We start from the raw sequence: 71,023 nt of genomic DNA, 5'->3' as shown, positions 1-71,023 counted from the left end.
GTTCCAGGGACTACAGCTCACACACACTCACTCTGCCTAGAGAATTCTGGCTGCTCATTCAAGACTAGACAAAGGGAAAAAGAAAACCCACATCATCAAGCACCTGCTGACAAAGCTGGACTGTTTGCATAACACCTTGACCAAAATCTGCTGCATGTACTTCACAAAGGTGGTGCACGGTGGCAGGGGCAAGGATTACTTACAGATAGTACAAACTTCTGGTCAATGTATTTCTTGGCTACATTTGGTTGAAAGTCAGGCGATTCCAGGAACCGGAGGAAGAACTCATACACCAGCTACGGGAGGAGAAGGAAAGATCACTTAGAAATTCCTCCCCATCCTCTCACCAGTGTTTACTTCAGTTTTTAAATGTTTTCCTTCTCCTTAAGGATTCAGGGAAAGGCTCGGAAGCCTGAATGGGAACACAGAAAACACAGGAACCTGTGTTTCCCCACTCAGTGGAATCAACTCAGCTGCCCTTGCTCTGATGGGCAGGGGGCTGGTGGCACATAACTGCCCAAGTCTGCATAAGATCTCATCACCTCAGGTCCCACCAAAGACAACAGCCACCTACTCAGATGAAGACACTAGGCCTGGGAAATTCTTCTCAAACCTTCAGCTCATGTCTCTACAGAGAACAGAAACGTCCAGAGGAGACGGCAAAGGCTCAGGCTTCATTGGAAGCCCTTGAGATACACCAAGGAAGAACAGAAAAGCAGTAAAATGAAACAGACCCTGGGAAAACACATTGCGTCCTCTGCCTCCTGGGGACTGATTCCAGACTGGCTCGGCCCTGTTAAGCCATGCGAGTTGCATGTTGTCTCCCACTTGGACTACGAAAGGTAGCTTGTTTTAAGAAGGCTGTCAGTGCTGAAACACCAACTTCTGGTCCTGCTGCCCTCCTAGAGGGACGAGTCCATTCCAGGGCTGACCCGGCCTACCGCTTCTGAGGAGCCACTAGGCCAAACAAGAGCACTGCATCCCAAAGGTCTGACTCTGGAATTGAAGGAGCTATGGGGCCACCCATGCACATGTGGGGCCCAGCTGCCAAGGACAGCAGCACAGAAAAAACTGGGGTGATGATCAAAAAAACTCAGCACACACTTGCCACAAATCCATGCTGACTGCTGCTGACTTAAATCTGAGAAACTGATGCTTCCTAGCATTCATAGCACTCTGGTGCTGAGGACACGTCATTTTTATCGACACTCACATCCCTATGTCAACTGCAGCAGTGAGAAGTGATTAACCACTGCTGCAGAACTGCACCTTATTTCCTCTCTGTATTTTCTGCTTCATTCTGCAGTGCCTGGCTCTTGTTCTGCCTTTGTCTGCTTGACAACATGTCCCTGTGCAAGTGCCTGGGAAGGCCTCCCATAAGCTTACCTCCTGATTTCCACTGCTGAGCTCTGCTAAGCCAAGCTCACTGTTGCTCTCATAACCCTTTTCACCTAGTTTGTCTTAAAGTCTATTTCCCACGACAGACAGCCTAACTAAAAGATCCTTGTCTTCCTTTCCCTCTTCCTCCCCTCCAGTTCCCTATCTTTTCTGGTCAAACATTTGCTCTCAGTTAACACAACTGAATTACATCCCGCATACGGGAGACATGTTAGGAGGTGCCAACACAGGCTTTGCTTTGGCACCAAGCAGTCCTCCTCTTCCATGCGCCTCCGAGGGAGCTGGGCAAGGAGAGGAGTGCTGAAGCAGACAGGGGTGCTGTCTCAAATGCTGCTGAAGCCCAGACAATGAAGGGCTCTTGAGCCTTTGGGAGGGACATCAACACTGCTGGGAATTGCTTCTCACATAGGCAATATGGCACAACTCCCTCACTCCCAGTAAAGTGTTCCCTACCTCAGGGCCACGTGGAACTACAGCCATCTGCAGGTGAATGTTGCACACAGCCATCAGCCTGTTTCCAGGACACCCCTGCTGCCTGCATTGCCCACCAGCCACCTCTGACCCATAGGTGGCAAGCCTGGTCTCTCCCCAACCCCACGCTGGCAACCCTCGCAGGCTAGGGAAACAGCCAGCAACAGGGCTGGCAGGTTCCAGCACTACGTGGACTTTCGACTTCCTGGAGATAAATTCACCATATCTATATACCCCGCTCCTCCTCACCTGAAGGTGCGGCCAGGCAGCCTCTAAAGTAGGCTCGTCTTCCTCAGGGTCAAACTCCGCGCCGGTGGGATTGGATGATGGCGGGAGTGTCCGGAAGAGGTTTACTGAAAACTAAGTGAAAAGGTGTTATGAATGACATTCCCTGCACCTCACAACAGTCCTCCCTGTAGCAAATCCTTCACTGCAGAGCAACACATTGTTATTTGCCATAGCTGTGCTCACAAAAAGATCCCTCCCTAGAGGCTGTAGGGTTACAGTCTGCATATGAACTCCACAAGTGCAGTCTGTGCCAGAGACAAGAGCTTCCACCTTTACCTACACCAGGCACTGTCACACAACCCCTGCCCCACTTCTCTTTCTGGGGGTGTGCAGGTAATAAGCAATGGGTAGGACTGGGGTCACACTCCTCTTTGACAAATCCCTATCCCCTCATCCCCTGCATGCTTCTGAACAGTCCTTATTTCTTTGGCACACAAGCACAAACTGGACCCATGTCCTACCATGATAACAGCTTCAGGATAGATGGCCTCAGTGACAACATCACGGTTGTGTGTGATGTATTCCACCATCTCGTTGAGACCTGCTCGCTTCACCTCCTTGAACTTCAGGTCACTGAGGGGGTCAGAGATGAAGTCAAAAAGCACGCAGCACTGCCGCAGCTTCTGGATAAAAAGCTCTTCTCGTTCGTGTGGAGGAGCATCTGTCAGAGAGAGCAGGGATGTCTGTCCTTGGAGATAGGCAAAACATCTTCCTGGTTTGCCCAGGTATCAGTGTGATTTGCTCCCTGACCTGCATTCCCCCTCCCCTGTCACGTCCCCCTTGAGCTGGTGGGGGAAGAGGGAGAGGCAGTGTTATGCCTGCTATGGAGATGGAACAGTGGAAGCAGAGGGATTGCAAGGCCTCTGGAGCAACTATCCCATATAGCGATTTCAAACATGGTAGTGGTTTCTAATCTGATAAGCATTGATCCTTTCCCAGTACAAGGTACACTGGAAAAGGAACTCACTTAACTATCTCCCATCACAGACCAGTGACGCCCATGCCCTGCACCACACAGTCACAAAGGGAGCTGGGCAGAGCACACTGTAGGCTAGCTCTCCTTCCAGAGAATAGCTCAGAAGAGAGGGGCCAAGGTGCCAGAGGCCCTATATTAACTGCATTCTCTTTTTGATATGTTGCCACTGGAAACTATGCACTGCTAAGGCCAATCAGGCAAACTGACCTCCTGCTTGCAGAATGGCTGCTGAGCTGCAAAGAAGTCACACTTCCTAAAAGGACTGCCTGTTTCTGTGAGCAACGCCAGCAATGGGCCTGGCTGAGTGACTGCTGAAAATGTTTTGTCCTTGTCCACACTTAAGTCATGTTTAATTGCACCATTATGTAGACTAACTGCTAATGCTGGATAATTGCCCTAATGTGGACAAGTTCAATAGCACTACCATAATTTGCAATGGAAACTCAAGGAGGAGGAGGCCTGGTCCTCTCCCAGGAACAGATGGCTGAAGGAATCAAGAGCAGTCTGCACCAAGGTCTCTGCACTTCCCTGCACAACCTCCTGAAGAATCTTAGGCAATCCTAAGCACATATGATTTAACTGATGATAAACCCTAAATGAGGGTTTAAATCAGTTCAAATGGGAACATAAGCATTGAAGTTCACATTGAGCATCCTCCTTTTCTTTTAGGCTATCCATCAATTCTCAACCTGTTGCCAAGACAAGCACCTTTCCTAGAGCCATTCCCTGCCACGCTGCCAGCAGGAGGTTAGCAGGACACTGCCAGGGTCACTTTGGGAAGATCCCTTACACCGCTGCACTCTGCCTGGAGAAGAAGCAGCTTGTCATGCAGGTCACCCCCACCCCACAGCTTCTTTACCTTTAAGGGCTGGGAGCTTTTGTAGTTCACGGTTTTTGCTCAGATTGAAGCGAGAAGAGCTGTGCCGGCGCTCCTTCTTCACTATTTGGGGTCCCCCGGAGTACTTAATCTTATTCAGCTGGGTTGGTGGGGGAGCGCTGTTACTGGGCCGCTTATTTGAAGTTTGCTGCTGCTGCTGTGGCTGCTGCTGAGGCTGCTGGGCCTGATGAGGGAGAAAAGAGTAAAACAGCTCATAAGCTTTTACCTGCAAGTCTCACAAACAATCAGATACCATTGACATCTTCTTGGACTGAAGAAACTGGGCACATTTTTCACCGTTGCACTTGCAATTCAGCGCATCTCACTCACTCCTGTGGGGCTCTAGACCCTTTGGTTGCATTTGCAGCATACCTGCAAAGTGAACATCAGTTTTACTCCTGTCTGCAAGGTACTACAAAGACACCAGAGCCTCTTGGCACACTGGGTGCTAGGGATACAGAAAGCAAAGCCACATCTTGCAACATTATAGGAGTTTGTTGACACAAAAAAGCAGAAATAAGAACTTTCCATGGTCCAAACACAAATCTCAGTGTGCTGCTGCCTCCAATTACAGCACTCTGTACAACACACAGCAAACAAGCTTTGAAAACTAGCAAGTTGCTACCTTATCCTTGTGGAGGGAACCATCTAGGAAAAAGCAAGGCAGCCTGTAGTGCTAGGCAGACATCATGGCCCCGGAAAGGCAATAGTGAAGAACCACCAAAATCATTGCTGCACCCACAGACCAGGAGTTGTCAGTCTACAAGCCACACAGGCCATACCCAAACCTTAAGTCCAAGGCTGTGGGCTTTCCCAACCTGTCCTGGCTGCTTCCGCCATCTTCACCTTGTCTCAGCCTCACTGCTGTCTAGACTTCTGTCAATTTGCTTTTTCCACATCACCCCTTTTAGCCACACAAACTCTCTGCCTGCACTTTCCTCCATCAGACATCCTCTCCACTTCATGCTTGTTAAACAGCACTTACAGAGGCACTTTCTTATTTTTAGCAGGTGACCAGAAACTCAAGCCAGTGTTTGCTCAGCTCTGTTCCGACGTTGCTGAAGCTCTGCTGGTTCAAGTCTCACTTGGGCCATAATGGCTCAATAACTGACCCTTTAACACCACACACTGACCCAACTTATGGAAAACTTAATATGGAAGGGAGCAACATCCCGCCAGCAAGCCTACAGCAGACAGCTCAGCTGGAGACAGCACTCAGGCTACTCTGGCTCTGTTGCGTTAGCCTGGTGCAATGCTCCCTCTCCCTTCCTCAGCTCTGCCACCTCCTTCCCGCTGGCACATGAAGCCAAGAAGCAGCAGGGTGAACCTGTTCAGGACACAACAGGGGTAGCGCAATGGATGGGGAGCAGAGGTGTGTGAAATCCTTGGATGTCACCCCCTCCTTCCCCCATAAACTCCAAGCTGTCACATACAGCATAACAGTACTAATGCACACCTCCCCAGAACACCGACAGGAGGATTTTGAGGGAAAGTACCAACAGTGCACAAGCTCATCAGAGCTCTCCTCCAAACGAGATATGGCCAATCTCTTCCTGTGAGGAACAGCTGAGCTGCAGCTTACCTGAGATGGGCACAGTCCTGACCCTGAACCGAGTCCTGATGGACTCAAAAGAGGTACAGCACAGCACCACAGTGCAAGAGCAAGAATTACTACACCCGCAGTATGTGGGGAGGCAGCAAGGTAGGAACAGGGAAAGCTGCCTACAAGGAGACACTGCTCTACAGATTAGGCTCTGTAGAGCAAGTGCAAAACTTCTTGTGAAGAACAGTGCTCAACATGAAACACCAATTGTTTTGTCAAGCCATTACTTTGAACCAAAAATCAGAAATGTTTTGGTTCTGGTCTGGTTCTGCTTGAAGGAAATCTTAAGTGCTTCTGTTTCAAGCTCAGCTCCAAGCCAAGGTGGGCAGAGACAGTAAAATTTGAACTCTCTTCAGTTTAGATTTGATCTGATTCCTTTCATGGAGCAGCATTGTGCCATGATGAGAGTGATGTCCCATTGTCCCATGATGATATATCAGAGTAAGATAAGGTTGTGATGAAAACAGTGGTGTCTGACAGATGCAGTGGGCTGAGACTACAAATTGGAGGCAACTTATCCTGAACAGTGGCCTCTCCTCACTTAAGTCAGACTGAACCCTTGCTGGCAACCTTCCAAGAGTGAGAAGTTCATTCCTCACCCTGAATATTTGGGTATCAGGGCAGCATGAGCCACTCAGATGTGGTCCAGATGCTTTTGGGATGGCTAGTCCTCTAATCTGCATTACCTTCCATCCACAGGGAACAAGGGCAAAATCTGAATGCTGAGCCACCATGGAGAAAAGATGGTACAGAGAGAAACAAAAGATGCATCGGCGGCCTCACAGGTAACACTGAGGAAAGCAGGACACATGGGTCCTCCTAGCTGAAGGGACATGCCTGTGCACTCCCCATCCACCCAGACATGCCACAGGAAAATGTTCTGAACATGGTGTGTGTATCACATGCTAACAGGCTGTGGCCACGCTGCCTTCATCAGGGGTCTGGAAAAGTCCTTGCCACCAGTTTCTACAGTTTTCAACAGCTGGCATGAAGAGAGACAAAACACAGCTTCAGGTTTAGCTGCTAGTTATTTAAGAAACAGCCATACACATGCAAAAATCACACAACTGAGTTTGCTAGAGAAAATGAGATATACTCCTATGCTGCAGTGCTCAGAGAGTTTTGGGATGGATTAGTTCTATATGGACTTTCTGGCATCAAGCTGAATACTTGCTTTCAGGACATGCTTCCTGTGGCAGGCCTGCTATCCTTCGGTCTTCAACACCTGATTCTGGTGGCCAAGGTAGGAGAAGAGGCTTGTTTTAAGTTTCCTAACACTTTCTTCTCTGAAGTTTCCATCCCTGAAAACACAGCAGGCTGCTAAAACTGAAAGCTTTTCTCTTAATGCACAGGTGTCAACCTCACAGACATCAACACCAGCTGATCACTAACATTGTGCACATCTACGTGATCAGGCTCAGCCCCCTCGTGACAGGCAGGGCTCACACCACCATGGCAAAGCCAGCTGCCTGGGAGACACTGTTTGTCAGCGGCTGTTACGCTGCACATGCTGAAATGACCAGAGAACAGCATAAAGCTGTTTGCCCAAGCGCGGTGCGGCAGCCCCACCTTTCCCACTGTGGTGGAGTGGCTACTCATGCCAACAGGATGGGCCAGCCCCAATTGCAACTGTGTTCGAACTCTTCCAGGCGCAGGCTCCCCGGCACTTCCTCCCCGCTGGTTCCCACCACCTCTCTTCCTTGCTAGGAACTTGCCTGCACAAGTCAATGGGCTCTGGACTTGCTCTGTGCCATCTCTCTTTACCCCGGGCTCCCAGGGACAGAGACCCTCTTCCCCAGCCACGCTGAGCTGTGCCAGCTTCTCCTCCGCTCTCTTATCCGTGCATGACCTCACCTCTGCAGGCACTCCTACTGCAGCTGGGTGCATCGCCGCTCGGAAAGCCCTTCTGCTTCACTGGTCCCTTGAGCATCCCCCACTTGCTAAGCTTCTCAGCCCAGATCTGCTTGCAGCTCCTCCTCCTCAGATGACTCTTCCCTTCCCATCCCTCAAGTCAGTACCTGCTCTCTTTGTCTGCTGTTACGCAGCTTCCCTATTAAAATCAAGCTCCCTGCCTCACAAGTAACACCAACACAGTGTAATGCCCGTCTCTGAATAATGAGCTCCAGGTACTGCAGTAACAAGCCCCATGGAGATATCTGCAAAACACATAATACAGCAGCTGATTGAAAAGGAGCACCCTCTCCCAGAGCTGCAAATCTCATCAGCAAGGCTCCAAGCTGCCCTGGAGGCTGCAGAGCAACTTCTCTCTCCTCTTTACTGCTGCTGCTAATCCCTGCTCCCACTTCCAGTTCATTAAACTGTCTTCCCCACCCAGCTGCCTCTCCCAGTCTTTCTGGACAGGAGGAGTAACTCTTTCTCATCCTCTCATTCAACGCTGCTTCGTTTTCTGACATTTTTTTTTTTCTCCTTAAATAGCTAAACAGAAATTCTCTCCATTCATATCTTCATCATGTTCCAGAGGGAATGAACTTAACAAACCTTTTATTTCCCACTCCCTGCTCTCATGTTTTCCTCCACTGCTCCTGCCTCTTCCTGAGCAAACTGTCCCCCCAAAGCCAGGGGCTGGCCAGGTTCTGCTGGCTCTTCACCTCAGACAGCTTCACCCTAAGATGGGCATCTAAAAAAGCACTGCAGTACCCCTGTACTTACAAGGGCACTCAAACGCTTGCCTTCCCATGTGGGGTTGCATCTGCTTTTGAACACATCTGCCCTTCCAGATCAGCTCCACTAAAAGCTCCTTCACTGCAGAGAACAAAGCACTATGCTTAATGGTTTCTGGACTGACTCCTACCCTCTTCATCTCCCTTCACAGAGATCCCCATATGAGCTCCTAGTCTGCTGCACTTGCTCAGATCTGTCAAACCAGAGATGCACTTCAACAAGCTTTACTCATTCCACCAGCCAGACAACTTGCCTGCAAAACAAGTCACAACTTTCTGGTACCAGGATAAATTAGGGCTGAGTCCTCCACTACTCCTTGGAGCATGGTGTGAGAGAAGAAAGCGCATACTGGAAGAGGACTGCCCAAACACTGCTCTCCTGCTGCAAGCCCATTAAGCATTTATTGAGATACGAAGAAAAAAGAAAATTCTCTTTGGTACACACAACTTTCACCTTAGAAAAAGGCAACCAACCATAACTCTGTGGAGGAATTTATAGGGCACAAAACTCTCACAATGGCAGCAGAGGCACCCAGGCTAGACTCAGCCCATCAACCCCACTAGGCAATACCACTCCTAGTGTTTCATGAGTCAAACCCCCTCCTGCTTCTGACAACAAGGAAGGACTCTTGCTCCTAGCACACGTTACCTAATTCCTCATAGTCCCCCAATGTGAAAGTCAAAATACCTTTCTGTGTTTCCTGAAGAGCAGGAAAATTGCATTCAAACTGGTATACATTTCTTCTCATCAAGCAAAGAGCTCTCTTCCATTCTGCAGCAGAGCAGTCCGGAGACAGGAAAGCACCAAGAGAGAACAAACTGCACTGCAAACTCAACAGGAAAAGGGAGAAGGACCTGTGGCAGCGCACACTGCAGAGGTGTCTCCTTTCTGCTCTGCTCTCTGTTCTTATGATCAAAGGAGACCCAGCCTTCCATCTTAAAGAAGGGCTGGATTTTGTTTGGAGTATGAGGAAGTGGCTGGGTATGTTTTGTGGGAGGGAAGGTTCGACGAATCACTTCTAAGCTTCTTCTGCACCCAGAAACAACCAGACATTACGTGCTGTTTCAGGTCATGGAAGGAAACTTGTAGCCTGCGCTGCTCTTCCTTTCTTAGTGCACCACTTGTAACCAGGAGAGCAGCATCACAGCCCACCACTGATTTGGATGGGGACATCAGAGTGCTCTATTTGATGGCTATCCGTCACCCTCACATTGCAAGACCCAGGCTCTCCTTCCTCTTCCCAGAGAGGTGAACTCCACAGACAAAGAGTGCCAAAGAAATAAAAGGTAAGCCTGACCCCATGATGCCAAGGCAGGAGTGCTTTCACTTCCTGAGAGTCGGCAGACAGCTCTCCCAGCAAGCTGTTTTCAGCTGTATACACAACATAAAATGGGCAGAGGCCAAGAACAGGATGGGATATGAAAAGAGAATCTACAAAACTGCCATCTGCTCCAAGGCAAACAAATTCAGCTTCTGATTCCTTGCTGGCCATACAGCAGATTAGACACAAGCACAGCTTGGTCCTTGAAACTGAGCGGCTAGTAGTAGGGATATTTTCTGAGGCTCTGCAATACAGATCTATGCCTTGAAGAAAACTCTAAAATAACCTTATTTTGACTACAACCATCCCACTGAACTACAGATTTCTTCCTAGTCTTCATTAGCCTTACATGTCTCCCATCCCCAGTCCTCCAAATTACAAGTGCAATGTGTTCCAGACAAGACTCAAGCACACAGGCTTCTATGGACATAGAAGTGGCACAGCTTGTTTGCAAAATTGCAGTATTAAAAAAAAAAACCAAAAAACACAACCAAAAAACCACACACACACACACACACATGCTTCCTTGGACACATGTACAATACTCTTCTGAGCCAAGGCTCAAAATCCACAACCACACTGTTTGAGTGCTGGACAAACTCAAGTCTACCAGAAAAGTTCCAGTTTACCCAAATTTTTGTTAATTCCAAGCACACCTTATCATATTATCAGGCTCTGCTGAGGCCATTGTATCACATCTGGTTTGAGAGTGAAAGAGACTTTGCACAGCTGGGAATACAGGCTGTGCCTTCTTGTGACTAACGTTGTATTCAGCAACAAGGCTATTAAACCAAAGGAGAACCACTTAATCTCTAGCAGCTTACCTCTATTTTTTCAGGTGTCCTATCCATTATTTCCTAGTTTCACTCTGCCAGAGAATGCCTCAAAAGAACATGCTCCTTTTCCATTGCTTCTCACTACTCTCCCACTCTGACAAAAGATGACAACAGTGTTTACTGCGCTTTGCTCTGACAGGAGCAAGGAAGCTGCTCCTATCTGTCAGGCTTCCTCCTTCTTGAGAACCGTGGCTCTTCCTCCTCTGCAGCCAACTTTTTGCCCACCTCTGCGAGCGCTGCTTGCCCTCAGCTTCATGCCAAATCCCTTTTTGCAGGGCTGCAGGGTATAAGACTCATCCTGCCTCTTCCATAGTCATCGTTCCCTTTGGGCCAACTTTCAAGGGGAACTAACTTCATCTTAAGTTTAGTCTTTGCTACGATCTTCTCTGATTCCGTAAGATCCCGGTAGCATACGTTACCTGGCAGAGCAGCTTGAAGGAGCTAGAATTAAAGATATTATTCCTCCTCAAAGACGAGTTGCACACGGACACTGCTGCATCCAAAGGGGAAGCCTTACCTCTTCCGAATTCTCTGCCCCACCATCCTTCCCGCTACTGCTGCTGCCAGGCTTTGTAGTGCTTTTGGTAGACTTCGGAGACTCCTGAAACAACGAATACAACAAGAGAGAATTTCACCTTGTGAAGAATTTTAGCATCTCTTTGCAGAGTTCAGCTGCACCCTACCACAGACCCACCCCACCACCACCCCCTGCAGTGAGCCCTGCTTCGGGCGGCAGCTCCCAGCCCCTTTCCCCCGAGAAGGGCACCCCGAACAACTCCCCCGGCCGCGGACGCCCGCGGCAGCGGCACGGGCCCCAGCCGGGACATCCCGTCCCGGTCACTGCAAGCTGACCCCGGCCGGGCACCGCCGGGCTACAAGGCCCCCGGGCCCAGCCGGGGCCAGCCCTTCCGCGGGTCACGGCTCCGCTGCCGCCCACCGGCTCTGCAAGGCGTAGGGCACACACAGCCCCGGCGGGCACGGGACACGGCCGAGCCCGGCCCGCCCGCACCGGGCAGCGGCGGCAGAAGTGGATCCGGGCCCCCACCCCGCCTGCGAGGAGACGGGTGGGGCCGTACCTCCCCCGCTGGAGGCATCGCGCGGGGGGAGCGGCCGTGCCCCGCGGCCCCCGCGACCTCCTGCCGCCTCCCGAGCGCGCGGGGCGAGGCGGGCCGCAGCCGCCGCTCCCCCGCCGGGCTCGCGCGTGGGCACCGGCACCACGGGCGCCCCTCCCCCGGCCCCCGCGCGCCCCCGCCGCCCTCCTGCACCACCCGCCCCGCCCGCCCCCGGGCGCGCGCCCCCGCCCCCTGTCGGCCGCAGCTCCGCGCGCGCCCCCGCCCGAGGGCCGCGCCGAGGGAAGGCCGCGGCGGGGAGGGCGGCGGGAGCGGGCGGACGGTCACCGGGCCGCGCGAGGACACCCCGGCACCGCCGCCGCCCGCCACACCTTCTCCTTCTTCAGCTTGTAGGGCATGGTGAGCGCCGGGCCCCAGCCGCTCCGCGCCCGCCGCCGCCGCCGCCGCCTGCGCCCGGGCCCGGCCGCAGCACCCCGCTCCCATTGGGCCAGCCGCGCCGGCCTGCCTAGCAACAGTCTCCGCCGCCGCCGCGGGGCGCTGACGCACGGCAGCAGATTTTTCTCATTGGCGAAACTGCGCACAGGCGCCGGGCACGCCCCTGCGGGCGGGGCGGGGCTGCGGGACGAGCGGGTCTTCCGGGTCAGCGCCGCCAAGCTCGCCGGTCAGTCGTGGGGTTCGGTCCTGGCTCGGCAGCGGCGGGCCGGAGGCGCTGATCCTACTGGGAAGCGGCTCCAGGAGTGTGCGGGCAGGGCCAGATCTCTACGGGACCCCTGGTGCCGGCAGGCGGCGGCGGCGGGGGAGGCGCCGAGCAGCTGCCCGGGGCTCCCGGATCCCTGCTGCGTGCACATGCCTCCCGGAAGGCGGGAGTAAAAGTGGCGGGGGTCCTCCTCCTGCCGCGTCCTGCGCAGCTCTCCCCTGCATCGTTTGGGGAGGAAGAGCCCCAACAGCCTGAGCTGGCCCCAGGGGTTGCGCCCCACCTTTGCGGGGCAGCTGCTCATCGGTGCTCCGAGGCACGGCTTTGGGGAGGCTGTTGGTGGAAATAATTGGGGGCAGCACAAGCTGGTGGGTGGATCCAAGGGCGGATGGAAATGCGTGTGTGAAAGCGCTGCAAGGCCCAGCACAGCCAGAGCAGTGCCCTTGCTGATAATGGAGAAGGCTGTTCCTGGGACATGGGTCCCTGGACACTTCCCTGCTTGCATGGAGCAACTTGGACAACTCATTGGCAGGTGGCCCTGTGTCCTTGCAGTAGGAGGACAGCCTCCAACAGGCTGCAGTCATTGCCTTTAAACAGACGTTCAATGTGGGGAAGAGCAACCAGCAGGCAGCAAGCTGCCCTCAAGTTCATGGACCTGAGCTGAGCAGGACCTGCTGGCAAAGGGCCACCCTATTAGGGTCTAAGGTCAGTCCAAAAGTTTGTTGTCAATGTGTTTACAATGGTAACTGCTGGCCTGTTGCAAGAGGTGCAAGAGCTCCCATTCACTTTAGCCAAGCCTGCAGTAAGGATCACCCTGACTTGGAGCAGGTGAAGCTTTTGCCTACAGCCTGTGTTGTGGTGTGCACTGTGGGCTTGTTACTGGGAAACCACTTTGCACAGGACGAGCTCTCAGATGGGCCATGGCGCATCAGTGTGGAGCAAAGTGAGGGCTGTGTCAGAGGTGCTTCATCAGGAGCACGATGTTTTCAAAGTTATCAGGTGAACAAACCTGGCATGGCACATGGGGAAAATATTTCCCTGGTACGGTTAAAAAAGATCAGTCCAACAACTCCTCATCAGAGTGCTTATCATCATCAGCTTGACAGCTATCGGCACTCAGGAGGTTCCCCAGGAGCAGAGTAAGGCCCTGGTTGCTGTTGTCCCTCTCCTGTGTCATGCACAATGACCCTGGCCAGAGCACCAGCACAACCATCCAGGTGTTTGTGAGCAGGGCAGTATGAGCAGGTAAAAACCACTTTCTTGAAGAATTTGTGGCTATCACTGTTCCCTCTCATAAGTTGTCACACTGAGTTATGGATTGGCTTTCCTTGCAGTTCCTCTGGCAACTGGTCCCAGAGGAGCTCAGCTTCACCAAGCTGCCACTTGGCCCCTGAATTCCTCCTAGTGCCAAGCAGCTGGTGTTTGGACCTAATTTTCCTGACCCTGCTGGCAGAGGAGTTGCATCCTGCTGCCCCAGCCACCCAGCAGCAGCCTTTTCCAGCAGGAGCCCTGCAAGCCCAGCAAAAGCACACCAGCCATGAGACCTGCCCTGTGGCAGTCGCAGTTTCCAGCGTAGTCTTGGTCATGAGGGTTGTGCTTGCCCAGAACAGGGAGTGCTGCAAAGAGCAAAACTGTAGTTTTCCAAGCTTGCCAAAAAGCTCTGTAAGAGGCTTCACCAGAAAGTCCTTTGCTGCCACCTGCCCAGCCTTTCAGCCCAGGACACCTCGGGGTCCAGCCCCTGCAGCAGACCCCAAGGAGCAAGCTCCAGGAGGATGGCAGCCATGGTGGGCACTTTGTGGGGGACTGCCAGGGGTCAGGGGAGCATTGGTGGGCAAAGGGTGCAGGGCAAAGGGGGACCAGAGGGGGGCAGGCCTGTCCCACATCAAGCCCCTGCTGCCCACAGGTCTTGAAGGGCTTGTGCCACAAGCACCTCATCTATGCTGTACCAAGGTGTGGAGAAGAGGATGGGTGTCCTGGAGCAGGTGCAGAGCCAGGGGCCCTGCTTCCAGAGCCAGGCAGGACTCTGGTTGCCCCAGCTGCTCCTTGCCGTGGCCTTGCATCATTTACCAGTGGGTGAGCATGGGGTCCCTGCTCTGGCAGCTGGGGACAGAACTCCCGAGGCAGCAAGGGCTCTGCAGGACCCCAGTCATGCTGCCTGGAGGATCATTCCACCCAGTCCAGGCAATGAAGGTCTGCCTGGAAGCCTCTCTTTACATCCACACCTCCGCCTGCCACACCGCACCCTTACCTACTCTCCCTCCACATGGCCACCTGCCCCACAGCTCCCAGTCCAAGCCTCCTCCTCCCTGGCCCCTCATCTACTTATAGCTTCCTCCTTTGCCCCTGACTTCCTCCTCCCCACAGCCGCCATCTGCCCCTGCCTGCCCCCAGCATGTGCTGCCTCTCCCCTGCAGGGACCTGAAGCTGGAAAACCTCCTGGACAGCAAGGACCATATGATAGTCTCCATCTCAAGCTTCTCCAGGAGGGTGGCCCTGCAGGATGCCATGGCTGCCCACCAAGGCAGTGCTGAGCCAGACCTTCTGCAGGTCTTAACACTTACACCTGCCCCAAGATCCTGCAGGCACAGCCCTACAACCTCTTCCTGACAGACAATTGGAGCACCACGGTCATCCTCTATGCCCCACTCCTGGGCTGCACGTTCTTTGAAGCCACCAACCTGCGGCACCTCCTGCGCCAGACCCAGGGCCCCCCATCTTCCCCTGAAGGCAGCCCCTGCCCCAGGACTGCCAGGTGGGGGGCTGGGGGCAGGTGGGGGACTGGGAGGGGCATTAGAGGGCACTGAGGGCATTAGGGGGTGGGAGAGCAGAAGATAGGGGTCAGAGGAATTGGGGGTAGCTATGGGGCTTTGCGGGGCACCTAGGAAGCATTAAAGGGGAGCTTTGAGGGCCATGGGACACAGCTTTGAGGGCTGCTGGAGGGCAGCTGTGGGTCATCAGGGGAGAGCTGGAGGGCACTGCAGGGGATATGGGGGCTGCAGAGGAGCTAGGGGGCATTGAGAAGCATTGGGGGCAGCTGGGGGGACACTGGGAGGCAGATGGGGCATCAGGGGCTAGAGACGTTGGGATGGGACTGTGCAGGGGTCTCCCAGACAATAGGCTTCCCCCAGGCCCCACCCTGACTGCCCTGTCCCCCCAGGAAGTGATCTTGGACCTGCTGTGCCCAGCTGCTGAGCTGCTCTAGACCTGCTGGGTCTCCCAGTTCCTGCCGCCGGGGCACCTGCCCTCAGACATCTACCCTCAGGCACCTAGGCTGCTCAGCATTGGCACCCATGTGCAATTGTGGGGCTCCCTCAACTTCAGGGAGCTGCTAATAAAAGCACTGAACCTTCTCTTGGCTCCCTCTTCCCTGGTGGAATTCCCATCACGGACAGCCCCTGCATGGGGCCTCCTCTGATCCATGGTGGCATTACCCTCCAGCCCACAAAGCAGCCTCCCCATCTGGAGACATCTCTCCATTCAAAGCCTCTCTGTGACCACGGGAGCTGCCAAGCCCCAGGAGTCTGAAGGTCCCACCATAAGCACAGCCACCCCCAGCCTCCCTGGAACATTGCTCCAGTCCATCATCTCTGTGGCCCTTCAGAGCACTTGCTCCGAAGTCTGCATCTCTTGTACTGGGCAGCCCAGAACTGGACAGTGCTCAGAGGGCAGCCTCACCAGGGCTGAGGAGAGGGGAAGGATCATGTCCCTCCACCTGCTGGCAACACTCCCCCTAATGCAGCCGAGGAGGCTCTTGGCCTTTGTTGCCCCAAGGGTGCACTGCTGCCTCATGTCCAACTTGGTGTCCATGAGGCGACCTCCAGGGCCAAGCTGCTTTTCAGCTGGTCAGTCAGTCTCCGGCATGTACTGTATCAGGTTGCTTCAGCATTATCTCTTCTTCATAAAGCCATGCCAATCTACTACTCCTGATGGCCACCTTGTCCTCCACGTGTCTGGAAATGGTTTCCAGCATTACTTGCTCCATCACCTTCACAGGGATCAAGGTGAGGCTGGCTGGCCTGTAGTTCCCTGCATTCTCCTGCTTGCCCTCCTTGAAGACAGCAGTGACACTTGCTTTCTGCCAATCCCTAGGAACCTCTCCCCATCATCATGGCCATAATTACACAGATGATGGAGAATGGTCTCGGAAGGACTTCAGCCAGCTTCCGTCAGCACTCCCAGGGGCATCCCGTCTGCTCTCAGGGACTTGGGTCTGTCCCATTTGTTTAAATGTTCCTCAAACTGGTTCCCCCTTCCCAAAAGGAACTCTTTCTCACTCCAGGCACTCCCTCTGGCCTCAGGGGCCTGTGATTCCTGAAGGCAACAAAGGACAGAAAGTTTCGAGGCCGTGGTTGTCATACCTCCAGTGTGTACTGGTGCCTGGCGTTTACCCTCCCCATGTGCAGGACTTTGGATGCCCCTTTGTCGAACTTCACGAGGTCCATTTCTCCAGCCTGGCCAGTCACCTCTGAATGGCAGCACAACCCTCTGGTGTATCAGCTGCTCCTCTCAGTTTTTGATCATCTGCAAACACCTTGAGAGTGCATTCTGACCCATCATCCAAGTCATTAATGAAAAGGAGAAAGAGTAGTGGCCCCTGGAGCAGAGTGCCAAGAAGCTGTGGATGCCCCAACATTGAAAGTGTTCAAAATCAGTCTGGATGAGGCTTAGAGCAACCAGATCGAATGAAAGATGTCTCTGCCCATGGCAGAGGGGTTGGACTAGATGGTCTTCAAGGTCCTTGCCAAGCCAAACCACTCTATGATTCTGTGATTCTGCATGGACTCTCAACTTCCTGGAGATGAAGTCACCAGGTCTAGAGCATCTGGAGGAGGTTCATGGAAAACCAAGGTGAGCAAAAAGGCGTTTGAATGATGTCCCTGCACCTTGTGCAGTCTGTCACTATCACTACCACTGGCATGCAAGATGGTCAGCACGGAGAAAACTGTGGAGAGACGCCTTTTGGACACCTTCAGACACACTGGTGAAAAATTGCACAGGCAGGCAAGTAGAAATGCTTCCCAGATGCTTTATTTCTTAACTGACAACAGTAATCTAAAAAGCACTACTCATTTCAACATGGGGCTTTCAGAAGCTGGCGTAGCTACAGCCAAGGAGGGATTAGGAGAGTGGTGAAAGCACTCTAGCTTTGCTGGAGAGGCTTGGCTCAGCCCCTGCATAGCAGACTGGAGCACTAGCACACACTGAAACTCTGTCCAGCTCTGCTGCCTTCAGCTAGCTCTGTGTCTACTGTTAAGTAGGAAAACTAGCAGGTAGCAGGCAGGGGATTGTGCTGACTCGGGAACATCAGTGACACTTCTCTGGGTTGTTAGGAGCACTGCACAATGGACCTTTCCAAAGCTGGCTCTACCCTTAGTAACCTGGATTTTCTTACTTTCAGGAAGTCAGCATGGAAGCATGGCTCCACAGTCCTCTTCATCTGAACTCTCCATGATTTCCTCTACATGGTCCAAGTTGGGGACAGCTGGGTAAGCAGAATGAAGAAGCCCATGAAGCTGTGGGGCAAAGGCAGCAGCTCAAGGATTGCTCAACGCACCAGAGAGCCCTGTGCTGCCCATCAAGCACAAACATGTGCCACCAACTTGAGCTATAAAATTTGTGCTGTGGTTGGTGGGTAGGGAAAGAACGTTATTTGGTTGTAGCACCAGGTTTCCCCCTCTTGTCCTTTAAGAGAGGAGCAGTTTGAGGAACAGAAAGCTCTGGGTAGCTGTCCACCTAGCAGGCCTCTGCATTTCCAGAGGTACTGCTGCCTTCCTCAGCATGATGCAGTCTCCTTCTGCTCTGCCCTGAGCCACCTCTCCTTGGCTTTTGCCCTCCTTTCAAGCATCTCCTCAAAGGAGGTGGGTCTGCCTTTGCCTTTTCTGATTTCTCTGCTGCCTGAATATCCTTGTGCTCTCCAGACACTTACCTCCCAGTGGTTTCCTAACCAGTACTTTCTCCTGGCCTTTCAAGGTTCCTTCAGTTTCTCCTGCTCTGGATTCTGTACTTTGGGGACACTTCATTGAGCTCATCCACAGACAAACCCAGCTCTCATCCCTTCTCTTGATAATGTTGCTTAGGATCTGTGCTCACTTGCTGTCCTTTGCTTTCCATCTATCCTCCCCATCTCCAGGCCAGGCAGGTGAGTTCAGGTGTGGCTGCCTCTGGAGAACACAGGGTGGGGAAGAGATTGCCATCAGTGCAGTCCAGCAGACTGTGTCCTTGCCTTATGGCCTGTCTCCAGACCTCTTTCAGATCATTCCAGACATACAGAAACCCTACAGAAAGTGTCCTTGCCCACAGGGATAGTTTCTACTATTGCTGTACCATAATCTTTGTTCATGCCTTGAGCTAAGAAATCTCAAATTCTTTCCCAACCTTTACTCTGACTAGATTTTCCTGTTCTTCCTGTACATAGTCTCTTCATAGAACCACACGGAGTTACTGACTGCTAAGAAATCCTGTGGCAGCACATTCCCTAAGCTGTTTTGCATTATTCAGAGGAAGTATTTGGTGACCGCACATGGTAGAATTTCACCCTAGTTTGCCTATAACAGCAGCAGAAATACAGTTTGTAGTGGACGCTTGCCTCAACAAACTCCCACCAAGTCCACCAGAATTCACCATGGCATTTGGGGTTAATTTGGAATTCAGAATGGATGCCATGCATTGATTTCCGTGAGTGGGCAAATTTCTGAGGCAGGACTCATCTCTTTCAATAGGTAAGAAGGGCAAGTACTGATCCCAAATGGGAGAACCTTTTCATATTCTATAAATTATGTACTAGCACCACAGAGGACATTACATTAAAAAGAAAAACAAACAAAAAAAACCCATAAAAGATAATGTGGTGATTTCTAAATCTTAAATTCTGATATGATGGGAGAGACCAAACAAGCACCTGTTTATACTCATACATAGTTAAGGAAGAGAAGCCTTTAGAAATGCTGAGAATAGGTTAAGGTCACCACAAGAAAATACTTGCTTGTCTTTCTTCTTTCTAGCACAGAGAAAAAGCCAACCAGTAGTAAGACCCATGCCACAAAGACAGACTTTCAAGTAATTCTCTTTGGTCATCCTTCTCAGTAATAAACTTCACCCAGAGACATTTCAGAGGATTTATGATGCCTGAGTCCATTCCCCTTGTTAACAAAGCCTGTTGGGCAGCTTGCAATTCCCTCTTCACAGGACTGCACTGTCACTTCCAAGGAGCCCCGTACAGCCTTTGTGGAGCCTGCTCTTGGAGTAACCACCACTCATGACATGTTGTCACCAGGCAAAGCTCCTAACACATAGCTAACAATCCCCAATTGCAGCATTCAGTCTTCCTAGTGAGATGTAAGAAACAAAACAAAATCAGAGGGACAAGAACACTCTCCTCTGCTGTTCAAAGCATGCAAAGGAACAACCAGTCTTTCCAAATGCCTAGCTGAAAATTTTAGCAATTATGATTGGCCAAGAGAAAATCTCTAAAAGGTCTCAAATGTTAGGGGAAGCTTCCAGAGACATGACAAAGCACATATCAGCACATTACACAGTACTTTCTGCTACCTGTCCATAACTGCTGAGATAGTTGAGGCTTGGTTTTTAACAATTACTTCCTCCTTTTTGGTCCACTGCCTTGTCTTTTCTCCTGGGATTAATTCATAATGCTGCATTTCTCTTGAATCTCCATGTTTCATCAGGTACAGGATCAGTCAGCAGCAAGTCAGAAGAAACGGATGCAAGATAGCTGAGATCACTTGTCCAAAGAGCCATTTTCCAGGAATTGCTTCACTTTTTCACTTTACACAAACACAGAAGGTACTGTGATCAGTACATAGATCAACCCAGCAGCAGCGGGAGACAAGAACACATGAGCATGGCCACCTTCTGCAGTGTATTGCTGTCCTGCTCCCAGATGGTACAGACAGCACCATCACCAGCTACTGCTCATACTGGAGGGGATGTTTTATTTGTTCTTTATTTGCCACCACTTGTTTCCAGTGCAGAATCCCCACATCATAGAGAGAGTTAGCCTTGCCTGTGCGTGTCTGTAGAGATAAGCAGATGAGGGCGTGCTTTCCAAAGCACCTCCCCAGAAGGTTACTGAGGGGGGGCAATCACATCCAAAAATTGCATATGGCTGCCTTCTGCTTCAGAGAGTTTTGGAAGACAAAATAGTGAAAGGCAATTATCTCTGACTGTTCAGGGATCAAGGCTTTAATTATCTGTGTCATCTCAGTGCTTCATTCCTGTCCTTACTGCTGAGTCTAACAGTAAGGACTACTGCTAGTTTTGCCTCTCTCTGCACCCTTGTATCAGCTATGCCATTTCTCCATGCTCAGGTGTGTGCTGTAGCTCAGCCTCTAGCCCCGGGCAGGGTCTCGCAGCCCCTCCAGGCCCAGGCAGACCTTTCATTCACAACTGGCCCATTTCCCCCCACCGGCTCTTCACGCAGAAGCAGTTTAATGATGGCAGGCTCACGCCCCGCCCCACGCTGCCCCTTGCAAAGCGGCAGCTCAGCAAGCCGGATGTCCATTCCAGCTGCTGGGGCGCCAACATTTCCAGTCACCCACAGGTTTCCATGACACCAGCAGGGCTACGTCCCAGGTCCCCGCACTAGGACACGGAACAGCACTGCACCTCACAGTTCACCACAGGGCCCTGCGCACCCTGACACGCCCCTGCCTCGCCCTCCGCTCCACAGCCGTTGTGCCCCAGCATCCCCAGCAGGGCTGATGCCCCGCTGCGCCACTTCACTCCCAAAGCTGGCAGGGTCACCAGCGTGCACCACCAGCACTCCCACGCGCAGGAGAGAGGGGCACCCGGCCCCTGAGGCCGCGTGCGCCGCACACGGACACCGCCCCGTGCCCGCGCGCCGAAAACCCGCCTCCGGCCACCAAGAAAATGGCGGTCGGCGCTTTTGCCCGCAGTAAAGATGGCGCCGCGGTCCCTCGGAAGTGCTGGCAAGGGGCGCCTTCGTCGCGATCCCGCTCCGGAGGCGGGGATGGGCGTGGGCGCTGGCGGGGCGTGGCGGGCCGTGGTGTGGCGCGAGCGCGGCTCAGGGTGAGTGGCGGCTGTGCGCGGCGCCGCTTCTGCCGTCTCCGCTGTCCCGGGCCGCCGCCGCCGCCGCCCCGGCATGAGGAAGCGCAACGAGTCGGTCACGGTGGAGCATGAACGCGCCGCCGCCGCGCCGTCGCCCCTCGACAAGGGCTGCAGCCTGAGGCACAGCCTGCGCCTGCCCGCCGCCGCCGACACGGGCATGAAGCGACCGCTGGGCAGGTGAGCGCCGCCGTGGCAGCGTCCCTGCGCCGGGCTTTGTTATCCGACAGCCCCTGCCGAGCCCGCCGCCCCGCGCTGGAGAGACCCCCGGCCTCGCTCCCCCCCCGCGCCACTCGCGGGTCCTGCGACCGCAGCACCGCCTCCCCACTCCCCAGCGGGGACCTGCTGGGGAGCGGGGCCTCGGGCACCTCCTCAGCCTGGGCACGGGGGCTAGCGGGGCTGTGTTTTGCAAGGAGTGGGGAAGGGCCTTTCCTCCCCGCCCCCAGCGCCGCGGCAAGCCGGGAACCGAAGAGGCCGCGGGGGCGGGCAGGTGCGTGGGAATTCGGGATGTTTCCCACCTCGGTTACGCTTCCCTGGCTTCTGTGTGCTGGGTGAGCCGGTGCCGTCCCCTCGGGTGCTTTCGAGTTCTTGGTACAAATAACTGATTAGAGAATGGGGTGGTAACGGGTTCTGCAGACCCAGATCCGGCCAGCAAAGGCTGGAAGGATTTGATTTTCATACCTGAGCGTTGCTTCACCCAGCCCCCTTATATACCGATAGGCAGGCGTTCGCCCGAAAAAAATGGCTAGCACAAAATCCTCTCCATCAGAGAGTGTACGTGGAGGAGCAGGGGCCTGCAGGTAGGATGTCTTTTTTTGGAAGAAGCCAGTGCCTGTCAAAATGATCTCTTACCTGTAAATGGATCAGATTTAGGTCTCGGTAGGGGAAGCTTCTATGCGTAACTCTGTTGAAAAGAGTTTAGCTGTGGCTTTTTGCTAGCTGTGTTAACGTTTTAAACATTCTTTACATATTTATTCCGGGAAAATGCTTGTGTTCCTATATTAAAAAAATCTGTAACAATAGCAGGTGCTTATAAGCTGGAGCCTTCTTTATGCAAGGTTTCAGGGAGATGTAATACACGATGAAGACCGACCCACAGTTGTAGAGGGCTAGGGTGGGAAAGATGCAACCTTTTTAGTTTCTTCTACACCAACATAGTGCTTTTCTTTGACTGTGTTTCAGAAGTGTGAAGAATATTTAATGATCAAAATAGCTGTGTGGTTTGGGTAGTTGAAGCCAAATTGCTGTGCTTTGGGAATACAGCAGACTTTAAAAAAAATTAGTAGATTTCTAGAAAATGAGCCAATGTGGCTGTTTCTCTGGTAAATTTTCTGAGAAATTTTCTGTTCTTACAGACAAAACTAACATTTGAAAATCAGTTTTTCCTGCTCATGACAGGGATTTTTCTCATGTTTAAAGACAGAGGCTTTAAAATGTTATTTCTCTTATTGGGTAACAGCTATTCAATTTTATATCCTGGAGGTAAACCTTGGGGATGTTGTCAGCACTCTGTTCATGTTATGACAAGCTTTTTGTAATTGAAAATGGCGCTGGGCTGATCTCTCCATTTCAATGAGTGTGCAATAGATCAGACTCTGTCAGTGCTCTGCTTCTATAACATTTAAAAACGCAGCGTATTTGTCCGAGTGGGTAACTTCTAAGACCAGCGGTAATGAAATGAAGGTTTGTTAACTTCTTCAACATTACGAGTGGCATTCAAGTACTTTATACTGAAGTGGAAATGCTCCTTCAGTGATGAGCAAGCCCTAAAAGCACATAGTGCAGGCTGTTGGCTTGCTTTGACAGGCAGGTGCTTTTTGGACACCAGACATAGCAGAGCTATTAGAGTCACAGTATTGTAAAGGCCAAACTAATGGCAGGGGAAACACATCCCATCTGGAAAGTTTTCTTGTATTTATTTCTCCATTTAAAAATGATCAGCAGGCAGATTTTCTTCACTTTTCTCCATGTTGAGCCTTTGAAGTCAGTTTCAGAAATCCCTGAAATCCTACATATGTTTTGGGCTTGCTTTTTTTTTGGGGGGGGGGGGAAGGGGGGGCTAGGTACTGTATTCCTTACAGCAGTGTTTCTCGAACTCTTGACATTGTAGGAAAGCCTTATTTGTTTGGAACTGACTTTCCCGTTTCCTCAATAAAGCATTATTTATTTTTTTTTAAGAGTCCTGGCAATTATCCTGCGCAGTGTTGCCAAAATGGTGTGTGTTTGTAACTGAGTAAAAGTGCAAAGTGGAACAATCACTCACTTCTGTAGTTCTGTTGTTTTTTCTTTTCTGCTGTCCTGGGTTGAGTTGTCTGCCTTATTGACTTTCAACTCCTTTGACTTCCTCACCTTGTGAGCCTTCAGACAGTGGTTTGCAGGCAAGGTGTCTGGGTCTGCCAATACCCTCCGGTTATGTTTTCTAACAAATAGATAACAAAGGATAACAAATACACTGCTGAAGTGTGAATCTGAGCATGCAGGAATGGGACGTCTAGGCAGAAGAAGGTACGATGCACCACAGAGATAAGGTTGTTGTCCGGAACAACCACCCTGAGTCAGGTCAGACAGCTTTGTAGCTCTGTATCCTACCTTTGGCAGAGGATAGCAGTGGGTGTTTAAGGAAGAACATGAGGAGGGTACGTATACAGCGGACCTTCCTTGGGGGGGTACCCCAACTGTGGCCAGTTAGGTGGCCAGCAAGTTGCTGTATGAGTGTCTAGATCCTCATATTTTAATATGCAAAGTCATGCTGTTATTGCAGCATTCCTTTTACCACTGGATATGAAACTATGTTTGATTGTGATGTTGTTTTCAGTGTGTTACATCAGTTTTACTCCCCAGCTCACAGAAAGTGTAGGGAGGTGAAAACTCCACTGCAAGGTTGCTGGTATAGTGGAGGTGGCATAATATCTGGAACTGTGGATTTCTACCACAGCAAACTATTCTTAGCAGCACGCTCATTGATGAAATAGCTAAAATCAGCACTTTTGGTGGCTGTGAATTCTGTGCTCGGGGAAGTGGGGCTGCCTGCATTTCATACTGCTGTTATTTAGTCTCTCTGCAGGTGGGAAAACAGCATGTATGTTTGGCTTCAGTATGTGGGTTTCCATCTTTTCTTTGTAAATGATACAAGCCACTGGTTAGAAAAGCAAACCAACCCCAGAGTAGCCTGAAGTGTCTGTGTAGTTCTGCAGCTAAGGGCTGATCATGTGGCAGATCCCGTGGGTTGGGAGCACGGGGGGCTGCAGAGGCAGCGATGTTTGTAATTGCAGCAGCGACCAGGGCTGTAGAGCAGCAGCAGGCCTTGCGTGTGGACTTCTCCAGCCCTTTCTGTTCACGTCCAGTTCCTCAGCAAAGGCTAAACAGCACCATAACTGTAAATCTAAGCCATCTTTGTAGAATACGGTGTTGACTTACTAGCAGCAGCTTATTCTTGTGGCAGTATTTTTGAATTTTACTAGCTCTGTATTTGTCCTCCCTCTGTTTTGGTTAAGTCATACCATCCCACTGTGCTCATTCATCCAGGAGCTGAAACTCATTCTGAAGAGGTGGCTGTGTGCTTGAACTACTCTGTTACAGAAAGTGTGTGTGCACGTACATGTAAGGAGATGGATATCTGATAAAGAAGATTTATGTGGCTTCGGCTAGTGCATGCTGTAGTCAGTGTGGCTTTTCTTAAGTGGTTTACAAGCAGAAAGAAACAAAGGTATTTCCATTTTTCTTCATAGGTAGCAGTAAAATACAATACGGTAGTTAGCTTAAGAACTTTACCAGTAGCTACTTTAAAAGTCTGTGGATGGTTCGTTTTTTTAAAGGAACTGAGATGTTTTGTCTGAAACTATTAAATGCAATAATGTGGTACTAAAGCAGCAGCATGCAATGCTTGGTTTTCCTGGTATGTGTGTTTTGTGTGGATGGCCATTCTTCTAATATTTGTATTATGATGCGTTTTTCAGGTGACAGTGTTTAAGTGCTAGGTGGTTATTAAGGCAGCATTGTGTTTTGAGTAGTTGCTCTGACTCATTTTTGTGGTCAGTGGCACTGATGTTCTGAAGAGATGTGTTTGAGCAGCCTTAGATATAGAAAACATTTATGTGGGAACACAGAGAATAAAGAAAACCAAGTGAGCTTAATACCAACTTTGATACCAAAGCAAATTCTTCTATCTCATTTCTGCTGAACCCTGATCCTGGTGGCAAATGGTTACATGTATATTACCCTTCACTTCTGTGACCTAGTTCTTATCTGTGCCTCATTAATCCCAATCAATAGTCAGACTATGGACCTGAAATATGAATTTTGCCATTCCCTATTCTCCTACAGGCACTTTGCTGCAAATGATAAAACTTGTTTCCGTCTCTCTTCATGCTGTGAAGCAGTGAAAGAGTTGCAAATCTCATGTGTGTAAGTTTGTATACCTTGATGCTTTTGCCTTCCTGCATCAGTGGGTAAGCCTGCTGTCCCTCAGGCTTGTCTCTTCAGTTATCTCAGCTGTCTTCGTTCCTAGTGACCTGCTGTTCCTGGCACAGGTGCCTGTAAGGTACATTTTTGGCACCCTTCCACTGGCTGTCCAGCCTGTGTATCGCACAATCTTTTGTCTGAATATATTACAATTTGGGGTAATTTCAGTTGTACTGTAGTCACCTTTGTTTGCCGCCTTGTTTGTTGTGTGCAGCTTTCTCAGTTAGTGCTTTCTCTTGAAAGGCAGAAGGCTGCTTTTACAGTACCTTTTCCTGGGTATTTTATGAAAATACAGTGAGGTGCTGAAGACAAGAGACTGCAGCAGTTTGCTGGTATCTTTCATTCTGATGCGGCTGAATTTTACTGGAACAGTGGGTGTGCCAAGGCGTGTCAAATGCGATGTGTGGTGACCTTTGGTGCCTTCCTGTGTGTCTCTTTGGATTTAAGCAGCAGTATCTTTCCTCTAACAGAAAACTTGAGAACTTGGCCATCTCTATTATCTGTCACGTCTGTCTTCCCCCCCCCCCGCCCCCCCCTTATATCTCTAGGCCTAGCCTCTTTTTTCCTGATGTTACTTTGTCTAGAAGCATTTGCACAGTCTTTTATGATTATTCCAGTCTGATCGTTGTGGCAGAGATGACAAATTTTTGAATTGTTCTTCTGCGAGTTTTCATCAATGTCTTCCTTAAGAGTTTTTTTCTCCAAGTGAGTTTTTTGCCATAGTCTCTCTTCAGTTGCTGTCTTCAGCTTACACCAGTTACTTGTTAGTGCTCTTCAAGGAGGAAAGGTGCTGCTTGTATAGAGACATTTCATCAGTCATGCAGCTTTTTCACCAATTCCACCGTCCTACTGGGTAGCTGCTGCTGTTTCGGTTGTTCTTGAGCAAATCTCACAAAGGAGCTATGAAATGGTTTCTAGTCACTTGCCCGTGGTTTCTTCCATAGTAAGTACAGGTTGAATCACGGTTCCTCATTTGTGTAAAATGTGTAAAAAAAACAAAACCAAAAAAAACCCCAAACACAAAAAGCCCCCACAAAACAAAACAAAAAACACACCAACCCAGCTGGCTTTGTGTGGGGATTTTTTTGTAGTGTGGGTTTTGGGTTGGGCTTTTTTTTTTTGGTTACAATTCTCTTGAAGAGGATGCACAATAATATTTTGCTCAGATATGTCAAAAATGGGATTGTGTAATTACTTCCACACATGTCTGACTCTCTTTTTTTTATGAATGGAAACTCAGTGGCTGTGTCTAAATCCTGGTTTGTCTCATGTATTGTCAGCCATTTTGGCACCTTACGGCTAAGTGAGTGCCTCTGAATTGCTCCCAAGTTACCCAGTGTTCAGTCTCTGCATCATCTTCCCAATTTGTTCAGCCTTTGCAGCTGTCATAGTTCTCTTTCCTTGTGCTCATCTTCTCCTTCTTTCTCAAAAATGTATAATTCATTCAGCAAAAGTAGCAAGACTCCCTGCAATGTGGGGAGTTACTAGTTTTATTAGTGTGGGGTTTTTTTTAATCTAGGGATTTTTTTTTTAAGGTCTTACTGATTTATGAGGCCATTGTGTTGATGTGTACCTGACAGTTCTGTGCTTCAGTGTGTTACTGTTAAAGCCTGTCTTCTTTCAGCATGTTATCACTGACGACGTTTTTTGTGTTAAACATGGTTTGTGTTAAGCATGGTTACTCTCTCAAGCATCTCTTTGAGACTCCTAGCATACTCTTGCAGGCCTGTCTCTATGATCTAAAATTTATTTCCTTGGATCCAGTTTTCCCATGAGTCTCTCTGGATTTTTCTGTAATAATTTTCAACATTTTTCTGTTGCATCTGCTCTGTGCTAAGGTCATCCTACAGTCTTGTATTCTCTGAGCAGTTTTTTCAAGTTCCCATATTTCTCGTGGAGAACTCTGCTTGAGGACGCTTGCTTCAGACTGAAGTTTGCCCTCTAGTTATAACTGAGTTTTGTGTTGGTCTCCTTGAACTCCTTGTTTCATTGCAGTGCCATGCTCTGACATCATGCGTACCCTTGGGTTCAGTTGCTCTGCTTTGATGGCCTATGCCTGAATTAATAATTACTGCAGCGTTATTAATTGCTACTGCTTTGTAATTCCTATAAAGTTCTTTTCTACTTAGGAGCTGTATGAATTGTGGAGCTCTGCTTGTTTCCCTAAACTTTCCAACATATGGGTGGTTCTGGGTAATTCTTGAGACCAAGAGGACTTTCTACTCACCTCTGGAGTGAAGATGACTCTGCAGACCACGGTCTTCTCAGTGTTGTCACAATCTTTTCTGTCCTTGCTTCTCAGCTGGCCATTGCCTGTTCCTCTGGGCATACCAGTGAGTATAATCATGGGCTGGGTTGTCAGCCAGTGTGACGCTGCGCTATAGGATGACCAGCTAAACTTAGCCTCTGACATGAGCACAAGTCCTAGGTTCCCATATGCACTTTTCCCTCTAGATATCCTTTTTCCCTCTGGTATCCCCATGCCTATTTCCATCCTCTTTTCATTTACACAGAGGATCAATGGTTTACTTATAACAAGCTAATTTTTGAGGGTGACTTGCTTTCATGCTATAAATGGCATGTAGTTGCAGAGCCAGGAATCCAATTCGCTGCAAATGCAGTCACAGGTCATCACAGTGAGTCTGTAGGTTTTCTCCAGGATGCAATATATATGTGTTTCTTTTTGGTGGAAACAGTGTTGTGGTGATTATATTAAAAATCATGAACATTAGTTAACTATTAAAATATTAATTATTAAAACATAATTTCCTCTCCAGAATCTGCTGCTGCAATACATGCAGGACCCAAGCAGGACTTCTGCTGTAGATGAAGAGTCCTGCCTGCTGAGTCCAGTTGCCTTTGAAAGGCACCATGGTGTCCTCTTAGGAGGCTACAGCTAAGTTACTTTATCCTTCCAGGCCTGAAGGGCAGGTCAGATTATTTTGGTAATTGTGCCAGGATGTGAAATTATTAAACAGGCTTCTACAGCAATTCCCCTACAAAACCTTGGGTTTTGGAAACTGAGTAGGTAGCTGCACTGTAAGTGTCATGTTGTTGGTGTTAGAGTAGTGGGCAGCTTCTGACATCAAGAGTGAGTGAGTGTAAGGGAGGGAGATTCACTAAGGCTGTACTGTGAGAGCACTATGTTAATATAGCTGTGACTGAATCAGTACCACAAGAAGATTAAAAGAAAGTACTTCTGGTGCATTAAAAGGGTAACAGAAGACCTAGCAAACTTGAAAGTCATTAGCCTGAGGTGGAGTCTGTGCAATTTTCATGGTAAGAGTTAATTTGCAATTCAATGGAAGAAGATTTAGCAGCTAAATCTATATACACTAATGAAAATAGATTTGCCCTGTGGAAGGGACATCTCAGTGTAAAATATGATGGGTTTGTCAAGATTACAGCCTGGCTGATGAAAGCATTAGTGGTAAAATTGTTTCTCCAAAGCGCTTGACTTTGTGCTGTATTTATTTTATTGAAAGGGCTTGCATTGCTAACAGAGCATGTTGCCTGTATTGAAAACTGGCTCAGTGGAGAGAGAAACAACTGGGGAGTTATCTTGGGGTTGGTGCTTGGGCTCGAGGGTATGTAATTTTGTATATCAACCCTTCCCGCAATGAGACAATTACTGTTGGTAAAACAGGGAGGAGGAGAGAGTTGATGAGGGCTGATGATTAAGGCAGTCAGCAGTTTAGGGCAGCTGGTGATATGGTGACAAGGTCACCTGAACACAGGTTAAATGTTGCTGGCTGTAAGGCAGGACAATGGGGCAGAGTGTAGAGGTTGCAGCTGTGGGACAGGAACTGTGACAAAGAGTGAATTTGTTCCAGGTAATCATGTCTGCAAGCTGTCACGTGTCCTTTCACTCTGGCATGAGTCTCACCTATCCAGGAATAAGGCTGTGATAAAAGCTTTTCACTTTTGCTTTGCTGGCATGCTGCGCTCTTACCAATGCTTACTGCTTTGAGAAAAAGTGCAACATTGAGCTTCAGAAATCTGCCTCTTCCTTATTGAAGGCAATTTAAATTTGAAAGCAGAATTTCCTAATTTTAGACTGTATTAAGTGCCTTTATCATTTAAAGTATGATTATTGAACTGAGCTAACAGGAAGGATGTCTGTGTTTACTTTCCAAATAAAAGTGTTTGTTTAACCCACATTTATTTCAACTTTGTAACTCTTACTGAGTAGTAGAGCAAGAGAACAAGATTGTTAGACTAGAAACTTAACTTTTAAAACACAAACACTTGAAAATATTTGAGATAGTCCTACAGCTGCCCTCTCCTTTTTCAAAACAATCTATGAAACCCCAGAAGGAGAATTTTAGGAATCGAAAGAAGAGCATGAAAATCCCAAGCATCGAAGTTGTCTTCTGAATCTAGTAAATAGCTGAAGCAAAAGTTTCCAGTGGAGGGCATATAGGATGGAGGCGTGCAAGTAGTTCAACCTTTGTGGAGTTTATTTTAAAAATCAAAATCCTTCTCGATAGACTGGCCAGTTTCACTTTTTTGGGGTAACTGCCTTGTCTGAATGGATGCTGAACGGCTTTAAGCATGGAAAAGAGAATATAGAGTTCCTCGTAACATCTCTTAAACCCAGAGTGTTTCTCTCATATCATGCTTGGGAAGAGGTAACGGTGTTCTTTGGTTACCTCCCTCCTGTGTTTTAGTAGGGGCAATGTGTGAATAGCAAGAGCTGGGGTTCCTTTTCGGCCTCTAAAAAGAACTGATGGGTAGGCTCAAACGTGGGCCCTACCTTTCACTTGTAGTATGCTTCTTGTACATCAAGCACAAGGTGAAGAAGGGTAGCTGAGATTTCAAGTATTCTTTCAAGTGTCTGTGCTACTGTTCTGAATGTGAACGGTTATATTAAAATCAAACTTGCACCCACTGAAAATGCTGGTTAATTCTTCTTGCGAAAAGAGATTGGTATTGAATAATAAGTGAAAAGAGGTCATGTGTCGTGTGGAGCCTTGTCTCTCTTGTTAAAGGTGTGCAAAATAAAGAACTTTGTGTGGCATAACTGAAAAAAACCCTCTTGGAAGAGTACTTTTCAGTGGGGTATACGCAAGTGCAGAGCAGAGAACAGTAAATGCGTTTACCCTGTCTAGAGGCTGATTTGCTTTCCCCTGGCAGTAAAGCTTCCCCTGGGGTGACTTTTCTGAGACAGAGAAGCCTACACAAATGAGGGTGATGTAACACGGGCCTTGGAGTCAGGGCTTCCAGGTTGCAGCATCTTTGCTTGTGGAGGAAAGTGTGTGCAAAGTGTTTAAGAATCAAGTAGATTTTTAGACTTCCTTGACAAGCCCAGGAAGGGAAGCCTGACTCTGTTTTCTTCTTTAAAGCAGCCCTATCTCATTTATCGTAAAGTTTTGATTGGTTTCAGAGTAGCTTTAGGAAGCAGGACTGAAGCTGACCATGTCAATTTTATACTGCTGAATATGAAAACTGTGAATTGGACACAATCATTGGAAACACCCCATTCTCTTGGCCTTGCAAATTCAGCAGAAATGTAGTGAATAACCCTTTCTTTCAGTTTCTGATAGCTTTGTGCTGTCTCTAGCAAAGCATTCTTTTCCCCTTTTGGCTACTAGAGTAGGGACCACTTCGTGGTTAAACTTGGTGGCAGGCTGATGTACAGTGCTGCAAAATGTTTTATTTCTGTGCAATTAAGTAGAAAATCCAACACTGTTTTTCACCTTCTTTGAGTATGTGTTTTCTGGCTTGGCTCTTCAGAGTTTTGTAGTATTAACAAAGGCTCTGGTTTTAACTGTCATTAATTTTTCAAGCCTTGTCCTTTTTAACCACGGCTGTTGCTTTATAGCCATGCAGGGTTTGTTAAGCCTTCCTTTTTAAACAGGTCACAATTACAGAGGGCACTGTGACTGCTAAATGTAACCGTGCTCAGCTGACAGCATATGTAATGTTTTAGTGGTGTTTAATGTTCTTGTTTGCTTGTGTGCCTCTAGCAGGGAACTGGTGGTTCATTGTAATCAAAATGTATTGCTAATGATGTGTTCTGCATCTAAAAGGTGGCAGTATCACTGCTAACACAAAAGCTTTTTTTTTTCTTCGGGCTTCCAAGGAGGAATGGCTTCTGATCTCTGCCAAGAAAAGCAGAGCTGTCTCAGTTGGACAAATAAGATGACCGTCTTCATGCATTTAAAAGGAAAAAGGTCTACAATACACAAATGAGAATTTTGCTCAGGTGGTTTAAAAGACAGCCAGACCCACAGAGCCTGCCAGTAGTTGTAATTTTCAAGCAGTGTGGTGGCTGTCTTCCAAAAACTGTTGTGTGAAAATGAGATTTCACGTTCACCAAATTGTGCGGCTTGGAAATATGGACTTGTTCACACACGTGTATCCATAGGAACAAATCTATGGATTCCTATTATTGGTGCAAGGTTAGCGCATGCATGCAAGTCTGGTGGATTTACAGCATTTTAACAAGTTTTAAATAGTAGTAGGGGAAATGGCTTGGCCGTACTGTTTGCTTTTTCAATTATGGTATGTGTTCAACAGGCAAGTGGCTTTATGTTAAACAGCAGTTAGGAACTGTGGTGGAGTATTAGATGTCTGAGTTGGTTCTGCTCTTGAACCTTTGCTTGTGCGCCCTGGTGTTCCTCCTGAAGGAGAGTGTGGTAGAGAAATGAACTGTATTGCTTCAGTAAAAATCAAGCTCAGCTGGTCTCAAGCTCCTGTTTTGCACTTGTGGTGCTGTTTCAGTCTTTCTGTGTTTATGTTTTGTTTTCTCCTCTTTCATTTGTAGACAGCTTTGTGTTCCCCAGCTCGCGGACTAATGAGAAGGCTGTGCCTTTAATATAAACCAGCTGTCAGCTGTGAAATGCGTGGAAAACTTAAGAATTCGGTAAACACTATGGAGGGAGTGTACTTTCACCGCAGTAGTATCTCAATGCCAAGCCCGACTGAAATCTAGTCTGGGTGACTTCAGATTTGATTAGTGTCACCAGCATTGCTGGAGAGCTCTGGAGAAAGCATCTTCTTAGAATTTAAACAAATGGTTCATACTGGAAAGGTTCTGGCGCAAACTAAAAGGCTGTTGCAGAACATGCGTTCAAGGCAAGTCAACAACCTCAAAACCCTAATCCCCAAGCCTGCTTTTCTGTCCCAAAAGTCAATTGTTCCATTGCCTGGGGTATTATTATTCATTGTTCGCTACATCCTTAAAATAACAGAATCATCTGCTCCTTTCTTCTTCAAACACAGCTTTGAGGTTAATCTTGTCACACACAATTCACACTAATGCTAATACCATTTTACGTAAGGATTGAGAAGTAACATAGCTGTTGCTTAGGCCATGCTGTCAGTATACATTTCAAATAAATCAGTGCTGTACTGTGGACTGTTCGGCTCATTCTTGTCTCCCGGTCTGTGACACATATGTAGATTTCACGCAATTAGAATATAGGTTGTCAAGACTGATGTTCCAAGCTCCTGTCCTTCAAAGTGCCAATACTTACAGTGGTTTAATTAGACAAACAGTGTTGTGACTGCCCCTGAAAGGCAGTAAGCTTAGGTGGTGGTTGTGGAGAGCCCCACGCACAGCTTTGGGAACGAAGGGTGTGCTTGAGGGGGGAAAAGTTCAATGTAGCTCCCATGTTGGTGTCCTGTGGGGCATGTAAATGCTTGTGTGAGCCTTTCCCTACCTTGCTTCATTTGCTTTGCTTTTTGCAAGAGTGTTTCATTGCCAAAGGCCCATATGTTACCTGCAGGCTGCTCCCATTATTTCCGCTCATTAACATTGTACACTAACTTGCCTTTCCCTCCTTTTATGGCCTTCTTCCCCCCCCCCCCCCCCCCCCCCCCACGTTCTGAGTCCCTGCATGACCCTCCCTGGTATTTCATTGCCATTGACTGATCAGCAGTGCCTTCCTCTTCCCCTTACCCTGAGTGCTGATGCCATGTTTCCCCCTCTTGCTGCACCAGGGTCTTGATTCTTGCAGGTTGTCACGTTAAGAGTAAGAGTCTGATGTGTGGCTGGGGAAGCCCTGCTGTTGAGTCATGAGGTTCAGAAAGGACCCTCTTGCTTTCTAAACTCCTCCTCAGAGAGGAGTCTAGGTGTGGCTAGGCCCAGTCTTAGTCCCAGACTTGGTCAACAGTTTATGTCTAAAGGATTCTGTGTGTAGCCACTTACCAGAGTCAACGTTTGCCTGTCAGAGCCCTCTCAAGGACTTCCATTTGGACAGCTTCGTGAAGTTGAAAAGATAGATGACTTATTAAGGTGACAGATATAAAAAATTTGGAATTGACATTGATAAATACACGTACTGCAAAAATCAAGCTCGAGTTAATAGTTCAGCACTGTTGTTAATGATATTTTCCTGGGGAACATCCGATGTAGTCAGAGGGGCGGCTCTTACCAAAGAGGCATCCCTGCTTGGGGAGGAGAGAGGTACAGGCCCATTGACCCATCTGGTAGTTGGAGTTCTTGTCCTCAAAACGGAGGATTCTAAATGCCAGATTTATACTCTTGGTGAGGTGGGACTAAGTCAATTATTGAGTGCAGGCTCTTGGCAAGGGTCTGGAGGGTCAGTGGGGCCTGATGAGTCAGTATGAGGGGAGGATTCGGTACAGATGTACAGGGGTCTTTGTGTGGCTGCTTTGAAGCCACATTGGGCTGAGAGACCTTTGCCTCACCCAGGTGTCACTCAGCAGCAACAGATCATCAGACTGCAACCTGTCATGGTTGCTTATGCAAGATCAGCAAAGCATGTTGCTTGAGTCACACCTCACCCTCTGCCATTCCCTGCTGACTCAGTGATATACAAGTCTGATGCCCCACCACAGGTCTTACCCAAGATCTTTCCCTATTCTACAAGCTGGAATGTGGTTATTAAGGTCTCAATAGCTGGAGCTTGCTGGCCCCTCCTGGAAAACTCAATTCATTGAGATGCTCTCCTTTACTTTGCAGCTGGAGAGACAGACCCGAGCTTCTGTAAATGACTGGCTAGATGGCTTCCTTCTTGCTGTTTATTAAGTTAATGTTTAATCACTTGATATTAATCAGAAGGAGGCACAGAAGCAGTCTAAGTGAGAGTTTGGACTGTAAGAGGGGAGCTAGGGTGATGAAGCAGTGGACTGGGAGAATTTGGGAGCTTAAAATTTCAAACCTCATCTGCATTCAGATAGTTGGAACAACACTGCCTGAAACTCTTATCCCAGCCAAGAGGAGATGTCCTGTAGGCAACAGCTTGTTTTGGAGCTGAAATGGATAAGGAAGCCTCAGGGAAGAGCTTGCAAATAGACAGTTTGCAATGAAGGGAGGGAAGGGACATTGCTGAAGAGGAAACTAAAAGGTCCTGGAGGCTTCTCCTTTGGGCAGGCTTTTCTACCACAACTACTAAACAATTTCTACAAACTGATCAATTTGAAAAGCTAATTTTATATATATGTATCTGCTCTGATGCAGATACAGGTTCAGGTCTTCCCTACAATGAATTTTCTTTTGTGGCCACATTAATGTTTGTCAACTTCAGGCTGCATAGGTATGGAAGTGAATGGAAAGTGGGATAAATGGCATAGTTTACCAGTGTAGAGCTTGCCAAATGAACTTAGGTAACTTTTCTGACTGAAAGGTGATGTGGACAGATTTTTTAAACATGGTAGAAATCCAGTAGGCCTAATTGAAGGCAATGTCAGTAGGCATTTGATTGATGTTACATGGGACATTGTTAATGGAAAATAAAGGCTGGGATGCTGAAAGTGCTGGTTAGCATATGGACAAAATATTCTGGTTCTGTTTGCTGACATGCAGACTTCTCTGGAGCTGTGTATGCAATTTTCACTGTCTTTCTGTAATACTGCTATGAACAGAGAAATAAGCTAGTGCTTATGATAGCTTTCTGCTGTGCTTTAGAAATACAACATACTATTCAGCAAAAAAAAAAAAGAAAGCATTTTTTGCTATAATAGAAGCAAAGAAAAGAACAAATTTCAGTAGCTGGCAGTGTTTTTCTATGGTTAGAACAGTTGGAATTTTCTGCCAAATGCTAACTCGAAAAGGTTTATGGGTGTACAGACATCTCCTTGTTTTTGAGCTGGTTTTTGAGCTTTCACCTCTGTTAGGACACCTTCACTTTTCATCACTGTTGGTGATGTGTCTGTTTAAAAAAATAAGCTGTCATATATTCTGAGGAGGTGGAGCTTGCATGTTTGAACACATTCTCAAAAAAAACCTCTGCTTGCCTTTCTTTTCTTTTTTTATGAAAACCCATGGCTTTAAATTAGTTGCCTCTCCGCTGCCTTATTAAGCCCATTATTCCTGTTAATTTGTCTTTTAATTAAAAGAGAAGTGGTAGAACATCCCAACTGTTTGCTCCTGGGTACAGTCCAACTAAAGTATGCTGGTGGAACTATGGAGTGGAGTAGCTTTTCCTGGGCTGGGTCTCTGCCGGTGAAGACTTGAATGCCTTGCTCCATCCTAGCTTTTTAAAGGCAAATATTTAAGGTGTGCTTAGTGTTTTATTCACCCTCCTCTCCCACTTTCTCATTGGTGTATATAGGACCATTTAGTAGCTTAGCTGGATTTTGAGATCTGGATGGCTTTTTCTATCGCTGCCTACTGGGTAAATCTTTATTCAGATTTTGAAGTACTCTGGTACGCTTCTCTTTTTCTAGTGAAAATCATCGTTCGGTGAGAAGTCAGCTAGTCTGATTTGTTGTGTGAATCTGGTGAAGTTTAGTCTGTCTAGGTCAGCTCTGCATCACCAGAGGGACATTCATGAAGTGTGGGCTGTTGCACTTTGCCAGGAGTTGGTGGGAGGAATTAAGACGACAACTCTTTTAGGCGTTGTGTCCTTTGTAGGGTGAGGAAATGGACTGTGTGACTTCTCAGGATCTCTTATAACCTCTTTAATTTTCATTGACATAACTGACATAACTAAAATAGTCCCAGATCTCAGATGCTTTTCTTAAGTCAAATGATGGACATTTTGGATGCTACAGTGATGAAAGTTGTAGTATAAATTTGCCTGTTGCATCTTCTGTACCTTTGGCATAGGATGGAAATTTACCTTTTATTAATTGACTGATACTTCCTGGTAACAGATCTAACAGTTCGTGCTGTTAATGCTTGGTTTTAGTGCAGGTAGATTTGTACTTGAATTATAGAGGTTGTTAAAGAACAAATGGATACCCAACCGCTTCTGTCTTTTCCCAATAGCTGAAAGATCAGGTTGTCTTTTGCAACATCAAAACGTAGACAGTGTCCTTCACAGACATGGCATGTATCAGTAACAATTTATTCTGCTGCTGGATGCTTGCAAAGTCGTTAAATCCTTTAGGCTTTTCAAAATATGCTCTGCATGGCTCTTTGCAATATAGTATCTTTATTCTTTTGAACAAGTGTTGAAGTTAGGATACTATACTGTAGTTTAGTTTTCAAGAGAGAGACTATAATATTTCCTCAGAAAGAGCAATCCTTGAGATTTCAAGGAGATGGCAAAGGAATCTGGTAAAGTTAATTTTCCTCTTGTTTTTCAGATCTTTCCAGGAGCAAAGGTTTTTAGGAATTGGTTGAAACTAAAAGTCTCTGAGGATGCGGATACCCATTTGGTTTATGTCCATGATTTTTTGTGGTTGTTTTATGAAACAAACTTGGGGAAAGAAAATGAATAATGCCTTTACATTTGTGTCTTGTTTCCAGGATTGTGTTTTATGACTTTTTTTAGATGATTGCTCAATCCTTAGAAGAGTAGGATAAGTTTGGGGCCCTTGATTTTTCCTTTCGAGTTGTTTTACAGTGAACTGATCCTGTTAAAAAGTATCCTAATGCCAAAGGGAGGGATCAGTTGCTCCCATGCTAAGAGGTCTGGCAGATACTGCTGTGTTCCCACTGGCTTTAATGAATTTGAGGAAAGATCTGTTTTCAGGATTGGATGAACTTTCTATAATTCAACCTCCCTGCTCTCTGCTTCACTGGAGTCACTGTATGGAATTAAGGCTTGGCTGCAGACTTTTCATTGAGAATTCTGCATAGCTGGGCCCAAAATAAAAGAATCATGTGGTTGCCTATGTGCCTACACAGCTTCGCTCACTGTGCGCTGAAACCAGGAGGGGACAAACCCTTTGACATGAGTATTTTTTCAGTTTGCATTTGGCTGCACATAAAGCAGGTTTTTCAACAAACTAGAGGAGAAGGAGGACCCATATTAATCTTGTAGTGGAAAAATGCTTTGTTGCATGTTGGTGCACAAGCTGTTAACATTTCGAAGTGGATATGAGACCCACTGCCTGCCTGTGAACTCCCATTCAGGAGCCGACAGGCAGTCTCTGTGCTTTCACACAGTTGGAAGGCTGGTAGGTTTTTTCCTTTTTTATTTTCTTGGCAGGGAACAAGTGAAGTAAAACAGAAGATTAAAGAGTTTGGATGGCTCAGATGGCCGGTGTGGAGGGAAAAGAAAGATCAGGTGATCTTTGCACCCTTTGGGACCTGTAAGAAGGAGGAGCCCTGTGCAACACCACTGCCCAGACTTCCTGTAGGAAGGCAAGATGAATGCTCTTGAAGGTCCTGCCTGGAGTAGAAACCATCTCTTCTTTAAAGCAAGGCTAGCAAGGAAGGCTGGAAGGCTTGCCAGTGACTTGATGTGTGGGCTGTTCTGCCCTGTATGTGGCTGTTGTGTTGTTTCTGCACACTGCTTCGTGCCTTGGGGCTCAGTTGCAGTTTCCAGGCTTGTGGAACAGGTCGTTTTGGGTAAACTCTGTTTACCCAAAGCAGTTAGTCACAGCCCTTTAAATTCCCTTTGACCCTCGGGGTTTTTTTAATCCTTTGCCCGTGTCTTCGTCTATCTCCTGATTGTTATGCTCTTGATCCTTGTCTGTGGGGAGGAATGTATTGATTTTTTTTTTTTAATGTTTCTGTTAGAAAAGTGGGGGAACGTGTTCTTGTTAATCCATTATTCATGTTATTTACTTCTTCCTGTACCACTTTTAAAGTCATTTTTGTCACCTGGTAATCACGAGAGATCTTGTGTGACCAAGAATGAAATAGTCTTGGTTCTCCACATCCCGTGCTCTGAATTCCTGCTGGGAAAGGATTGTATGTTTGCAGTTTGAACAGCTGATGATTTGAGGGACACCAGAGCAAGCCAGAGAAAGAGCATTTGCTGAACAAATGTAGATGGAGTCTTGTACTCGGGTGTCTGAGCATTTCGTTTTACTGTTGCCTCTAATAGATGACAAAGGCCATGTGGGCTATATGTGCATTTGTCTGTAGGTTCTTTTGGGACTGCAAGCCTAGCATGTGTATGTTTCTGATAAATTTTGTCCTGTTCTTACTTGACTGCGGCTCTTATACTAGTCTGTTGTTTCACCCTTGGCCTGCCCTTTCATCCTTGTAGTACAGCTGATAGGGAGATCCTGGTGGAAACTATTCTGGTGTACTTCGGGTGCAGAAGTGATTCAGGTGCTCTCCAGGGGAAATTACTATAATCTGAACCTGCATGCAGAACATGCCACAGTAGTGTGGTCATTGAGCACTCTCTCAAGATTCACAAAACCTTCTGAGTTTGCTGGAGAGGAGGGAGAACACCGGTACAGTGAATTGAAAAATGCCCATGGTAAATTTGCTTGCCTCAGCTGCTCTTTGCAGACACACTGTGATTGTGGACCATGGGTTGAAATCCATGTTGTGTGATGGTGCAGTACTTAAATCTTAGTTTGGTGGTTGTTTTCCATGGTGAGATGAAAGATATTCATGCTTGTGGTACCCTTAGCACTGGAAAAGATAGCACACTCAGGAGAAGCTGTCATGAGAGGACCCCCAGCTCCTTCTTGCTGCCCAGATAGTCTTATTGTCTGCCCAAATGCAAAATATGCTTGTTCTGAGTGAATATAGGACCTTTGTCCAGGTGTAAATTACCAGGAAAGTTTTCAGTTTCTGATGTCACACTCACAAGAAAGACTTTCTTCTTTCAGGTATAAGTATGTCTGGAGAGAGAATGTATTTTTCACACGCAGTTTGGAAACCTGTGTGAAGCAAAAATTACTTCAGATTTTGCCTGTGTTGGGCAAAAACCTTTGGTGAAGGAAGGGAGAAAATATGATGTCAGTGAGGATTTTTTTTTTTATTTTTGGGGTGACTTGGGTTTGGGTGTTTTGGGTTGGTGTGGTCTTTTTTTTGTTGTTTTGATTTTTTTAGATGTTACTCTTACTGTTCCTGGAAATCTGTTCATGATATTCTTCAATGTCTTCAGTTTGCAGCTTCTTATTCTCTATCTCACTTGTGTTTTCCAACTAAGACCGACTGAGTTTCCTGGTGAAAAGGGGGTGAAAAGTATGTTGCTGCTGCTTTTGCCTGAGCACACCAAAAGCTCCCTGTGCAGGGTGTTTATTTAATGAAATAGCTTTTCTGCAGAGCAAGAGCAGTTCAGTTTAGCTAAATTGCTCACTAAAGACTTACCTAATAATTTGTACGTCAGCACGTTGTCTTGGATTTATCAGCAGAAGAGAAGCTGTTTGATGCATAAAGGTTTTGCCTTGGTTGCATTTTAAGTAGACATCTCCTTGGGGATGAGGTGTAAATGTCACATTACCAGTCAGCATCACTGGTGGTACCCCATCAGTGGGGTACCAGAGCAAAGGGAGGGTATGTCTTGGTTCTGAAAAAGAGGAAACTAAAATCATTCCTGAGCTCTGACAGCGTTACTCGGACAATGTCGTCTTCAGCACTTTCTGTTCCTGGTTCCAGCTTGCAGCTGGGTAAATGCTAAGTGTGTTTGCAACCCAGACATCTGAAGAGTCTGTTTTGACATGCTCTGGTTGTGCCTGGAGGAGTTCAGACCTGACTGGTGCCTTTCTGAACAAGTTGGTTTTTCAGTATAGGACTGAAATCCTGGTGTATGCGAATGTCCCCCAAGAGAGCTCTGTCTGCAGCAGGATCTGGGCCCCCAGCAGGACAGCTTGCTGGAAAGCCCCATCCTGCCTGGGTGCTCACCAGTGTTGCCATTTTTAGTGGGGAGGGTGGTGGTGGTGGAGTCAGCTCCCAAGTGTGAGGCCAGAGGAAACTGCAGGGTTGTGTTAACTCTGAGCAGCCAGCTGAATGAGACAAAAGGTTTTAACTAAAAGACACTTTTCTCATTGCAGACAGCTAAATTACACGCTGATTGCTCAGCAGCTAAATGTCAGCTACGCTTCAGTGATCTCTCCTCCCCTCTCTTCTACAAGCCAGCAATGGAAATAGGCAGTAGGTGCTAATGTGGGGGTGGTTGTGGAAAGCTGGTTTTAATTTGAGAGTGGAGAGCTGTGATCAGGTGTGATTAGCCCAAGGAATAGGTTTTGTGGTGTTTTTTCAAAGTTGTGGGGTTTGTGTATTTCACTAACCTTACAGCATTCCCCAGTAGATTGCTCTGCAGACTCTGGCTCTAGCATATGTCTGCTGGACCCCTCTCAGACCACAACTGTACGCAGTCGTTCTGTGTTGCTTCTTACTGCTTGTGCATTCAGGACCTATGCTGCTTCCTCCTCTATTCGCTGCTCTCCATGGGGTGGAGGTGAGTCAGTCTAAGCCTTCGGTGCTCAGTAATGTTCCTCTAAAGCCCCTGTTTTGTACTGTTTCCTCTGCCAGTCCTTTGCTGTTTCTCCTTTCCTTAACACTTTAGGAAACTGGGTGTGAGCTATGGAAATGTCACTGGGGTGAGGCAAATGGAAGATTCTGGTGTGCAGATTGGTAGGAGTTAACACAATCATAAAGATTAATGAAACCAGATCTGGTGGTCAAGAAGATGAAGAAGTATTTGTACTTAAGCAGGTAAACCTTGAAGACTTAGCTGTTCCTGCGCTCTTGAAGAATGTACCTGCCATGAGCTCAGCAGAATCCACAGTAACTGGGGCAAAGGTAAAGGTGGCAGGGGGAGATGGTGACCACCAACACACTTGAGGGACTATGCAGATTACCCCCCACGCTCTTTCTAGGAGCATGTGTGCCAATTTGAGTATGTGTGACCAATGATAAGCAATATGGTAATTAGTAGCCAATGAATGTAAACTTGAGAGGCTTCTCTATTGTTTTTGCTAATCTTGTAACAGGATAAATATGTGGTAATTCCTCTGTATGGTGTGTTAGCTTTGTGGAATACACCTTGAACCCATATGCATTCAAATATGCTATAAATAAAATACCTCTACTCTGTGTGTACCCGGTGTGCAAAACACCAATGTATATGATACCCACTTTTGGGACAACACTGGCTTTCTTCACCTCTTCATTGTCAGGTTTGCCATGGGAAGTATTAAAATCTGTTGAACCTTTTGACCTGGGCTTGTTGCAGATAGAGCTGGCTGACAATGTCTTAGTAATATTTTTTTTTTTTTCCCTTGGAAAATGGCAGTTCCTTTAGCTTGTCAAGAAAAGTGCATAGATTTTGATGGTAGATGTGTTTGAGTTCCAGAATGTGGTTCCTGGGTGAGAGGAGACAGGTACTTATAGGTAGGCAGTACTGTGGTGGAGTCAGGTTTTGGATGAATAGGAGGATAGCCTATTCCCTGTGAGTACCCTAGCAATCATGACAAAAACTTACCCGGCTGAGGGGATTGGGGTGCCTCCTTTTTCACAGTGCTGAAAAAATGTTCTTGAGAGTCTTGTCTTTAGCCTACGGCTACAAAAGCTGTTGAGATCTTGAAGATTTTTGGTGCACAATTAGACTATTTCTATCCCAGTTCTGTCCGTATGCTCGTATTTCTTGTAGAAATGCTTAAAAAAGAGGACTTCAGGCTCTCTATTTGATAGTTTCAATTAGCTGACAGTGTTCAAACCCTCTTAGCACTAGTGCGGAGCAAGTTCAGTGTTTGAGCTCCTGAAATTGCCAAATGGGAGATTAATAATTTCATGCCTCGTGGAAAAATTTATCTCTGCTGGCAGTTCCTGATACTGGGAACTGGTTGCTCACTGGCGCACGGTGTGGCTCCTGCTCAAGACTGTCTGCTGGAAAGCAAAGGAAGCTGTGTTGCCTTAAGGGTTCATGTGCATTTTAGTTCTTGATTGCAATGATAGTTGAAGGCCTCAGTGTTTCTGCCCATAAAATGTTTATCAGCTAGATCATAAGTACACCTTTATGTACATGCATATATATATTCACATGTAAGTGTGTATGTGGTAATTATTCTGAAGCAACAAAGTATATTTTGAGAGAAATTGCTTAACTACTGCTGTGTGATACTTTGAGATTTTTTTTTTTGTTGTCGTTGGTTTGGGGTTTTTTTGTAGCTTACTCTTCAAATCAAAATACTTAAGAGAGAATAGAAATAAAGTGTTTGGGCAATTGTTCCAAACTCAGTCTGGACTCAGAAAATTATGCTGAAGATAAGAAATTTCATAACGTTTTATAACTTAGAAAGATTTGCTTTCCAAGGCATTGAGAGGTATGAACACTTTTAGCTGGACAAGGCAGAATGTCTGATCTAGTTTGTACATGAGATTATGTGTAATTTTACCAGTCTCCTTACACATAGTTCCTCAAAATGTGTGAAAATCTAACTGAACAAAATCTTGCTGATAGTGATTTAAATGGGAAGTGCAGTCAGGCTACTTTTGGAGACAAACATATGATATGCGTTTCTAGAGATCCTGAAACCTGTTAAATCAGCAGAAAAAAACTCTTGTTACAGATTATTTTAAAATGTAATCAGTGGGGAGTTTCTGTTCCCTTTTTCTAAGCTGTTTATCCTCAGCTGCTTGATCAAAAAACTAAGGCTACATAAACTGTTTAAAGTTAGTTTAAAGAGTAAATGACCAGGTTTTCAAATACACCAAGTACGTAGATCATTGTGAAAACTGCTTCATAATATTCCTGCTGTATTCAGGTCTGTCTTTCTCTTTTTTTTTTTTTCTTTTCTTTTCTTTTTCTTTTATACAGGCGATACGGCTTATGGTTTCGATTGAGGAAGTTGTTAATCTGGTTGCTAGGAGTGTACATAGCTATTCCATTCCTAGTCAAACTTTGCCCTGCTATTCAGGCAAAGCTGGTCTTCCTAAACTTTGGTAAGTGACTCAATCTGTTGGGATGGGTGAGGGGTGAAGGGGAGGAGTGTCTTTATCTTTCATTTGTCTGCTGTCATGTTCATGCTACATGTGTACAGCTTGTGAAGGATATGAACTTTCACAGGTTGTAAGTTCTCCAAACTGGTTTGGAGAGCATTCTCTGTGACCCTGGTGGGTTTTGTAGTATGTCTTTATATAAATGTAGTGACCAAACTGAAGCCAGCTTTCAGCTGAAAGAGTCTCCTTCAGGAAAACTGTGCAATATGTCAAATGCATTTTTCCAAAGGGTTCCATAAAGTTGCATGAATAGACAGCAAGCAAGTGAAATTAAATCCAGTGAATTGTTTTTCAGGCAGTGACTCTTCACCTGAAAGCACTTTAGGAGAATGTTCTGGTTGGGACAAAAGAGACCTGTTTGTGCAGTCAGATTGAATGTTTTCCTTGTCTGTTTAGCCTTTACATTTGGTCAAACTAGCTCCCAGGTCATCCAGGGAGGCCTGAGCATCCCACAGGATGGAAGGTGATGGAGCATCACTGTATGGGAGATACTTCTTTGCGATCTAAATTTTTCTTTAAACCTCCACTTGTGTTTTGTAATGAAGTTTTGAAAAATATTTTCCTTTGATTGTAGAAGCTCTGGCTAGAAGGACCAACTATGGATATGTTGTTTTTATATAACCTGTGTCATTTTGACTGCATGCTCTGTATATTCTAACACCTTGGATCATGGTCACTGTGAAGTGTGCACGTGTACAGGCCAGCTCTTGTGCCTTGATCATCAGAACTGACAGCTGGGTAACAGGAATAATGCAGGTTACTTCTATTTTTATCACCTTGCTTTTTCAGTGATGATTTTAATTTGCCCTTGCAGAGCTTTATTAGGTCTTCCTGAAGTTCCTACCTCTGTTCATTCCCAAGTGACGGAAATCATTGTCCTGTAACACTTCCTTGCACTAGTACTTGCACCAATATCACTGCAGTGTTGTTCCTGCTGCTTTATATAATGGCAGTCAGATTTTACTTGTGACAGTGCTCCCATGAAAAACTATTTGCCTTAATACAAAGTGCATTCCGACACACTTGTTAGAAGTTTGTTGGCATGTTTGAGTAATTCCTTTCCACTGGAGAGTGACATTTCTCCTCCAGAGGAGTGGTGTAAGGTTTGCCCTGTCATATTGGTTTTTTTAACCTTCTGAGTATAAATCAATACTCTTCAACTAACTTTTTCTCCTCCTCTTGTGTAGTTTGAAATTTGCTTCCAAAACAGTAGCAACAGAGCTTCAGGAGAAAGTGTTTCCATTTGTTTCTCGAGATAGCTAAAGATTAATTCATAGCCCACTGTTAGCAACCAAACCAATGTCTGAATTTGTTCTTGTGGACAGACTTTTGTTGCAGGTTATGAGATACTACATGGGCATCTCAAGTTGTCTCCACTGGAAGTCTTCAGAAAACTGAGATTTCTCGAAACATAAATACAGACTAGATCAAACTTTTGTCATGTAATGTGTTGCAAGTGGTACCAAATAGCTCTGAAACATGTCACTAAAATAACCCTTGGTGTGCTGTATCTCCATGTCATGTATGCCTATATGATGATGATAATCTGTTTGTGTAGAATAGATGGATAATCCCGATGATAAATGCCATACATAAAAATTGCCTGTATTTTTATATTTTTCTCTTGCTTTGAGGTAGATACTGGCCCCTATCACTGTAACATTGGTATATTCCTGTTCGTATCTTTGTAATACAAAATCTGACAAGAAAGTTGTAACAGATTTGGCACATGGGAAAATTAAGGCACAGAGAAGTTGAGTAATTTTCCCAGAACACTGCTGGAAGTGACTTGTGCACCTGTCCAGACCTTGACCACAGAACTTACCATACTTTTGAAGGATCCACCATCCTTCAGAACACCACCAAGTTCTGCAGTGACAGCATAGTAACCCAATGGGTCTCTGGTGGCATGCATGCTTTGTCTGGGACTCTTCTACATGCTTTTGCATAAGAGCAAACAGATTTGCATAGGTGTAGATTTACAGTCTAAGGGGCCAGCTTTGTCAGGTTAACATCAGCTGTTGTCTGCCTTGGTTTTCATGCTTGTGGAATGTTTAGTGACTTTTGCAGGGGGGGAGTGTAAATGAAGTGAGATTTGACTGTGACCATTATCAGTGCTTCTTCGTGTGTCAATAGCACAAAAACTTTGATATGTTAATTGTTATGCCACTAAATTTCAAGGAGGCAGAATTCCTGGTTCCGCTGGAGTGGAGCTCAAGTTTATGAGAAGAGCCTGAATCATTGGAGAAGTGAGTCCTTAGAACTGCTCCATGCTCTCAGTAGATCTGTATAGCATCTTTCTTGGTATTGGGTGTGTCAGAGACTGCTTAGAGAGGCCATACGGCATTGGTGATGGAAGAAGAAGCATTTAGACTAAGCACATCACCTCAATTAGTACATTGCATGGTGTCTGTAAGACGTAGTTTGTGAACCAAGCAATGGAAAACAAAATGCTGAAAATGCTTGTTGTTTGACTTTCCTCATGTTGCTCATGTTTGAATCATTGAATATAATAAGCAACAAACAACTGTATGTTCTATAAGTTGGGGAACATAAAATGTTTGGAAGAGTGAATTGAGGTGTAGTGATTTTGTTTTCAGGGGTCTCTTCCTGAAGAGATGAAGTTTCCAGCCTAACGTGATATCTCTTAAATGCTGCAGTGTCTGGGAGATATGGCAATTATTTGATAGTCTTTGGAGAGTAGGCTAATGAACTGCATATCCTCCTAAAAGGCTGAGAGGACAGTGTTGACCACAATTTATCTTACTTTATCTTACTCATACAGGCCAAGAGCAATGTGATGTCTGCTACTATAGTGCAGTATCTCCTTTAGATTGTTGTATTATAGAGGCTGAAACCACATGTCATCCTGAAACATATTACAGCTCTGGGATGCACCCTTTATCCCAGGGAGATTGTCCCATCAGTAACTTCCATTACAGCTACAATGGAAACAGAAAAAGGTTTTCCAAATCAGCTAACCCTCCCCATTGACACAGCAGGAGTGACTATCTTGTGTCTGGGAGATAAACAAAGCAGACTGGGCAGAGGTGGTTAAATGTGTGTCTCGGGAAGCTTTGTCACCCCCCACCTCTTAATTTTAGCCTGCTCCCTGTTTTTTTGATGGTTGCTTGTGTCTTCTTACCTTGCTGTCTTTGACGTTTATATTTTAGTCACAGTTGTAGCCAGCTCATCCTTTCACACAAAAAGAACAAGGTTTTCCCAACACAGTGGACCAGTTTGTACAACTCTCCAGTGCCTTGGTAAAGCAGTTTTGTAAGAAAATAAAGGTAGAAATTGAAAGGTTTCATATTCTGGGTTTTTTCTTCTTTTTCTTTTTTTTTGTATTTCAGTGAGGGTCCCGTATTTCATTGACTTGAAAAGACCACAGGATCAAGGTTTAAACCACACCTGTAATTATTACCTGCAGCCAGAGGAGGATGTAACCATTGGAGTCTGGTAAGGAAGACTGTTCCGTGCAATATGTGCCATGCATCTTTATCCTTCTTTTCGTTCCCAGTGTTGTCTATCCAGTATTTTTGCTGTGCATGTGACAACCATTGCCTGCTCTGATTTGTGGATGTTTGCGTTTTCCTCTGCCAAGTGACCGAGTTCGTGTTGAAAAGTATGCAAATGTGTGGAGCTTGTCTGAACTCAGATCAGTAATGCATGAAACACAATCAGAAAACCTGTGCATTCAGAGAAACTTCATAATTTGGAATTGTAAAGGTTACAGGTCTGCATTGCTATAAAGATCGTGTCTCCATATCAGATGAGACCCAAGGAGTTAGAAGTTTTGTCATTCAACTGCTGTTCATATTTTGCTTTGCAAAATAAATGTGGGGGAAGATAGAAAAACAGGATCAAAGTGTTCAGAAAAGGAGGAAGAATATTCTGTGCATGAAACGTGTAAGGTTTGGAGAGTGGGTGAGAATGGAAGACGCAGTTTACTGTCTTTACTCTCTTAACGAAACAAGTGTCAGAGCTCACTTGTCATTCATTCCTGACAAAGATTTTCTGGTCCCAGGCAAGGGCAATTCATTTTAGCTCCTTGTTACCCAGGATCAGCTCAGATGACTGGTTCTCTGTCTGAAAAGGTCTGCTTTCAGTACTTCCTGTATTGTAAGACCAGCTCAAACCAGCCCCTGCATCTGTTTCTCATGATCACTTTCTATTGTGTCTCAACACCAGGAGTTTCAAAGCCACAGAAGAGTTCCTACTGGCTTTGAAGAAAAAGTGCCTGCAGTTTGAATATATATGCAAGAGCAGCAAACATCTGAAAAAAAAGGCTAGATATGATGTCAGGTGTGAAGGGAAGGGGGCTGTTCCTTAAATACAGCCAATGATGTTAAATCTGTAAGCTGTATCATTTGGAGTTTTCAGTTAAGTGTGTGTAACTTGTATGTGTCCACTAATGCAGTAGAGGCTTTCTCTTCACTTGAGGGTGAATTTGTCTTTTTGAATGGGACAGTGATACCCTGCTACATAAAGATGGTTCCTTCCCTTTAAGTGGGTTCTGTTGAAAGATATGTTTAGAAGCTGGAAGTTCAGCCTTTCCAGGATAGGCTGGTAAATAATGGTTTGTATCTTCACATGAACAATTAAAATTCCACCCGCTAAGCTGTTGAATAAGTTTAGATTGCAGTCTTGAGATTTTTAATTTTGTTTCCCTGACAAGTGTACTGTGTATCTTTATTAAAACAGGACTTCCAGCCTTGTGGTGGCAGTTCAGAGTCCATGTCATTTGTCTTGATACTTGTGAGATAGGTTTTCATGAAAGTTTGGAGCTTTGCCTTAATGCCAGTGTAAAGTCTTGTGTTTGGTATACTTCTGAAACAAAGTCCTCGGACTGCTTTGTTCATAAGCTTGCAAAAGTCTTGAGGCAGAAGAGTTGGAGAAGTTTTAAGTCCTACAGTTGTTAGGGCACTTTTCCTCGTCCAGTACTTGATGTCTGCTGGCTGCTTGCATGCAAGTAGAGTTTTTACATTGTTTCCCCCTGTGTTGGTTTGTCCTCTGAGCTTTACATCTGTGAGGAAGGTGTGGTAGATGGAGTTTGTCTTTCTTCCAAGTAGAAAGGCATGTGAGTACTTAAGTTACTTCTGACAGCTGTAAGCTAGCCCCCTTCTCAACAATTTGAGATGGTTGTGGGCATGTGCTTGCTTTCAGTGGTTGTCTTCTAGAGTAATTACCCAATTTAAATGCCTACCTTCTCTTTGGTCTGTCATTCCTCTCATTCCATTCTACCAGTGTTGAATTCTTTCTAACAGGCTGCCCAGCTATATTATTTGCAGAAGAACAGCTGAGAGTTAAAAATTCCTGGCTCTTCTAGACTGTAGCTTTTCCAGCTAAAATGTTACACCTTCAGGAATCTAGTGTCAGAAAACAAAATACACGATCTCATCAGATTATGAGCGCCTCCTTTTCCTCAGATTGACTATGGAGTCAGATGTGCCTCTTACTGAATGTTCTTTCCAAAACCAGCTGACTTTGATTATTCTGATTATCTGCTGACCTAGTTGTGACTCTTGTTTATGGTCTATAAGTATGTTAATTGAAGTAATTAAGTACCATAAAAGCTGAGGAATTGAGATTCTTTCTTCAGAACAGTGGGAAGTTCAGTAATTGTGCTTTGGGTTTGCCTGTGAAGTTTGTCTTGCACAGCCCTGAGTTTTGAAGGCAACAGTGATGGAGGTGAAAATGTAGAAATAACCCTAGCCACTACCTCTTAGATTTGGCCATTTGTTGGGTAATCATGACAAGTTTTATGAAGAGTGTGTGTGAGGTGTGTAATCCTGAGTTGAGTTGATCAGAAAAACTCATAATTTGAGTGGCAGACACTGAGTAGTAACAGGGCAGTGTAATTTTTCCTTTTGTATACAGGCACACGGTTCCTGCAGCCTTATGGAAGAATGCACGAGGGAAGGACCAGCTGTGGTTTGAAGATACTTTAGGTTCCAGCCATCCTGTAATCCTTTACTTGCATGGCAATGCGGGAACAAGGTGAGGCACAAAACAGTGATAGATTTGTTTCATACTGTGTTTTCCTGGCTTGCCACAGCTTCAATATGTTGATAAGAAAGATGGGGACAAACTCTCTCATAGGGCCTGTAGCAATAGGACAAGGGGAATAGTTTCAAACTAAAAGAGGGTGGATTTAGACTAGATACAAGGAAGAAATTTTTCACGATGAAGGTAGTGAAACACTGGCACAGGTTGCCCAGAGAGGTGGTAGATGCCCCGTCCCTGGAAACATTCAACGTCAGGTTGGACGGGGCTCTGAGCAACCTGATCTAGTTGAAGATGTCCCTGCTTATTGCAGGGGGGTTGGACTAGATGGCCTTTAAAGGTCCTTTCCAACCCAAACTATTTGATGATTAAAACCAAAATAAAATCTAAAATCAGTTTGGTGCTTCACCTTTCTTTTAGAAGGGAAGCATGTTTTAAGAAATTATGCCTCTCCATTTATTGAATGTGGGAATAGATTTATTGCCATTATTGGAGATACCCGTTATTGTAGTTTACCTGTATGCTCTGCTAGATGGACGCTTGACACTAACTAAATCAGGGAGAAGTACTTCTTTCCAGTATAGTGGTCTCTGAAACAAGACATGGGATAGTATTAGTGCTTCTGTATATGTGATTTAAATGCATTAAGTAAGCTTTCCAGTTCCTTTCATGTAACACATTCTGAGGAAGGAAAATCAGAAGAAAAGAGGAAGGTAATGTTCCGGTCTTGTTTCATTATTGCATACGTACAGGACGTTTGTCTGGATGGGAGCATTTCTAAAATTTGTAGCTTTATAGTTGACCGTGTGTATGAGCTAAGGAGTAGGATGGTTTTCTATACTTTGTCGCTGGATGGTAAAAACTATTAGTGCAGCGTGAAACTTCTTGGATGTTTCTCAGAATCATGTTCTTACTGCCACATCTCTGCATGATATAGTGCTTTAGTTCAGTTATTAGAACATGGTCTTTTTCCTTACTAATATGCACCTTACAAAGAGTATCAGCCACTTTCTGAGTTTTGAGTGCCAGTGCATGTTCTTTTGAAACTGATGACTGCTCATAGATACCCTGCAAGAGGAGAAACATTGCAGAAATACAAGTCTCATGATGCGAAGCAAAGAAACTCTGTTTTAACTGTGTTGGTAGTGAAGGTTCACTAGCCCTTACGTTGCAGGAACGTTGCACTTTTTTCACCTAAATTTTTGTCTTAGCAGTGATCTTTTTTGGTACAAGGGCATGGAGTGGAAGATGCATACTGTGAGCCAGGAAATGTGTGAGCAGATGAGTTTTTTGAAACTGGCCTTGTCATCTTGTGCTGATGTATTACAACATTTAATCAAATTGTTGCATTATTTTTCAAATACTGCTTCACTTGTTTTCCTGCCTTTATTGGGTGTAGCAAATGATACTAATGGAAGCTATTCTGCAGCTTAATGGTGGTAAATTGGGACCAGTATCTGTTAAGTGCATATTGATTAGATTTACTTCTTGCATCCCCCAAGTGCTACTGGGATAAAATATTGAGCTATGGATCCATTACATATTTCACATTTTCCTTTACTCTTGTGTATTGGAGAAGCTGGAGGGGTATTGGCTTTGCCATTTCAGCTTTAATATATATCGCTGTATGTTTCTACACTGCACGTTCAGTCTCTTGTCAAAGGGCTGCTTTATTGATGTGGGCTGCATTAACCATAAGTAAAAGGCACTGCCTTGACTTTCTGGTTTGACTGAGCGGTCTGGAGCTGAGGCAAAAATGTTATGTTTACTTGTTCCCCTTAGGAAAAATTCCTCTGTTGCACTTTGAGGAATGCATGAAAATGCACCAATGTGTGCACATAAAGGGTGACTTTTCAAGCAAGTGTGTTTTCTTCTTCAGACTTGTATGATTCAAAACTACTTACAAGCAACCCCTTGCATTGTGCCCTGAGTGTTTTTGGCTGCATTAGGTATTTTGTAGGACGGTTGGAGCTGATAGCTTTTGGCTGGCAAGTGCATGTGTTCTTAGAGGGAGGTCTGGGAAGTGGCATTTTGGTTTAGAGGCTGCACTGACCAAACCAGTCATAGCGTGAATGTTTTAGAGTTTTCATATGAGTGCAGGAGTAAATCTACTCTTACATCTATATTAGAATAAAGTGTAAGTGTGGATTAGCTGTGTTGTGGATATATTTTAAAGCATGTAATGGCACATTCACTCTCCATTTTATTTCAATTTATTAAAAAAACATTAAAGCAGATTCTTCCTGTGGACTTACTTACAGTGTTCAGCTCTGTTTTTTTCTGCTTAGTCTTTTGCACATGTCCTTTCTGTCCCTGTGCTTGGAGCCAGGTGAGAAAATCCAAGGGCCAGCTGCTTGGGTTCATGTGGTGAGTTCTGCTGAGGGCATCACACCTCGGAGAGCAGGGGTTACTGGCTGGGGCAGCACTGGTGGCAGGAGCACAGGGTCTGTAAAGCCAACAGGGACAGGCTGGTTTGGATGTATTACAGGCTTTGAAAAGGCCGATAGGAGGGTGGGTTGAAAAGTTCATTTTTACCTGCTGTGAGAAGAGATTTATAGGGAGAAGTTGACTTTAAAACCATGTCCTGCATAGCTCAGCAAAGCCTTGCTGTCTCCTTGAAGCCTATGACAAAGCAGTTACGGTGTTTCTTATGTTTGGCATGTTTGTGTTAAACTGGAAGCCTGAGGCAATTGGGAAAGTCTGTTTCTGGAAGCTTAAATGTTCACATGTGGTTTATTTTTTTCTTCTCTTCATGAATCACTTCTGCCAGAGGAGGGGATCACCGCGTGGAGCTTTACAAGGTAAGTGGCTGTACATGTTGTCCAAGCAGTTGCATTAACACATCAGATGTGCACAGACTTGAGAAGACTGCTCATAACAGCCCACTGCCAACAGGAAGATAGCTTAGGGCTCTTAGTCTCCTCTAGATATGAAGTGTGTATGGGAAAAGGGGTCTGGAAGCTGTGACCACACTTCCCCATATTAAAAGATATTTAAAGGTCTTTTACTTGCTGTTGTAAACTGTCAGCTCCAACTGAGTTAATGAGGTTCTTTGCCAGGAATACTTTCGCAACACATTTTGTAAGAAAAATTAAAAATTTTATTTAATCACAACTGTAATTTGATTGATTTTACTAGTATACTAATTTAAGGTACCATTTAAGAATATTCTTTCATACGTTACCAGTATCTATATACTCACCATCATAGAATAGAATATTTTCAGTGGGAAGGGACCTATAGCGATCATCTACTCCAACTGCCTGACCACTTCAGGGCTGACCAAAAGTTAAAGCATATTAAGGGCATTGTCCAAATGCTTCTTAAACACTGACAGGCTTGGGGCATTGACCCCCTCTCTAGGAATCCTGTTCCAGTGTTTGACCACCCTCTTGGTAAAGAAATGCTTCCTAACGTCCAGTCTAAACCTCCCCTGGCACAGCTTTGAACCATTCCCATGCATCCTATCGCTGGCTACCAGGGAGGAGAGCTCAGCACCTCCTTCTCAATTTCCCCTCCTCAGGAAGCTGTATAGAGCAATGATGTTGCCCCTCAGCCTCCTTTTCTCCAAACTAGATAAACCTGAAGTCTTTAGCTGTTCCACATAGGATATTCCTCCAAGCCCTTTCATCAGCTTTGTTGCCCTCCTTTGGATGTATTCAAGGACCTTCACATCCTTCTTAAATTCTGGGGCGCAGAACTGCACACAGTACTCAAGGTGAGGCCACACCAACACTGAATACAGTGGGATAATCACTTCTCTTGACCGGCTGGTTATGCTGTGTTTGATGCACCCCAGAATGCAGTTTGCTCTCTTGGCTGCCAGGGCACACTGCTGAGGCTACCATCAGCCAGCACCCCCAGATCCCTTTCTGCAGGGCTGCTCTCCAGCCACTCCTGTCCCAGTTTGTACTTGTGCCTGCTGTTACTCCATCCCAGGTGCAGAATCCAACATCTAGACTTGTTAAATTTCTTCCCCTTAATCATTGCCCACTTCTTCAATCTATCTAGGTCTCTCTGCAAAGCCTCCTGTCCCTCAAGAGAGTCAACAGCATCTCACAGTTTGGTATCGTCAGCAAACTGACTGGTGGTTCATACAACTTCTGCATCCAGATCACTGATAAATATATAGAACAGAACTGGCACTAGAATTGAACCCTGAGGAACACCACTGGTGATTAGTTGCCAGACAGATGTTAGCCCCATTCACTACAACCCTTTGATCTCTGCTCTTCAGCCAGTTCTTCACCCATAAACTTGCTCATCCCACAGCTAGACAACTTGTCCAGAAGGATGCTGCAAGGCACAGTATCAAAAGCCTTACTAAAATCCAGAAAAACTACATCCACCATCTTCCCTTCATCCACTAGGCGGGTATACTGTAGCCCTCCATCCCAGCACTCATTCCACCAAATCTCACTAATACCAGTGATGTTGTAGCTCTGGGAACTGACCAGTGCTTCCAGTTCATCCTCTTTGTTTCTCATACTGTGTCTGTTGGTGTACAAGCATTTTGGATATGCTCCTGAGCCCTCCATGCTCCCAAGAGCAGTGTAAATGTTGCCACTAGCATTGCCACCCGCAGGCGATGCCATGCTAACCCATGGCTTACCTACTGCAATCCTGTTGGTATCTCCTTCCCCCCCATTGATTCTAGTTTAAAGCTCTCTCGATCAGTCCTGCCAACTTATGCCCAAAGATATGTTTTCCCCATCAGGACAGGTGGATCCCATCAGGCCCCAGCACACCTTGTGTCTTGAAGGCTCCTCCATGGTTTAAAAACCCAAGGTTTTGGTGGAAAGACCAAAGCACCAGTCCTGGAGCTAGCTATTGATATCCTGGGCTCGCCTGTTTCTTCCAAAGTCTCCCCCATACTGGAGGATTGAGGAAGACACTACCTGTGCTCCTGATTTTTTTAGCATTCTGAAATCTCTTCGGATCAACCTCAGACTTTCTGTTGCAACACCATTAGTGAAAGGGCAGGAATGGATAGTAGTCAGAAGGTTGTACTAAGGTCTTCACTCTTGTGGTGACATCCCTAATTTGGGCCCCAGGGAGGCAGCAAACTGCCCTGAAAGGAGGATCTGGTCTGCAAATGGGTACTTCTGTTCCGCGCAGGAGGGAGTCATCAACAACCATAACTTGCTGTTGTTTCTTCTTGGCACTGGTCTTAATGCAGGTTTTTTTGTGAGGATACCATACATGATGCCATACATCACCAGCTGCTGGGAAAAAATAGGTGGATTGAGGCCAGCTCAGATTCCTTGTACTCTTCAAACTTTTGAAGGTGAAATTTGTTCTTTTAAATGCCAAAAGGTCGGGCTGAGCCAGTATAAACCTCCATGTTGGTCCATTAGTTGGCCAGGGTGACAAAGCTGGTACTTGGCTATTCACAGAACAATTTGTTGCAATAAAACATTCTCAGGGTTGCTAGTGAGGGGCTTACTTTATCACTTATCAGGCAGGTATGTTCAGCCTGGGTTTCCCCCTTTCCCATGGCACAGTGCATTTGTATGAGTGGTGCCATTTCAAGTGCTGAAGATTTTGTACAATACCAAATGAATTTCCTAGATGTAGCGCTGTGGTGCGTTACGTGAGAATAGGCAACTTCAGCTGCTTTTGGTCTTTTTGCCTAATGACTTTTGTGATAATTTATTTTATTAAACTCTCTTGACTGAAATTCTCACACGCGATTTCTTGGTCTCATATCACATGTTTCTAGAAGAGCCATAATTGTTTTTGCTGGCTCATTTCAGAAGGGTCTGAGTCTGTGTTTTTCCTATAGATTTAGCTATCATTCCCTTCTCCTTATAATTTGTGTCAGAGTGTTGGCACTCATAAAGCTTTATTGCAATGCAGCTCCTTATTCAAGATCCCCTGCTGCAAGGTCTTTTTAATTCAGATCACTTGGAAAATGCTGTTTGGCAGCCCTAAGGAAGCAGGTGATATTTGTTTTCCTTTAAGAAAAAAGGATGAGTTGCAGAACTCATCTAATGAGTTGCAGAAAGTTTGTTGAGGAGACTGTCGTGTATCAATTTGGTAATTTTTCTGGGAACTAGCCTATGCTGCAATGCATTTTGTGCTGGCCAAGACAGGCAGAGGAATTGTTTTGGATTTTATCACAGAGTAATTAAGGTTGGAAAAGACCTTTAACATCATCAAGTCCAACTACCAACCCAACACCACCATGCCCACTAAACTATGCCCTGAAGTGCCACGTCTACACGTTTTTTGAATACTTCCAGTGATGGTGACTCCACCACCTCCCTGGGCAGCCTGTTCCAATGTTTGACCACTCTCTCAGTAAATAAATTTTTCCCAGTATCCAGTCTAAACATCCCCTGGTGCAACTTGAGGCCATTTTCTCTCTTTCTATTGCTAGTTACTTGGGAGAAGAGACCAACACCCACCTCACCACAACCCCCTTTCAGATAGCTGTAGAGCGCCATAAGGTCTCCCCTCAGCCTCCTCTTCTCCAGACTAAACAACCCCACTTCCCTCAACTGCTCCTCGTAAGATTTGTTCTCCAGACCCCTCACCAGCTTCATTGCCTTTCTCTGGACATGCCCCAGCAACTCAATGTCTTTCTTGTAGGGAGGGGCCCAAAACTGAACACAGTATATGAGGTGTGGCCTCACCAGTGCCGAGTACAGGGGCACAATCACTTCCCTACTCCTGCTGGTCACACTGTTTCTGATGGAGGCCAGGACGCTGTTGGCCTTCTTGGCCATCTGGGCACACTTGCTGGCTCATATTCAGCTGGCTGTCAACCAGCACCCCCAGGTCCTTTTCTGCCGGGCAGCTCTCCAGCCACTCCTCCCCAAGCCTGTAGTGTTGTGTGGGGTTGTTGTGGCCGAAGTGCAGGACCCGGCACTTGGCCTTATCGAACCTCATATAGTTGATCTTGGCCCATCGATCCAGCCCGTGATTTTGACTGAGCAAGAGTAGCAGTGCTTCAGAATACTCAAAGACTGCGTGCCTCTGTGTGTGTCTCTGTGGAAAACATATGGAGAACACAGTTTTCCAAACACCAAGGTTTCTGTTCCTTTTGCTTCTGAGAACATAGACAAGTTGCTTAATTTTTCTTTTTCAGTCAGTTACTCCCATGTGAAAACACACATGGGCTTACCAGAACCATGTCCAAAACGCTGGCTTTGTGCTTATTCCAGCAGAATGAAACAGGCTGAATTGCTGTCCTTTTTGCTGGTGCTGCTAGGTAGGCTTGAAAGCAGCAGGGGACACCCTCTAGAAAAGCCTCAGGAGGGAAATAATAATTGTAAGAGGTCTCTGTCCTTTCGGAGTGATTCATGTAAGCAGCTCTTCTCAGCAGCAGCACTGAAAATTGAGACTGTCACTGCTGCACAGTCTGTGAGCAGGAGGTGTCCGAAATCATTCTTGCCTGAGTTGATGTGTGTTTGAAGACTGTAACCAGAAGCATAAGCCGTGAGGAAGCCAGCAGGAGGAGCAGCAGTGGAGCAGTAACCAGATACAAACTTGCTTTGAGGGTCATGCTTTCCTCTAGTCTGGACAAGTGTCCAGTTATTCTTTGCTGAGGCCTGGTTTCCAGATATCAGAGTTACCAGTGTATTCAGGGTCACTGTGTTATTCACATTATTATTCACACTCCTTCTGCAATTCATACTTGTATGTTGAGGCTTTGGCAGTGAAGCTTTTAGTTATTATTACACTGATGTGCTGGGATAGTGGAGAGTTGATGCAGAGGTTTTTTTGCCCACTGCATGAGGTTATGCAACTTTACAGCAGCACATGAAACAATACAGTATTGTTATAGGAGTGTAAGTAATTACTATAAATAAAACATTTTGGCATTGTTACACTAAACATCCTGTTAAGGGTCAAAGGAAATACCTGTTATCTGCAAAGCCAATTGAAATCTTACTGGCTTCATCTGAGACTATTTCTGAACTAATTCTAAGGGGAAAAACAAGAAAGAAAAATACTCTTAAAAAAAGATTAAAACAGAAGAGGCTGTCAGTGCAGCGCATGGGATTGGGTTGTGCCCAAGGTTGTTGACTTCAGACGGGGATGTTACAGCTTGTCATCAGGTGTCTCTGTCCTTCACCAGGAGGAGCTGGATGTTGATGGTGGAGGTTCTTCCTTCTCTTGTGTGATAGGCTGTACTTTGGCCTTGCTTTGCATGTCTGCTTTCCTCTTGGGAAGTGGGTGTTTGGGTGCTGCAGCTGCCCAGTGCCAGCTTAGGAAAGAAGATACATGGTCAGCAGAGCCGTGCTCTAGCAGAGGGTGCTATTAGTGTGGGGCCCTGCATCGTGAAGGTTGAGGTGGGCAACTTACAGGCATTGTGAAGGTTAAGGTGGGCACCTTACAGCTCTGGCAGCTGCAGTGGTGGTAGTGGCAGTTTCTGCTGCTCTTCCGGCTTGTTCCTGTTCCTCTTCAGCCTCATCTCTTCTTTTCCCTGGAGGAGAAAGGCACCTCTGAAGTGTAAGAGCACGGCAATGCCTGTGGTTGGGGCTTGGCAGATCCTTGGAGCAATCAGCCTCTGTAAGTGGTTCACCTGTATCTTGGCTTTGACTTGAATGGGTGGGTGCAGGAATGGGAGGCTCTATCAGCTTCTTCCTTTGGTAAAGGCATGAGATGACCTTCTTCATCTTTGTCCAGGCTCTTGTCCCTGCTTTCTGCTACGGAGAGGACAACTGGGCACGCTGGCTTGTGCCATGCTGGGCTGTGAAGAGGCAGGTCTTAGTGGTCAAGGGTCCTGAGCATGGCCTGCCTAGGTTTAGATGAGCATGGAGATTGCTGCTGCCTATGTCTGGGGGTGTATAGAGGGCATCCTCTTTGCTTATTGCTATGAGAGGGCTGGTGCTTTTGGCAGCTGACCAGGACAAGAGACAGACTGTTGCAGCATCTCCTGCACTCTGCCAGGTGCATTTGCTTTGTGTAGCCTTGCAGCTCCTGGCTCCCAGAGGCAAGAGGGGAATTTGGCTGGGGTGCATCATGCCATTCCTGTCCCTCTTCAGGAGACTCCATGCTTTTTCTAGGCATGGCCACTGTCTCAGGTGCTTCCTTGCTGCTTTTGGCTGTGCTGAGCGGCAGGATTTGGGGGTAGGGCTGTATTTAGGGGTTCAGACTCTGGGGTTAAGGAAAGCTGGAGGCCACACTGTGGTGGTCTTTGACAGTTATGAAGTGCCGGTGGTGGCTGGTGCAGGTCAGACTGATGTTCTGAGGTAAATGCAGGGGAAGAACCATGTGCTGAAGGGCTGTTTGCAGGAGGACAAACAGAGGGGGAGAAGGTGAATATTCAGGTGGAAGAAGGCAGAGCTGCCATGGGAACAGTGACCTGGGGTGAACAGTGATGCTCTCCTGCTGCAGGGGCTGAGCCCCCAGAGTGCGGTGGGTACCAGCCCAACAGCACAGGTGGAAAGTGTACATGAGTATAAACAGAAAAGAAATCTAGGATGGTGATAAAGAAGAAAAAAGGTTTGAATTGAGAACTTTATCAGTTAATTATCAGTAATTAAGGAGATAAAAGTAGTAGGTGTATTTGGATAATAAAGTCTCTAGTGGAACTGGGATACAGACTTTGAAAATATTAGTCCTATGCGAGTGATATCAAAGTATTTTTAAGAAGAAATAGAGGGTGGTAAAAATCTGTTTCTAGGAGTAGCAGATGCTAATTAAAATAGAAGTTCATCTATTTGTTACTGAGAAGAGATGCTACCAATGCAGCCAACACATAACAAACATGTGAGAAGACATGTAACAAACAACGTAGAAGACAGGTAGACTGTTAGCTGGTTAAATTATTTTTAATGGCCTGGAAAAAGCTAGATTGTATCTGATATTTTAGCAGTAAAACCACACTGTAAAGCTGAAAACCAACCTTTGTAAGAAGGAACTTTGTCTTCTGCATGTCCAGTCAGGGGGTCCAATATGTAAGTGAACATATAAAAAATGGTATATAGTGATTCTGATGGGAAAAAGCTGACCTGCAGTACCTTATTTGTTAATTAATATTTCACATTATTATTCTACTATGGTTATGTAGGTTGCAGTGATAATCTGTACTGTGGTGCTGTATATACATAACCACATCTCTCTGTGGTGGTATCATAATTATCTGCAAGAGGATGTTGAAGAAACAGTAACATATGAGTGCAGATCCCAGAGCAGAACAATTGCATATTTAATATCTCTGCTGTGAAGGGCCTTTGCTCTCGAAGTACTCACAGTATGGACCTTGTTACCTCCAACGGAACCCCTTTGAAGAATTTAGAGCCAAAGAAAAAGAAACAGTAATTGAAGAGACCTGAACAGCAAAAGGCAAAGGAGCTTTGAGTGACTTGGAAGCTGTTGCAGTTGCATCTACTAATATAAATTCCAAGTAACTGTTAGTGGGAAAATGGCATTAAAAGAGGGGTAGTGGAGTAGCATAACCCCATGGCTAGTGCCAAGAAATAATGCAAGAAAGTGCAGCAAAGGTGAGCATGATGTACCGTGTTAGTCTCGGGTGCCAGTGAGCATCAGGGCACACTGAAGTTACTGGCTTTCTGTCTTCAGATGACCATTTAGATCCTAGTGGGACAATGGAAGTGCACTCACCATTTCCAGTCAGGCTCCAGTTGTATTTGTATGCATACTGTGTGTCCCCAAATTGTTGTAAATTGTCCGATTGTTTATAACTCTACCAGATAATATCTCTATATGTAGTCTGTGAAGGTTAAAACTGTACTATTCCTTTAGAAGTAACGCTCATTTTACAGGTGTCATTCCAGTTGTATGCTGTGATAGTCCCAGTACCATTAGGTGTGTTATTTAAAAAATTGCAACAAATGCTAACCCAACTGTTAATGCTAGAAGTCCAGCTTGAGGTGCAACGAGCCCTGAAGGTAGCGAATATTGCACACCAAGCAGATATCTGATCTGCCACAGTGCTGTGCAGTCCAAACCACTGAGCACTGCTGCTGCCTGCGATCCCTCTGAGAATGGTGTCCTGCCACTAACGGGAGTTTTGAACTTGGTTTTGCATCCTGTAGTTGTCATCTCAATAGCAATCTTATTTGTTGTGCAAGCTGCATTGGCTGTAAAATCAAACACTCGGCAACCGAGTAATGGCAGCACATTACAACAAAGAGCTATGCACTGCCCTCAGACCTGCACAGGCTATCATGAGGCAAACTGAAAGGGTAAACACCACTGAGAAAATCCATTGCTCAGTCTGATGAGAAGCCTTGAGCTGCAGGAGGGTTTGCAGTATCCTTGCTGGACTTGGGAGCGATAGCCTACAGTTGGTGGACTGACAAAAGAGGAAACTGCGGTCTTGTAATCCAGTGCATATAGTATTGCCACTGCTAGTATACATGGCTGAGGCTTGTAAGGCTTCTTCTGACCTTGTTTTGGACATCCCTGGAGTACTGTTTTGAGCTTGTTTAGCCGTAAAAGCAATTGTCTCACAACCAGGTGGCCACTGGCTAGCTGGTTTTACTTTTGCTGAGCTTTGCATAATTACATGGCATAGCCATAACTGTAATGCACATAGTAACAATTCTCATACAGATAGTGTTATAGAGAATATTGCTGTGCACAAGATGCTTGTGGTCAGCTGAAGAAATGCAGACCTAGGTGCTGGGCAAAAATGGGTTTAGAGGTAACAAAGAGAATATATCCAATGCATGTTGAACATGCCCCCTAAGGTGATTTGGGATGTAACATGGAGTCACAGACCAGTGAAGAGAGAGAAACGTCCAGTGCATGTCTGAAACGTACGAAAATTAGCCCCAGATGGATCCTAGAGGTAACTGGGGGAAAGCATCACCATCCTAGTCCTCCCAGCAAAGGAGTTGAGTTGCCAACTTACCTTAACACCCCTCTTTTCTATGTTGTCCTCTTTTTCTTTTTTTTTCTGTACTAATGAAATCTGAACTAGTAACAGTAATTGTTCAGGCTGTTAAGATTTCAATTACACTAGAAGTGTTGGTTTTATGTATGAGATGACTTCCTTTTGTCCGTTAGAAGATTTAGAGTATAGTGTAATACTAAGATTGATTGTAGTTTGTTTTTTTTTAAATCATGTATCATACATAGACCATAAGAGCAACAACATTTTAATCTTTTTGTGACTTCTTGTTGATTTTGATCTACCATGGAGCTGTTAGGTTCATACCTATGGTACTAATCTAATGGTAGCTTGGAATGCTTAGCTTTTTTTTTTTTAACCCAGGCACTTTTTCCGAGTGTTGTGGTTTAACCCCAGCCAGCAACTAAGCACCACACAGCTGCTTGCTTACTCTTCCCTGGTAGGATGAGGGAGAGAACCAAAAGGGTAAAAGTAAGAAAACTCGTGGGTGGAGATAAAGACAGTTTAATAGGCAAAGCAAAAGCCACACCAGCAAAGCAAAACAGGGAATTCATTCACCACTTCCCTTCAGCAGGCAGGTGTTCAGCCATCTCCAGGAAAGCAGGGCTCCATCATGTGTAACAGTTACTTGGGAAGACAGATGCCATCACTCTGATTGTCCCCCCCTTCCTTCTTCTTTCCCCATCTTTATATGCTGAGCATGACATCATATGGTATGGAATATCCCTTTGGCCAGTTCGGGTCAGCTGTCCTGGCTGTGTCCCCTCACAGCTTCCCATGTACCCCCCGCCTTCTTGCTGGCAGGTCAGTGCATGGGAAGCTGAGAAGTCCTTGACTGCTTAGCAACAACTGAAAACATCAGTATGTTATCAACATTATTCTCATCCCAAATCCAAAACATAACCTCATACTAGCTTCTATGAAGAAAATTAACTCTGTCCCAGCTGAAACCAGGACACTGAGCAAGTTGATCTAACATTGGGTATTTTACTTGCTTTTAACAGATTTTGTTAGGGTTACCATTGGCTGTAATATAAATCTTCATGATAGAGCAATTACATGTTCTGGATGTATACATTTAAGCCTCCTGAAATGGGCTCCTGTATGTTATGCTAACATTTATGCCAATTTGAATAATATAAATGAAGCAGTTGTAGTGTTGGAGCTTGGATGGCTCCAACAAGCACTGGAAAACCTGAAAGTGTTTGTAGGGGAAACAGTCATAGGTTATTTGCAGATCTTAAGGGCAAAGCTGTTAAAGGGAGAATCAGTATCTAAGGTAGCCTGATACAAGGTCCAGGAAGTAAATGAAGTAAAACCAGCAGGCTGAGATGATTAGCGTTTGAAAAGCTCTGTGCCTGCTACACCAAAAAGCTCTAAGTTGTCGCCCCACCATGTCAGGCTGATAATGTTGCAAATTAGATCCCCGCACCTTGGCCTGAGGCAAGAGCACTGCTGCTGTGGAAGTCTTTGTGATGGGTTTCTGCATGTTTCTTTCCCTTCCAGGTTCTCAGCTCCCTTGGGTACCACGTGGTCACGTTTGATTATAGAGGTATGTGGGCTTTTAATATGAAAAACTTCTAGAGGTCTCTTTCTGTACAAGCAACAAAGTAGTTGCTCTTTTTTTTTTTTTTTGGACCTTAGGGGAGCTGTTGTCTTAGAACATTTGCTGCCAGCTAATCTGATGTGTTTATTGCTGCTTTTTTTCCTCATGGGTATCCAGAGAACTTCCATAAATTTCTTTCAGTGCCTTTCTGGGTAGCACTGCTTCCTGATGTCCAGCTCAGTGGACTCTGGCTCCTGTCTGTCCTCATGCACAGGCCTTGTTGATTTGGGAGCTAAGGAACAGAGGTTGACCCAGGCACATATGCTGTCACAGCATACAGTTAAGGCATCCTCCAGGTGCGCATCTGGAAACTAGTAAGCCTGCCTAGATGTAGTCTTTTGGATATCATCTAATTGACTTTCCTGAGGTCACACAGGGAACTGAACCTGCACTTCTTTTTACAAGCCAATAGTTAAGTCATAGAGCAAATGATTTGCTAACAATTGCTAATGTCGTCGACAGAAGTGATGACCATTTTGCAACTCTGTGCCGCCAGCAGTCGGGCATCTGCTGCTCCTTTTTTTCCCCATCTTGGTATTTAAGCCATAGCTGCAGTGTAATGCCACTAGAGAGAGATACAGGAAAGAAATTAATCTGTTGCATTTTTACCAAGGAGACATCTGGGAGAGTTTTATTTGTAGGAGCTTGTCCTGTTTTTCAGTCCTGCTGGCAGCTGCTTCACTGGCTGCTTATTAGGCATTGGAAGGGATGTGGGATGCTTGCTGCTTAGCATAAGATGTGTAGACATGCTGCAATAGTAATAGAGCCAAAACAATCAGGAAAATTGCTTGAGGGCATTGATCGAACAGCATGGACAAACTGATGTTGCAGCAGCTTTGTGAAACTTGCTTGGTTTTTTGACCCTAATTTTTTTGACCAATTCTTAGGCTGTTAGAGGCTCCACTTACAAATTGGTTACATGAGTGCAAAAGCAGCTAAGGTTTGGGAGCTGGCTTTTGCAGATGGGTAGGTGCAAGAACATAGCATGGCAGTGTTTGAGATCCAGCTCTTGTTTTTGCTGTTGACTAAATACACAGAAGCTCCTTGGCAGGCAGCAGTTACCTTGTTTAAATGCCTGTGGATGGATCGGGGCTTTCAGCCCCAAATTGAGGAGGTGCACAGTGAAATAAACAGAAACTGTCCATGTCCCAGGTCCCTTTGCACTGGCATATGGGCTGCATGGGAAGAGCTTTGACCAGTTTGTGCGCTTCTCAGAGGGACTGTTTGTGTTTCAGGCTGGGGTGATTCAATAGGCAGCCCGTCAGAGAGGGGAATGACCTACGATGCCCTTCACGTCTTCGACTGGATAAAAGCAAGAAGTGGAGACAACCCTGTCTATATATGGGGACACTCCTTGGGTACAGGGTATGCATCTAATCTCAATGGGACTTAGCAGCTTCTGAAAAATGTTAGACACTGACCTTGGGTGAAGGTGCTGTTTGCTGTATTCCCCAGGCTGGCTTGGCTTGGAGTCTGTGGCATAATTGCTGCAGAGTGGCTTCCCCTTTGCACTCTACAGAGTGAGAAGGGCTACAGTGAATGAGTGTGCAGGAATTGATCTTGAACTTTCATTGCCCAGAGGCATACACTGGGAAAATGACACTTTAATATAATGCAGATTGACCAAGGGGAGAGAAAGAGGGACTGCACTGATCTCTCTCTTCCTGTGGTGAACCTATGTCTAGATGTCCTCCAGAGCAGAACATCAGGCTTCTCTGATACTCTGAAAGAGTATAGTAGACCAGCCACATGTTCATGAGACTTGCCCTTACAAAACGTTTTCTACTGTCCTGGCAAATACGCTGTGTGCAGTCAGTACTCATGCAGATGCCTGTATGACTATACTGCTGGCCATCTGTGACATTTACGTGGTCATGCCTGGCACAGGGAACTTCAAAGTGTCAAGTGCCTTTGCATGTTTTTAACTTTCCTTTCTTGCTTCCTCCCTTTCCATTGTTGTCTGGAGGTGAGTCATGTTCAGCAGGCAGCATGTGCTCTTACCCTCTTGATTTGCAGAGGGAAAACATAAGAGTTACTTTTGAGTTGAGCTGTGTGCACATTAAACCATTTGAGACCACAACAGCTTGCTTTGCTGCCCAACAAATGTGTTGCTGGGACAGTGAGGTATTTCAGGATAATACCTCTTCATTGCTATGATATGAAATGTCCTGCTTTGTTTGAGAGAAGGCACAGGCTTTACCTTTGGCTCTTCCTCTAAATTTTTGCCATATTCAGGATCCCTTTCTGGGTTAGAGCATGCTCGTGACATTTCCCAATCTGAGTGGCCTGGGACTGTGGTCCCCAGCTGAGTTCCCTGGTGACCATAGCCAGCTTGGAGTTTGAGGTTTTTTTGAAATAAGCTGTGCTGAGAGGATATAGCAACTTTGGAAATATCCCTGTCCCATTAGGGAGATGCATGGGAGAGACGTTGCTGCTTTCTGACCCAGCACTGGAAACTCCTTGCAGTGTCACCCTGGGACCCTGTGCTTCAGCTGCCTGGAAAGCATACCCCTCTGCCCATACCCTTTCATCCCCCTCTTTCTTGCTCAGCCCTTGTGGTCTGGGTGTAAGAGGCTGTTACACATCTGCAGATATGCTGGAAGCCTGAGTGCCGCTTCAAAGGAGGTCTTTCCAAGTGGCTACATGGTACGCTGCTTCCTTGGACTTGTTCACTTACCTAAATGCAGATGCCTGATGCCATTTGAGACAGTTGGGTATGGGAGGCCTGTGGGAACCCAAGTCGTTGTGGACTGGCTGCCCAGACCTCAAACAGTGGGAGGGGTTGACATTATGGCGGTTGAGTTGTACCTCTGCCACCTACTACCAGTAGAGCCTGGTGCTTTGAGACTGCCTGTGCCAGATTAAATGCTCATTGTTCTTCTTTCCAGGGTCGCAACAAATCTAGTGAGGCGCCTTTGTGAGAGAGGTAAGTCTGGTGTGTGGATGCTCTTTCCACCTAGCTCAGGTCCTGCTGGCATCCCAGATTTCTGCATATGTTTATGGTCGTGATAAGGCTGTCCTTGGTGCACCGTGGTGGCAGTTGCTTTCATAAGGCAGACCCTGACCTTTCTGGCTATCTGCACCACTGCATTTCAGCACATTGCCTTCGGCTTTTCAGAAACACCCCCGGATGCCCTGATACTGGAATCTCCGTTCACCAACATACGGGAGGAGGCACGGAGTCACCCTTTTTCTGTGGCAAGTACACAGTGATTCTCACACTAGTGGCATGTAATTGTATGCTTAAAAATTAACCTTTATAAGTGATATAGCTGAGCTAACTGCATGACTTGTGCAGCAGCAGTGATAAGCGTCAGGGGTAGAGGCACTTAAGGCAGCTCCTGGGAACACCAATACAATAAGCAGTACCAGAGCTGTGTGTGGAGCCTGCTTAAAGAAAACAAACTGGGATCAGAAGGGGCAGTAAATACAGCAAGGGGAAGATAGACTCTGCTCTTAGCAGTGGACAGCCCGTTCTTCTTGTGTTATAGCTTCCCTGTTGCAGGAGGCTATTTTGTGGGCTGTGAGCAAAGCAATGGCAAAACTGGGCTTCTCTTCGTCACTGTCCATGTGTCCCTTTTGCACTTGCCTGGTTTCCCTGCTAAGCTCACTCTGATGTGTCCATCGGAGTTGGCTGCGAGTTGGCTCTGAACTGAGCAGACACCCAGGATGGGTGTTGGATGTGGCTGGGCTGGTGAGCTGCCCTGTGATAAAGCTCTCTTCTAGGAATACTGTTGACAGCAGCATGATATCTAGAGACCTTGACCATACAAACACCTGGAGAACTTGGTCTTGAGCAGGCTGATAAGACGGGCCTGAAACAGGAGAGGAAAAATAACACTAGTGGAAACGTGGACCATCTCGCTGCAGAGAACGTAGCCAGCAGCCAAGGGATGTTACTGGGATGGCAGTGGCCTACCCTGTTAATGCTGCTTGTATAATTGTCCTGCTGGTGCCTGCCACTAACACAAATTTTCCCTCTCAGATATACAGATACTTCCCTGGGTTTGACTGGTTCTTCCTTGACCCCATCACGACAAGCGGAATTAAATTTGCAAATGATGAGAAGTGAGTTCCCTTTTTGCTGGGGTTTCAGCTGTGGCTGCAGTGAGCTGTGGCAAACATCAAGGAGGATAGACATCAGACTTCACTCTCTGCTCTTTTTTTTTTTTTTTTTTTTATTGAAGCATTACACTTGCTGAAGGGATTTCAGTTACTCTCACAGCTCTAAGTGCAACACAGTTTTGCACTGTGGATCTCGCTCTTTTTTAATTGTTCTTAAGGACAGGTGCAACAGAGCACAGACTACTCAGGAATACGCTAATTTGGTCCACATGATTTATGCTCAATGTTCAAGTGTACATTCCATGTTAAACAGTAGCATTGGGACATTGAAGGTTTGGGAAGATTTCTCTGTTGTGCATTTTCATAAGCCACCCTGCATGTAATAACATTGTCTGTTTTCACTGAGCCTTTCATTCAAGAGCCCGAGTATTTGTGAGTTTGGTTGCCATTAGTGAAACCAAACCAAACCTTTGGGGTATGATGCTTTGCAGTGGGGTGAGCCACTTTTCTCTGGTCTTAAGTAGCAAATAGCTTTTCCAAGGCTATCTTTCAGTAGTAAATTTTCTATAGATCAAATTAATGGTGCCCAGATAATCAGATCTGAACTGCAGTTAATGACCCACAGGACATGTTTGTCATTGCAGTTTCCTTGAAGATCTAAGTGTGTTGGTGTTAGAGTGTGATGGGATTGCTCTGAGCCTTTGTCATCTCTTTTACAGTGTGAAATACATTTCCTGCTCCCTGCTCATCCTTCATGCTGAGGATGACCCGGTGGTACCATTTCATCTAGGAAAGAAGGTATGCATATGGCTCTGCAAATTGATCTGGTGGGAGGAACTGGTGAGGACAGAATGACATCCCAGCTGGGAAAAAAGTCAGCGATAGGAAGGTGTATGTAGAAATGCATAGCCTGAAGGGACTATGGATTCTGTGGTGTTGGAGGTGGCAAATCAATAGTGAAATGGAGCTAGAGCTAGGAAAGCTGATCAAGCCAGGGCCCATAAACCACCCCTGAGAGGGGTGATGGTTTGGCACGGGTGGCTGATTTGGAGTGACACATGCCCCTCACCTCTGTGCCCTTGGACTCAGCTTTACAACATTGCTGCAACGTCACGGAGTTTCCAAGACTACAAGGTGCAGTTTGTTCCGTTCCACACAGACCTCGGCTATCGGCACAAGTACATCTACAGGAGTCCAGAGCTACCTCGAATACTGCGGTAACAGCCCAGCTAACTGGGGTCTCCTCTGGCTTTGGGTGTGGGCGGGGCTGATGCCTGGGGCTTTGGGGAACATGATGACATGCGCCTAGGAGCAAGAGATGTGTAACAGGCGCCTGTATTGGGCAGCTCTTCTGAAAACCCATTTGGTCTCCAGAGTGGGTGAGATACTGGGGCTGGCTTAGCACAAAGTCAGAGCTCTCCCTGCAAAGCAGGTTTTGGGAAGGGGAGCCACAGAAAGCTGGGAGCACTTCTCTCTGGCTTGTCTCTGCTGTGAGCTAGATGCTCTGGAGGAGTTGCTTGGAGAGCAGCTACTTCTGCTTGCCTCATCTGGTGGGAGCTACTGATCGGTGAGAGCAGAGCTGAGTGCTGTTCCCTGTAGCTGCAAGTGCTTGAGCCCTAGTATTTGCCGGGGGAATGTGAAGACCTGCAGGCTGCAGCACATACCAGAGTGTAGGAGAGCTGAGTGTCACTGCTGTGTCATTTCCTTTCCTAGGGAATTCCTGGGAAAATCTGAACGTGAGCATCATCACTGAAGACTAGCTGCTTGGCAGCACCAAGATTTTTCCTTTCTTTCCTTCCCCTCTCTCTAATTAGCCTCCCCCCTCCTTGTGGGTCAGTCTGCCATTCTTCCATCCCTGGCACTAGAGGAGGTCAGGGATTCCCACTCTGGTCCTGATGTGTACCCTTGGCAAATCCAGCTCCCGGCATCAGCATCTGTGATGGTAGAAGAAAGTCATCGTTGGCTTCTTTTCTGACATGGATGGAGGGGTGAAAATGGACCAGAAGCTGGTACCAAAACGTGAAAAATGAAAGCACAACAAAGCCTGGCCAATCCAGCATGGTACCGCCGAGGACAGACATTCGTAGGACATGTGTCATGACCAAGGGTGTTTCTTTCACTTTTAAACACTGCTGCTGTTTTTGGATCACATAGAGACTCATTTGTAGGCGAATGGCTTTTGCCGTGTCTCCACACCACAGGTGTCTTGCTTGAGTTTGAGGTGTTCTGTTTCTAGGAAATACATGTTTTGCCTTCCCTTTTTGCTAAGTGGCTGTAATTACAAGTACACTGAAGATCCAGGTGGTAAGAGGTATTTTTATTTAGCTCTTCAGTCACAATGTGTTGCAAGTGTTGGGCTAATTGCACACATTTGGAAATAAAATGAAAGATTTTTTTGTTCTTCCTTTTCAAACATCTATTCAGTCAAAAAGGTTAGTGCCCTTTTATCTTTCCTGTACCATTTTGCTCCCATCCCTGCTATACTTTGTGGGGCTCCTCTTCTTCACATGCACTTCCTGTTAGGACTGAAGTGACTTACGTGGATAAATGGCAAACTGGGAGTTTAAGCCAGAAAGCGTGAGATTACCGTTTTGCTTCATCGCCCCTTTCCATGAAAAACATGGGCCCAGGATGTGGGAATGAATGTCTTCTGTTCTCCCTGTGCACACCCAGACAGACATGTGCTTCTGTTGGGTGGGAAGGGCAGGTTTTTTTCCTCATCTACCTTTTATCTCCTTAGGTCAGGTTTTCCTGTTTGTGGTGGCTACACTGTTCCTCTGTAGTTAAAAGCAGGCAGTGGTATGCAGTTCTTGATGTCTCCCTCATCTCTCCCTCTGCTTCCCTTCTGTGCTCTTGGCATCACAGAATCATTAAGGTTGGAAAAGACCTTGAAGATCAAATCCAACCATCAACCCAACACCACCATGCCCACTAAACCATATCCTGAAGTGCAACATGTTTTTTGAATCCAGGAGGCAGAAGTGGAAATGAGCCTCAGAATGGGGAGAGATTCTGGGGATGTCCTTGCCCTGCTTGGGGCTAGAACAGGGGCTGTTTTATGCCACTGAAAAGCTCTGCACTGAGATGGGAGAAGGTCGTATGCTGACTCTGTGGTGTCTGGCTGGGGACCTGGCCCTTCCCTGTCAGTCTATGTAGACTGTACCAGGTGCTGTAGGTTTAGTCACTAGTGCTCAGAGGGAATTGTGCTGCCTGAAGGGTCTGTTCAGGGGTGTACAGTGTAGTGTAAACTGCTTAGCATGCATCCAGGTTATATCTGCAGGCTCATACTAGTTGCAAAGCAGACAGTAGCTTGTTCTTGTACTGATTCTTCTGCCATAATGTGGTTGTCGCTGAGGTTTCTGACCCATGATAAGCTAACTGTGCCACTTAAATGATGTTTGATGCACTTGTATTTATTGCACTGACAAAAGAGAAACACTTACTTGGCTCTGGAGAGTGATGTGCACATTCCAGCTAATGCTGCTGCCGGCAGCTGGCTTGGGGCAAAGTGTAGCCTGAGCTGGAGGCTGTCTGTCTGTCTTCCTCCTGTGTGACAGAGCTGAGGGTCGAGCACGTGAACCGCGGGTGTTGGTGATCCTAGCACCACCATTCCCATTAGTAGGCCAGTGATATGCTTGGAAGTTTAAACTGGAATGTTTATCTGAAAGTGGTGTAGTTTTAATAAAGGCATTGACTGCTGATC

At 46.3% G+C, this 71,023-nt stretch overlaps 2 protein-coding genes across 2 annotated transcripts in view; one reads left to right on the top strand and one right to left on the bottom strand.

The window, feature by feature from the left end:
- PPP2R5D (protein phosphatase 2 regulatory subunit B'delta) overlaps positions 1 to 11,920 on the bottom strand; it is a gene marked incomplete at both ends in the record, with an annotated part of 15,071 nt that extends 3,151 nt beyond the window's left edge. Inside the window, 6 exons of the mRNA XM_081998617.1 lie at positions 204 to 296; positions 2,119 to 2,229; positions 2,619 to 2,818; positions 3,993 to 4,194; positions 10,970 to 11,053; positions 11,894 to 11,920. Of these exons, the coding sequence (XP_081854743.1) occupies positions 204 to 296; positions 2,119 to 2,229; positions 2,619 to 2,818; positions 3,993 to 4,194; positions 10,970 to 11,053; positions 11,894 to 11,920 (717 nt within the window). The remainder of the gene's footprint in view (positions 1 to 203; positions 297 to 2,118; positions 2,230 to 2,618; positions 2,819 to 3,992; positions 4,195 to 10,969; positions 11,054 to 11,893) is intronic.
- A 9,400-nt stretch (positions 11,921 to 21,320) lies between these two features.
- On the top strand, positions 21,321 to 69,073 carry ABHD12 (abhydrolase domain containing 12, lysophospholipase; the record flags this gene model as incomplete). Its single annotated transcript, XM_081998243.1, has 13 exons — positions 21,321 to 21,477; positions 43,629 to 43,753; positions 47,164 to 47,269; positions 49,691 to 49,810; positions 52,587 to 52,617; positions 63,156 to 63,201; positions 64,491 to 64,620; positions 66,144 to 66,181; positions 66,374 to 66,453; positions 67,241 to 67,323; positions 68,040 to 68,118; positions 68,410 to 68,537; positions 69,034 to 69,073. The coding sequence occupies exons 1-13, from the start codon at positions 21,335 to 21,337 to the stop codon at positions 69,071 to 69,073; spliced, it is 1,149 nt and encodes a 382-aa protein (XP_081854369.1). The 5' UTR covers positions 21,321 to 21,334.
- Positions 69,074 to 71,023: the final 1,950 nt, after the last annotated feature.

This window comes from Phaethon aethereus (genome assembly GCF_964289735.1).
Source record: "Phaethon aethereus genome assembly, chromosome: 3".
NCBI classification, from domain to species: domain Eukaryota; kingdom Metazoa; phylum Chordata; class Aves; order Phaethontiformes; family Phaethontidae; genus Phaethon; species Phaethon aethereus.
The sequence above is the reverse complement of the archived record's forward strand: the minus strand, read 5'-3'. Positions and strand labels throughout refer to the sequence as shown.